Raw genomic sequence first — 58,728 nt, forward strand, 5'->3', positions numbered from 1 at the left:
AAGTTTCACCAATTCTTGGGCAGTCTGAAGTTACATGTGCGCATAAGGGGACTAGCTCCATGCCCAAAAAACGCACATCTTGCTAAAAGGTATATTGATTAAATAAAAGGAGATTATTGAGGGCTTTGGGTAGGTTAACTTTAAGTTTATTTTGTAATTCTATAGAAGTACTTGGGATAAACATGATTAAGTAATAATATTTAAAATATAGGCTTATATAAATTTATTCCACATAATATTCTTAATTGTAAATAGATTAAAAACTAATGTTAAATCATTAATTCTCTGTTTGCAAAATTAAAAAAATATATTTAACTATTAAAAAATTAATTATATTTAGAATAGCTGCATCTGATTTAAGATTATAATATTAATAACTATTCCTGATATCGAGGCAAAATTTATTATCCGATATCAAAAACGGCTAAATAAATATTTTAGTGAGAAAAATATTGTATAAGCCTCGAGATTTCACTAACAGATGTATGTGCCACAGATGAGCAATATCTTTAGGCTTTCATAATATTTTTTTAGATAAAATACTGAGAGCCTTTTTTAAAATCGGATCAAATGGAGCTATTTTGCATCATTAGATTAGTAATTAAATAACTATTTTTCACCCGTCACAGTTTAGTATTTCTAGATTAGTTCATGCAGGCATTCATCAAAAATATAAAAACATGCTTGCTATGAATATTTTTAAGATATTTAATAATTTAGTTAGAGCTTGTGATAAGAAATTATATTCAATAGCAGTAATGTATGTATTTATAGAAGTTTTTTTTATAATTAACATTATTACGTTATTTAGTTTGCCAGAAATTGTAAACGATGGCTCAGAATCAAATCTCATATTTAAAAAAAACATATACCCTCCATTATGTAATATAACACCTCAACAATTATATAATGGAATTGGGCATTTATGTATTAAATATGATCTTGAATTTAATGCATTTGAAAATGAATTGAAAGGTTGTTTCTAGTAATAAGAAATAAATAACCATTTGATTTTATAGACCTAAACAGTACAAAAACATATGAAAATATATTAGTTAGATTAGAAAAAATGTCGTCATCCATATCTCAGGCCTTACTCATAGCAAAACTTTTGAACAAATTAAATTATTCAAAATATAGCAAAATATATAGCAAAGTAATTTAAATTTAAACAACTATGTTTATAAAACTATCAGATTTATCCCTCAATGCATCGCATATCAATTTTAAGATTTAAAAGTCATCCTATGTACACAGCACTTAAAGTATATTCAATTCTTAATAAGCATATATTATAAAATTATTTCTATTTTTCTATCTTAGGAAATTAAAGATAACTCAACTTTAAATGAAGAACAATTAAGTGTGGTTGACAAATATATTATCCAATGTAAATTGAATGGAATGGAATTAACTGGAAAATCAGCTGATTATTTAAACCATTGTATTATAAATATTGAAAAACAGAAAGATATATATACGTGAGTTATTAATTTATCCTATAATACTTATATTCTTAAAACTATGTTATAAAACTCTAGACTAATCAGAATTGTAAACCCTTGTTCTAAAAAAGGTATCATTCAGTGAAAAATCCCAAAATTAGTTTTGGATTCAGAATTAGAGTCCAGAAAAATAAATATTTAAAAAATTTATTAAAAATAATAAACATCAGTTTTCTTAATTTTTTTAAAATTATATTTGATCAAAATAAATAATCTAATTATAGTTAGAATAATACAATACCATTTTGAAAATAATATTCTGTTTTTTAAAGTTTATTTATTGTAATTATGATATCTTCCAAAATCTAGATATTAGGATGTAGATTTTTTATTTCAAACTATGACAGTGCATTGCAATTTGCATTTATCTTTTCTCTGTTCTTTTTATTTCATATCCACTACCTTAACTTCCTTTGGTTAACTTGCCTTATCTTTTTTAGGGATTTAGGACTTGTATCTGCAAACTCTCTGGCGATCCTCTAGAATGTTTCTTCATAAGACAGAGTCTGACCATAGCTTCTTAAAGCTAGTTACATAAGCTTCAACAGGAGTCTTCTTTTTAAAGAACTTCCAACACTCTTCCTTCTTTATTTTCTTCTCCATTTTATACCATATTTCTTCTTTATTTTTTAGATTATTAGCTTTAGTTTGATTAAATATATTTGTTTATTAAATAAAAAGATATTAAAAAATCCAACAAACAACATTGGATATTCTTAAAATATATAATATATAAAATTTTTACATAAATAATAAAAATGATTTTTACAAAAAATGAAAAAAACAATTCTTTAACCCTGAACTCTAATTAAAAAGAATACAAGTTCTCAGCCTTGCTTAGTATTCATAGAGCTCAATCGTTATTGATTAAGTAAAGTTGATGAAGATATATAGAACCTTCCAACTTTGAATTATCAAGAATTTAGCTTGTTTTATTATTATTGGCTATAAATTTAACATTTAAGAAAATATTTCATTGAGTGATTGGTTATAACTAAGAATTTAATCAATATAGTCATTCATTTGTTATCCCTAAACATTACTTTGTTCTTCAATTAGGGAATATAATCTTTGTCATAAAATTAAAGAAAACTTCTATAGACTTTTACCATGCATATTGGCATCAAGTTTTTCTCTATTGAATCTGTAGAATATAATATATAATTTTCATCCATTTTAAATCAGGAAGTTATAGAATTGGCTTCTTGTAATTGATGTAGAAAACGATTTAACTTTAATCCAATATAAATAATTGACGGTTAATAGAAATACAAATAAAATATAAAGAAAATCAATAAATATACTGCTATTATCTTAATAAATATATAAAATTTTTATTGATGATAAGTGACACAGGGGGATATTTGAAAATCGAATAATATCACGTAAATTTATATTCGAATTTTCCGGTTTTTTTAGAAGGTTTAATAACCAGCCCCTCTGAGATAATATTCATCAATTGGGCATTTTGAATAATCTTTTTTATGATTATTAAATATTTCTTTCTTTTAACTCTATTATACATTACACTCATATTGAATAAGAATGACCATATTATTTATTAAAAAAAATATAATTACACCATGATGTTTTATTCGAAAAGTTCAAACGTCAATACGGAAAGAATAGATAGCATGCAATTAGTTCAAAATCGAGAAGAAATACAGGAAATGCCCGAGGAATATCTCATGAAATATGTCCATAATATGTAAATGTTATATATTATTTAGCGTCATTTGTGTTTTAATTCGGCAATAGTATTTTTTTACTACTTTTAATAAAATTATCTATATAACACTTACGAAAATAAAGTCTGGCCTTTTCTGAGATGTACTCCAGCATGAATAATAAATATCTTTCGTACGAATTACCATAAATTTTGGAATAATTTTTTTAATTTTTCGATAGTTTTTTAAATTAATTAAATTAAAAATGGCCTAAAAGTTCGTGACAAAATTGTAAATTCATGAGAATATTATATTTTGCGATAATAGCTCAACTCAAGGAGTCTTCAACTGTAGGAATTTTTTTTCAACTGGATGAAATATATTTAAGATTAAACAAGTATCTGAAGCAAGGAGTCGGATTTAAGGTTAGCGAGATTTGGGTTAGGGTTAAGATATATTGAAAACGGGTATTAATAAAATTTTAATGAGTTTTATTAATAACAATGTGATTGTAAATAGACAAATGAAATCTAAATAAATCAGCTGTTGTAACGGCAATTTCCTTGAGTTGGAGTTGTTCAATTGTATTTTGCACATTCGGCAGGCAAAATCAGATTTTAAATACATTTAATAAGCTATATTTAAGGTTGAATGAATAACACATTTCCGGAGGAAACACAGTGACATAATAGTGCTTTCCATCTCCTTACTCTCATGAATAATAATTTATTTTTGTTTTAAAATAATAATTTTTTAGCGAAAAAAATCACCTCACCGGCCCTTGGTTTATCAGTTACCAACCTGAAAATTACGAAATCTTTATAAAATATTTGAATAATTCTCAGAGAAGACAAGCCTTATTCACTACTCACTATAAAATGGCGGGGAATCGCAAACACAATCTTTTGCACAATGGTAAAACTATCGAAGAAATATTGGACTTGAGGTTGCATCTCTTAACCCTTCTAAATAATAAGCTTAAGTTACGATGAGGGAAGCTTTTAAATTACGAAATTTTGATATCAACCTTCGTTTTTTTATTGCCCTCCCTCTCCCCTTTAATTTAACATCACAATAAATTTTGTTCGGTTTGGTACAGCTGATTTTCGAATCTGTTTTCTTGTTTTAAATTTGAAGCATAAATTACAAATTTTTAGTTGGTGGAATTCTTAAAATTCAAAATTATTTTTTTTTCTTTTTAAAATTTCAATTTTCGTTAAATGGCTGATCAAATAATATATTATTTATTTTTACAATCAATTCTGTCGTGATAGGAGAGAGGTGGCCAAACTATTATCTTACACGAATTATGTCGAATTATCACTATCTAACAAAATGGCCTTGGATTCTACCGAAATTTTGGATATGATTGAAAAGTTTATATATTTTATTGGTTTTTTTTATTTGTAAACTATATAATATATTAGATTTAATATAAATTCTTCTTCAAATTTTCTTTCTTTATTCTCTTCATATTTTGTGGAAAAATTATTTTAAAATAAATTTTAAATTATTAAACTTTCATAGAAAAAATAATAAGATATTTAAATTATATATTTTTTGATTTTTTTTTTGTAACATTTGTTTTTAAATTTTTTTTTGGCTTATGAAGTTAGAATTTTATAAAAATGATTTTTATTATTATGGCAATAAAATAACCCTGCAATATGTAAAAAATGCTGTCTTTGGTAGTGGTTATCATTTTTGAGGCTATGTCCAAGGCGTCAAAAAAATTTGATTCAAAAAATAAAAAATAATGCCTTTTTTTTTAAATAGAAAAATAAAGAAACGCTGTTAAATTTGTAAAAAAAAAATTTTATCGTAAGGTTTCTATAAAGTTTTAATTAAAGGTCTTTAAACTTTCGGGATTTTTGAATACAGATTTTGGTTGCCTGGAGAATGTAAAATATTTTGTTAAGCCTGATAGTGTACACAAATTGAACGTTTCAACCCAGCGTTTCAAAACGCAAATAAAAAAACAAACGTAAATTGATTCGTTAATTTTATTTTTTTTAATATGAAACGTCTAAATTTAAAACAGAAAAAGATGCTGTCCTATTTAAACGAAATTTGCGTTTTGAAACGCTGCGTTGAAACATTCTATTTGTGCGCACTATTACTACTCCTCATTCACAGTTAACGGGAATTCGCGGCGAAATATACAAAATATTCTGTATTTTTATATTCTTCATCGTTCTTAAATAGAACTTAGGAACCTTCCAAATTTGGAGCCGGAAACTAGAACTATATCTTTTCTTTAAAATTTAGAACCATTTTTTTTATAAATTTGGAACCGGAAACCAAAACCATTTATTTGTTAAATTTAGATTCGGAAATCAGAACGATTCTTTTAAAAATTCGGAACCAAAAACCACCGGAAACCACAACTATAAATTTAAAACTGGAAATTGGTTTAAAATTCCGAACTGGAAATTAGATATTTCATTATTAAATTATGGGTTATTTTTTTTTAAAAAAAATTGAAAGCTAAACACTTAAAATGTATGTATATATTTTTTGGAATTATCTAATTTCTCCAGGATAAGATTAGTCGCCTACCCTAAGGCTTTGAAAGAGATACAAGAGTTATCGCTATTTGCTAACTCCGACCCTTGCATCTATATTGGAGACAATCGCGACGAACATAAAAATGAAAAATTTCTGGGAAATATTTTTTCTAAGAACGAAAAACAAATCGAGATTCAGACTTGGGACGTGGCCTATTGGAGCAGGAAACTTAAACAGCATATATTGTAAGTTTTTTTTAAAGAAAATCTATAAATTCATCTTCATTTTTTGTTTTAATGAGCTAAAATATTTGCTATATAAATATTTTCTATTTTGGATCCACGAGCACTATTGATTAAAGATTCAAATATACAACTAACTTAAAATGGTCGTCAAATATAAAATATTAATTTGAAGTTGGTTTCACACAAACAATTTTTATAAGTTTTTTTTTGAAGCTAATAATTATACACCTATTTCTAGTGAATTGTTATGTAGTGCAATATGTTGGATACCGGCCCCTATTTTGGAGACTGCCCCACCCCCATATTCCTAGCTCCACGCAATTTATTAATATATTTTGTACCATCAATTAGTAATTATAATTTGTTTCAATGCATCAATTTAACTTTTATTACTATTCAATATAATAAATTATTTAATCTTGATTTCCGTTACAATTGTATTTTTGGCATTTAATCTTTATATTTTTAATCTTGACTTTTATTTATTAAAACTTAAATTCATTTTGATATCCAACCTTCTGCCTCATTGTGGCAAGGGGAGTGGCAACGTCATAGCTCAAGATGGCTGATGGAGTTTAAAAGAATACCCGTTACATGTAGAATAAAATTATCTTTTCTTCGTTAGGTTTTAAAAAACATGGAAAGAGGTTGATATCAGAGGGAGGGTATCTGATTATAAAAACTTACTTCATTACCTAATAATTTTCATACTTAAATAAAATCTTAATATAGAGCTGGAACACACTTTTCCAAACACATTTGCTGTTAGATGCTAAATTGCGTGCAGCTCAACGTGGACCTAATACTTGTATTTATTTTTTTAAATATCCAACTATAGTAATTAAATAAAGTTCGCTTAGTCTAGAAATATTAATACGCACTATATAACAATTCGCAAGACATGAAAATTATATAAATACTAATCGCTAAATTTAATGAAATGATACTTCTTGGTTAGTGCATGAAAGATTTTTTTAAATAAGAAAACTTTCCAATCCCTCCATTCTAACTTTATTAAAACTGCCCTCTCAAAATGTTTTATACATTGACTAATTTATCAGTTTTCTAAATTGTTTAAAAAACATTGAGTGCCCAGTTTGTGAGGGTAAAAAAAAATTTTATCGGTATTTTTTAAAAAAATTTGCAGCCCATACAACCATAAAATTCGTTTCGAGTATCATCACGTGATGTCAAACATATTTGATCTTTGTTATAGCTTATTCGGCATCACCTTTAAAGTAATAATATATTATTTATTATAGGCAGGAGTTGGGGCAATAAAGTGTAATGTTCGCCCAAATAGGGTCCGGTCTGTTTAATATAATGAATGGAGCTCATACTTTAACAGGGCTTTTTTTTATAAACTAAGATTATAGTTTTATTTTTCCTATCAATCGTCTTGATATACCGTTTAATTAATTTAACCCTTAATGTAATAAACAATATTTTAATACTTAAATGGATAAATAGAATATAAGATATGGTAAAATTCTCTTTTATTTTTTTCATGAATTTATTAACAAAATTATTTTATCTATATCCTCTAGATCTAGATCTTATAAAATGTAAAATTTAATAATGAAATAATTTTTTAGATAAATTTTTCTTACCGTCAACAATGAAAGGGGGGAAGAAAATATATAATAGTTTGAATTTCAACCTAGAGAAAACTTTGATCTGAAATTATACCTACTTTTTTTCTTTTAGGCTATGACCTAAATATCAAAAATATAATTAATCAAATTTATTAACTTCAACGAAAAAGTTAAATAAGCTATTTTTAATGTGAAAATAAAGTAGAGTTCTAAATCATTTTCTCGAATTTACCAAAATTTATTAATTTTTTAAAAATCTAGAAATTAATTAAATTTAAAGTTTATAGTTGTGAATTTTTCAAATTATTAAAAGATATGGGCAATTTATTAATCATATGGGAAATATTTAAATTAAATGGGAAGTATAAAAATTATTTGGTAGAATTTATTAATTTCGAAATTTACATAAGTTTAATAAATTTTAATGGAAGATTTTGGACATGTTTTATAACGAAAATTTTGAGATTTTTTAAAATATATTTAGGAAATAGCCTAGGACTTGACTCGGAAAAATCCAAACCGATAAACCGGATTCTTGACGATCACTACGCTTTTTATCGTTTTCGCATATTTTTTTTTATATTAAATTAAAAATTTTATATGTAATTTTTATAATTAGGGCCTTTAATTCAGTTATAATTTTTTAAATTAAGCAGAAATTTTAAAAGGCATCAGTGCAGAATACATAGATTTGATTAACACTAAGGCATGGAATAAGCAAAATGCATCTGATTTCGATTGTCAATCAGAAACTCGTTAAGCTTACAAATTACATTAAATTCATATCTGTTCCCGAAATATCATTCGCCTAATTTGAGCCATGCCTAATACTACTATAAAGATTTATCCTACGTTCACACTTAGCACGAATTCACGACGAGATCGAGATTTCACAAATGCTTGGGCGAGGCACTTTTGAGTTTAAGAATGTTTGTTTTGTCAGTAAATTTTTGAGTGAACAATCATCTGTAATGATGAAAAAATCTTCAATATGGCAGAGCTATACATTGGGAAGGTTGCTAGTTTTAATAATTTTATTGTTAATGAGATTTAAAATGGGATGGGAAGGGGATAAAATGCAGTATTATTTGATACCATATACTATTTTAAAGTATGATAATATACCGTTGTTTTATATTACTAATAGTGAGTAGTAAAGGTTTTAGCATGACGCAATCAAAAGTTTTTTGAGATATATAACCTTGTTATATATTTGTTATTTCAGATAACCCCCCCCCCCCCCCTCCCCTAGGGAATATGAAGTTTCATTAGATATAGCTAAAATTATTTATATAAAGTTAGTAATAATCGAATATTATATTAAAACCTGAAACTGGCAATAGATTCAAAATGCTAGCCTAAAATAAATAGAAATGTAGTTTTTAATCGAAAAAAAAATTATTAGAAGTTTAAAATTAAAATTGCCTCTAATTTAAAAAAAAATTATTAGAAATTTTGATTTAAGTTGTAAAAAAGTTACCGGAAGTTTTTAAAAATGAGAATGTTTTTCGCAAAATTTTATTTCAAGTTTTTAAATTTTTTTTAAAAAAGGATGTGTTTTTCTCAGCAAGTTTTTACAATAATTACGGGGAGTAAAATAATTATATTGTAATATTTTTAACATATATGGAAATATTTTTCAACAAATCATATTTTAATTACCATATAATGTAAATATGTCCTTTTACAACACGCCCTCCATTTGTAAGTCAAGAGCGACTATAAGGCTTGCAATATTATTCTACATCAAATAACTATTACAAAAATTTCATAAATATTGATCTATAACCCTAAGAATTGATTCCTATATATCACTCACTAATTACAAAAAAAATTCCATAACAATTTTTATTATAGATATTTTTTTTAAAAACATGTTCAAGCATTTATCATGTGGAAACATTCATTGACTCCATACTTCTTTACATAAATCCCTTTCCATTGTTCATTTTATCAGTTACCATAATTTTATACCTACATCATTTTCCATGGTTTCCTTTGATCTAGAGTTCATCCGCTACCATCGTCCCATACGTCTTCTGGCATTTTATTATTTCCCCGCTAATCAGATTTAAATGTCGTAAGCACATTCGATTATCTTACTAACACTTACAAATCACAATAATAATGATTTACAAATATAACCTTTATATTTCTTTCCACTAACACGAGGTCGTCCTCTTCCTCTCTTCCCCGGCACCTTCATTTCCAATACTTTTCGATTTACATCATTCGTCTTCCTTCTTAGTATATGACCATACCACCTTAACCGATTTTAGTTTATCAAGTCCGACATAAGTTGAATATACATTTTTGCTCTGAGACAGTCATTCGTTATATGGTCGAGTTTAGTATAACCAAGCTTCACCGTATCATTCTCATCTCCGTGGCTTGTAATTCTTCCGTAGCGTTTAATGCCCATTTTTCACTTCCATAGAGTAACACCGGTCTTACGATGGATATGTAAGCTTTGTTTTTTAATCATATTGGCATCTTCTTGTCGCACATTACACCGGATATACTTCTCCATTTAAGCCGTCCTTTTTGGATCCGTGCATTGACTTCTTTTGCGCAACCTCCCTCTTGATGTAGCATCGAGCCTAGGTATGTAAACCTGTCTACTTTTGGGTACTTTAATTGGTCATTTAGCGATGGGGTGCCTGTAACGTTCATCTCTATGTATACCGTTTTTCGATTGTTGACCTTTAAACCATATCCATCTAAGCGTTTTGACCATTTTTCGGCTTCTTCGAATACTTTCTCCTTTGTCTCTTCGCATAGTACTATATCATCGGCATATAGCATACACCAAGGAGATGGCTTTTGGATGTCTCTCGTTATCATGTCCATAATTATATTGAATAAAAAAGGACTTAGAGCAGATCCTTGATGTAATCCAATTTCAACCCGAAAAGGTTTAGAGTAGTCTCCAACTGTCGTTCTAACGCAAGAAGTTGAGGCTTCATAGATATTTTTCATAAGCCGTACATATGCATCAGGGATATTTTGGAAGCACCACCATATTAAATCGCGAGAGACCGTGTCATAAGCTTTCTCCAAGTCAATAAAGACCATATGTAGGTTTCTTTTCTAAGAAAAGTCGCGATGTTGGAGTCCTTAAAATAGTCAAAAACGAGGAGGGTCAAACCTTATTCAAGCCGAAGGAGGTGATGTAAAGGTGGAAAGGATATTTCAAGGAACTTATGAATATTGCTGATGACAAAGATTTCCTTCTCGATATTGAGCCAAACATAAGTATGGTCGAACTCTTGATGAAGTTAGGACGCAAATGAACAAGATGCAAAAAGAAGCTAATGGCCCAGATGGAATTCCTATGGAAGCATGGGTCGGATGCCGAGAAGAAGGAGTCACGACCATGACGAACCTTTTTAACAAGATATTGGGAGAAGAACGAATTCCTAATCAATGGAGAGCAAGCACGATTATACCCTTATTCAAAGGCAAAGGAGACCCTCAGGAGTGTGGTAATTACAGAGGTATCAAGCTAACTTGCCACTCCTTGAAACTTATGGAAAGGATCTTAGCAACAAGGCTGAAGAACGAGGTGGAAATATCGGTTAACCAATTCGGATTTGTGGCCGGCAAATCCACAATCGATCCGATCTTCGCACTAAGACAAATGAAGGATAAATATGGAGAAAAGAAAAGAACCCTACATATGGTCTTTATTGACTTGGAGAAAGCTTATGACACGGTCCCTCGTGATTTAATTTGGTGGTGCTTGAGAAAACAAAATATCCCTGACGCATATGTACGGCTTATGAAAAATATCTATGAAGCCTCAACTTCTTGCGTTAGAACGACAGTTGGAGACTCTAAACCTTTTCGGGTTGAAATTGAATTACATCAAGGATCTGCTCTAAGTCCTTTTTTATTCAATATAATTATGGATACGATAACGAGAGACATCCAAAAGCCATCTCCTTGGTGTATGCTATATGCCCATGATATAGTACTATGCGAAGAGACAAAGGAGAAAGTATTCGAAGAAGCCGAAAAGTGGTCAAAACGCTTAGATGGATATGGTTTAAAGGTCAACAATCGAAAAAGGGTATACATGGAGATGAACGTTACAGGCACCCCATAGCTGGATGACCAATTAAAGTACCCAAAAGTAGACAGGTTTCATACCTAGGCTCGATGCTACATCAAGAGAGAGGTTGCGCAAAAGAAGTCAATGCACGGATCCAAAAAGGATGGCTTAAATGGCGAAGTATATCCGGTGTAATGTGCGACAAGAAGATGCCAATATGGTTGAAAAGCAAAGCTTACAAATCCATCGTAAGACCGGTGTTACTCTATGGAAGTGAAACATGGGCATTAAACGCTACGGAAGAATTACAAGCCACGGAGATGAGAATGATACGGTGGAGCTTGGGGTATACTAAACTCGACCATATGACGAATGACTGTCTCAGAGCAAAAATGTGTATTCAACCTATGGCGGACTTGATAAACGAAAATCGGTTAAGGTGGTATGGTCATATACTAAGAAGGAAGACGAATGATGTAAATCGAAAAGTATTGGACATGGAGGTGCCGGAGAAGAGAGGAAGAGGACGACCTCATGTTACGTGGAAAGGTCAAGTAGACAAAGTTATGATGACTAAGAAGATAAATCCGGACATGGTTCTTACTCGATCAAGATGGAAGAAACTTTTTAAAACAAACTCCACGACTGTGGTACCATATGCATGATAAATAAGAATCTTTATATTTACGCATACCAGTAATAAATTTTACAACTGTTTTTATTTTTATTACCATAAAATTACTCATAATTTTACTTATTGTTCTCTACCCTTGTGTGGGTCATTATGACGCACCACTTCCATTCCGGTTTCCATTCTTATGCGATACATATGAATTATGGTAAGATCCACTCTGAATCAAGATGAACAATGGAAACGGATTTATGTAAAGGAGTGTGGAGTCGATAAACGTTGACGCATGATTAATGCTTGACATGTTCTTTTAAAAAATAATATGTATAAAAATCAATTGGTAACTAGTATTTAAATTTTTTTTGTAATAATTATTTGATTTAGAATAATATTGTAAGCCTTATGACCGCTCTTGAATTATAAAGTGAGGGCGTGTCGTAAAAGGGACGTTTTTATTTTATAGAAGTTAAATATGATGTTTATTTAACTTTGACGATATATGATTTTTATGTATTGATTAATGATAAATGTAAATTATAATATTAATTATTTTTGAATTATACGGACCATGATAATTGGGTGAAAATTACTTCTAAAAATGAGTACAGTCTGCTAAATTTTAATACGGATATAAATAATTTTAGGCAATCGAGCCCAATCCGGTGGAGTTAAATCATGACTACGAATGCTATGAAATATTCGATGAAAATGGTATGTACATTATAATATGTTTTTAAATTTATTGTATTCTAATTCGATTATACCTATATATTATTTCTCATTCGTCTGATTTTTTTTAACAATATACATTTAATTTTAGACAAGTTGATATCTCATTTGTACATAAATCCTATCAACCATGCAAACGAAAAGTATCCCGGAGTTTGGGGAGATATGGGACAAAGTTAAAAATTTTTGATAAATATTTATTTTACTATAAAAAAGTTTTTATTAAAAAACAAGTTTTAATTCAAAATGTATTCTTCTTACTTAATTAAATGAAAATTGGCATAAATTTGGTTTCGGAAACGCAAAGTTATCTAAATAAATATACAGTATTATTTAAGTATCTTTATAAAACTTTACGTTAACAATAACGTTTTTATATATAACGGAATTTAAGATGATCCACTAAGATCGACTGAGAAGAGTTAAACTGTTTTATTAATGGATTTTAATAAATGTTACATTAAAAAAAAATGGATATTTGTTTTTGTGTTAGACAAAAAAAACCTATAAACCTTCAAACCGTCTCATTAAATAAAAAATTTTCAAACCCAAATATTATGACTTCAAGATAAAAGTGTCATCAGAGGAGATTTGCCGTATGCCTTATTATCTCTCGATATCCTCTACAACGCGAATGGCGCTCTTTTAATGAATTTCCAACAATTACGCGATTTATTTTATCAGGTAATGTAGCTTTTGTTAAACGACTCGATTTTAGCCGATTTAAAAAAAAATTGTTAAATAAATATTTTATCCAAAAAATTATTACTAAACTTGAAGATTTTGATAATATTGCCCAAGATTTGAACATATATTACCGAAATCATAAAGCTTATGCAATATTTTTCTGAGAGTTAGACGTTTTTAAAAATGGGCTCAAATCCAGCCATTTAACAACACTAGTAAGATGTTGTGAAAAAATAACCTTACTAATAAGGTAGTATGGTATTGTTACAAAACCTCGATTTAGCCCATTCAATTTTTAACCAAAAAAAATAAGCTCCAAGATTTTGTCAAAAGATGGCAGAAAGGTTCGGCTATATTTTGACAAAATCTCAAAGCTTTAAGAAAATATATATTTTGGCCAAAACTTTGGAGGTTTTTATAACAACACGAATATTTAGGGTTGCCAATCAAAATTATAAATTTTCATTTATATTGCAATTTTTTTTTTCGGTGCTAAAATTTTGAAAAATACGAATTTAGTTTGGAAAGCTTTTACCTCATCTCCTAACCTCCGTTACTTGCAGCGAAGTGGCCGGGCTTAATTACGCGGAAAAGGATTGCGAATTGGCCAGCGCCCATTTTTTCAAATGTTTCCTTTCTTCCTCTACATCCAAAACTAAGGAAGAAAATAATGATACCGTTATCATGCATAACCTTAATGAAGAGAATGCTGCTGGAGATAAAAATGCCAAAGATTTTCAAGGAACCGATAGTGAGCCATTTATAAAGCGATTGGTGACTATGTATCCGACAGAGGTTGAAGAAAATGAAAATGGCGGGATATGCGAGAAGCGAAAAATTTTAAAAGATTTGATGGATGGTTTGATTTGAAGTCTACTTAAATTCAAATATGTTAGCGGCAATATGTTTTTTCCTGCAATATATTATTTTTTTTTGCGTTTTTTTTAAAATTTGATTTTACGGGAAATGTATTCCAGCATGTTTAGAAAACCTATCCTATGAATAATAGACAATTTTGACGTTAACCTTTAAGTCATAATCTATGAAAAAACGAATATAAATTATATTAAGCAAAGTGCATAGCAAAATTGTCTTAAATTAATAGGTTTGGTATTTCAAACATAAAGGAATTTATTTCCAGTGAAAACAGATTTTTAAATTATAATAAACGCGCTAAAAAATGTCGCAAACATATATCTATATATATATAAGTATTAATATTTTAAAATTCGTGTTTGCCGTAAAAAACATAAAAGATCCCTTGTTTAAATTTAGATATTAATATCGCTGATTCAAAATTATAACCAAGTTTCTAAAAAAGAATTTGTCTTTGAAAATTATATTATCTCTGCCTTTTTATTTCATTAATTCTCTAAATATTCCATTTTAAAAGATAAAGTAATAAGTTATATTTTTAGATTTTTTATAATGTCACAAAATGAAGAGTAAAGAAGTATTGAAAAAAGCAAACCTGTTTGCGTTTATTAAAAAGTTGCTAACGTCAAACGATAATTTTATCTTTGCACGATGCCATTTGAAATGCATTATTTGCTTTTGCAACGCTCAATTTGTGCGAACTATAATATACAAATGATTTTGGCTTAATTTTTGGCACATTTTTTTCCCCTTAAAAATATGAATAACAAATATTATTTAAAATAATTTTTAGAATTATAAACAAACTTAGCAAATTTATATAATAAACCATAATATGCTAAATTTATTTATAGGGTAGATTAAGAATCAATTTAATTATAAAATGAGTTTGAAAATTTTAATTGCCGCTTATGATGGCCCAAATTTTTTTTTCCTACTAATCTATGATCTCTAAAATTAAACACAAAAATAGCTCATCAAAATATTGCGGCCAGAAACATTGTAATTGATCACTCGAGCAAGGAAATATTTGTAATTTTATTTTTAAATTCGTAAAATTAACGATTTCTTTTTAAATAAGAACTCCTACTCCTTTATTTTCTCTTTTCAGATATTGACAATTTAATTAAATATCATAAATTAAATATAAAAACTTTGCCTTAAATAATTATATGTCCCAATGTCTGCAACGGTATCGCCTCTCATTTTCTGACTTTATTTCCTCGCAAATAAATAAGAAGCTAGTATTGTATATTAAGAGCAAGACTCAAAATTTTATTTAATTTATATAATAAAAAATTATTTAATTTTTATAATAATAAAAAATAGAAATAAAGTACATGTCTGCCCTTAGCTTACTCAACGAACTCTTTTACAGTCATATCGATTTAGAAATCCATTCCAAGTAAAAAATATCTTAAAAAATTCTTTAGAGTAAAATGAATGAAATTATATTTCGTTTTCTTTAACTTTAACGGATTATTCAATAACATTTCTTTATTTTTTTTGCTATTTTAATTTAAAAATAAATCATGGAATTTTCTTCTAAAGAAACGCTGTCTAATAGGCTTCCGTAATTAGTAGGGTTGGCAAATATCATAATATTTTATATAAATCAAAAATTGACTTATTTGATTAAATTCCAATTTATTTGATTAAAATCAAATAAATTAACGAATTAATAATAATTTAAAAAATATTTTCGGAGGGAAAATATTCTGAAATAAAGTTATCAAAATAACATGCATTCATTTTATTAAATTACATCTGTTTTCCTATGGAATTTATGATAAAAACTATTGTTGTATTTATCAATATTGAATTGACTAAAATGTATTGTATCATAATGTTATTAATATTTAATATTTGCCCATTTATGATATTAATAATACAATCTTAATTTATATAATATATTTTTAAATGTAATGTTATCAATGTTAGATTATATAAAATAAAGCGTTATAAAGGGCAATTATATATATATATTTATAAGTAAATAATTAATTTAATGTTAATCCTCCGTATGAATGTATTTGTTATCTAAATGATTTATTTATACATTCCAATGCAAAAAAAAATTGACTATTGTATTAAATCTAATAATGTATCTCTTTCGGATCTAATATCATTTTGATGTTATCATATGCTCAAAATAGGCTATTTAGAATGGAATATATTCATTTTGAATTAAGGATACTTTGCAATTCATGTTTTATATAAATTCTTGTTAAAGGCGATGTAAATCAAATTTCAGGTCTGGAACTATTATTATTTTTTGACCCGCGTTAATTTTGATTTAAATGCTATTTTTTTTTAAAAAAAAGTATTTTCTCTCTTGATCACTATTTATACCATTTTTTAATAGTTTAATATAATGATAAGATTATTGTTACTGAACACCATGTATAGTTTCACGATAAAATGCTATTTAAAATTGGTAAAATAATAGGAATCTACATATAGACCAATGCCTGATGTAGGCTAGGGAGGTTGTTATATATTAGATATAGGCAAAGGCCTTATTTTGACTAGGATTTTTCTTTAAAATGAAAATGCTAAATTTCATAGTTCCACAACTTTTACCTTCCTTAACGGGTTGCGACTGGTTAGAAGCTTTGCCCAGCTCAAACTTAGGACTCCTCCTAACAAACGAAGAATTACGCAATGCAATAGGTCTTCATCTCGGTTGTAAAATACTGGCCAACTCTGCATGCACCTTATGTTCCCACCCCGTTGATTGTTTCGGACATTACCTCTTCATTGTCTATTCTCTAAAAGTAGACACTCTCGGCACAGTGCAGTTAACGGCACCATTCTCCGCGCTCTACCCTCAGCTCAATTCCCTGCAACCCTCGAACCCTCTGGCCTCTCAACTGAAAGTAGTATCCGGCCAGATGGGCTGACCTTAATACCTTGGAGTAATGGAACTTCTTTAGCATGGGATTACACTTGCATCGACTGATTCCCTCCCTCGTTTAGTAACAACTTACTCGTGCGAGCGGAAAACTCTAAAATTAACAAATACATTTCCCTTACCAATTGCAATCTCATACCAATTGTATCCGATACAACCGGTTTTTTCGGCAATCATGCCCTAACCTTATTCAAATCCCTTGGTAAAAAAATTCGCGCCATCACTGGTGACCCATAGAAAGGTTTCTATCTTCGTTAGCGTGTATCTATTGATATATGCAGATCTAATTGTATCGCCATCCACGGCTCCCTTTTTTGACCTTCTCCCTCCCAACATATAATTTATTATACTAATTATATACAATTTACATTTTGTAATATTTTAAAAATACTATTTACACATAAATTAAATAATAAATGGATATTCATTAATTAAAGAGAAAAAAAAAGAAGATATATATTATATACCTCCGTTTGATTTCTATAAAACATACATATGGGGTAGGGTTAGCTTCAAAAAATAAAATAATGTATATATATGGGGCTTAAAATATATTTTTTAGTATGGAACTATTTACCGGCACCTGCGTTCCGTATCAAGAGACTAATTATAACGTGAAAAATATATATTAAAAAAATTTCCATAGTTACATTAATGGTGATCTGTATCGGGCCTAATTTTTCAAGCCCTGCCCGAGAAGGAATTTATTTTTATTTGTCCCGAAAAGTCACGACTTGATTCGAAAAAAAAATTATTTGTCCACCAGGCCTTGTTCTAGTTATTTAAAATATAGAATATTTTTTACACTAAACATAATCGAGTTTTTGATCTTTCAACAAACAAATTAAAAAAAATTATTAGCGCCTTGTTTTTTTGCAAAAATTTTAAAATATATCAATTTTATTTAAAACATTTAAGTCTCGGTCAGGCCAGAATTTTGTTTTAAAATTTTAGGCCCGACCCAGCCCGAACCGAATTCTCTTTTAAAATTAGTCTAGATCCAAAACCTTTCGGGCCGGGGCTACTTTTTCAGATCTCTAACTTACATATTTTTGTTTAATTTTTTTTTCCATTTTATCAATTGTTCTTTTTTTCTCTTATATATTTCAATATCTAAGACGAGTTAGAATGTATCATAATTCAGTGGCTTGTAAGCCTGGTCTAAACATAAAAATTTTTTTTATCAGACCTTGTAGGTTATGCATAAATTTTAAATTGAATCTTATTTGTGGCTCAATATCTTCTATTGAACGAATATAAATGGTTTTCACAAATTATTCATTTAGACTTCGGCTTTGTTAATCTTTATTTTGACTTTATAGGTCGACTTTTTGTTTAAGTTACTTTATTATTATTTTTTTTAGATTTATATCAAAAATATAGGAATAAAAAAAAATTTAGATTTAAATTATTAAAATCGATAGTTTTTATTTATGATTTTCAAAACAACCTGATAGAGTGGTTATATATAGTGTTGCCGAAAATATCGATTTTGGCGCTTTTTTTTGACAAAAAATTACCAACTCAAGTTTTTGCCCGAAAAGTATCACCTGAGCCTTAAGATTTGATCAAAAGAGGGCCAAATATTTCGGCCGTCTATATGCTAAATCTCTAGGCTTAGGTATTGTGACTAATTTTTAATTAATGGGATTGCAAGTCTTTGACGAAAATAAAATCCTTCTTCTGTTTTGAACGAAATTCGTCTGCCTAGTTTTTTTATTTATTAGGTCTTGTGCTTGAGGACCAAATTATAAGAGTAGATATGATGACTGGAACGAAATAATATTGCCACGTATTTATAAAATATCAATTTTTCTGCAGGTGCTAAATCTTTGTTTAAGTTTGATGGATCCAAAAGGGTGATTGAAAAATCACATGCTAAGAACTTGTCGTCCTCCCAAGGTAACTTAGTGACGTCATACTGTCTTCTATGCCAGGAAACAAACTGGTGGGTTCTATCATGGAAGAAATCCCAGCTGGAAATATAAACACGCTTAATTAGCGAGTTGCATAGTGTGCCAGGGAGCTTGCCCGCTACTTCTGATGCATTGAAGGTAATGTCTGCCCTAGCCAGCCTATTTATAATATCTAGCACATTTATGTGACATGATCAGTTGATATTTAAAGGAATAGCCGAGCAAAAACTAAATTACAAAATGGATTGCTAAATACAAAGACTTATCTGATCAATATTATTTCTTTCTCTTCTTTTGGTCCTCTGCCAAAGACCTAATGGAAAAATGGGCAGGCGAATTTCGGTAAAAACAGAGGACCCAAGAGAAGGATTTTATCATCGTCTAGTACTAGTCATTAAATCGAATTTCCATTGCCTTGTTAACTCATTTCCCTCTTATTTTGTTAGATTTACATTTTAAATCTTATTTTTTCGTTGTTTTATATTTATATATTATTTTTTAAATTTGTATTGTATTCTTCATTTTACGTTACCTAAATTAATCATAATTTAATCTCTTCATTTTTGCGGGAATAAAAATGTTTAGCAAAGCTTATCATCTCGACGCCTTCAGAAAATTGTGGCCTAAATACAATCCTTTCAAATTAACTCCCAACATAAATCCATTGACATCTTTTAACCCCATCTTTGTCGACGAATGGGCAGCTTGTTATTATTCTAAGATATGGTCGATGGTAAAATATATCATTTTGTTTTATACTCAGTGTTAATTTTTAATTAGTTGATTCGGTTCATCTAGTTGGGTGCAATGCAAATATTTTTTTTTAAATATAAGAAATGTCAGAGAAATAAGGCGCAAGTTAGTCTCTCGAAGTTAGGTGGTAAAAAAAATAAATGATAAAAATATACACTCATTTTTTGGATTCAATTTAATTTTAAATATCCTAAACGTAAAAAGGTAAATTATTTTTCTCAAACGTAAAAACGAGGCTTGAACATCATTTTAACGAAATTTTTAAACAACTCAAGAATTGGATTTGTAAAAATATTTTACAAAATGAGGCCAGTTATTATAAAATAATTTTGATAATAAAAAATTTGCAAAAAATATTGGTAATTTTATTTGAAATAATGATTGTGGTGGTAATAAGAAAAAAAAATTGCAGTAAAGCATTGGTAGATTTAAATTTTCCGTAAAAAAAATATAGTCCTTGTAAGCAAATGGAATTTATAATATTATACTTCATTTAATTCTCAAAAATGAATCATAAAAGGTAATTCCATGACAAATCGACCAGTGATTCGGACGACCATCTCAAAAATGGATGAAACTTGGCATACTAGTTATTTATGATGTAAATGTTAATAAAATCAAAATTTTAGAGAGAGAGCTAGCTAAACCAGTTTTAAAGATTTACTCCTTCAAAGTCGAATATCGCGCAACGCGTGATTTCATTAAACTTTTTTTTAAAATACTTAAGATAGAGTTACAAATATATATCATTTAATAACCCCTAAATTTTACATTGAAAAATATCGAGAAAAAAAATAAATATTTCTAAGTGTTTTCTTATTTCCGGTAAGAATTAAAAATTATCATTATTAAGAAAGGATTTTTTGGGAATATTGATATTTTCTAAAAATGTTCAATATCTTTATATTAAACTATTTAATAAAAAATCTCGATAGCCATTTTTGTTTTTTTATTATTTTTATAAATAAAAAATATGTCATAGATGACGTTATATTTAAAAATCATTATAATATAATATATGTAATATAAATATATATTATATTGGTATTAAAAAAAATCTATTGAGTATAACCAATATGATGTCCTGGGGCGATATATAAGCAAGCAGCTCATGCAGATATAATTATTATTTTTATTAGGACGTTATATTGTAAAATAAACATTTTAAAATTTTATATACAAACTATTACAAAAATATATCTCTTATCTTTATGGTATTCTATTTTGCGCTAATTTATAGAATTTCCTGAGGCCATTTGTAGATATATCCTGTCTTTATACTATCCTATTATTTGATATTTCTTATGGAGTAAAAGAAGGATGTGATGGTCCATTGGGATGTAAAAAAGAAATATATATTTCCTCAGTAATTTCATTCTTTTTAGTACTGTGGCTAACCACCAAAAATTTCATAGACACATGTTTAGAAAAAAAGCGGTCCGGACCCTGGTCCTAAATAAAAGACCGACAATATATATTTAAGAGGTTTTTTGTGGTTAGTCAAAGTAATAAAAAAGAATGTAATTACTAAGGGATATATATTTCATTTTTTACATTACCATGGACCTTCATCATCCTTCTTTTACCCCACTATTGAGGAAAAGTGATGGCTGCTCATTAATCAAAAACGTTGTGCAGATTTCTGGAAAACATTTCCATATTTTTTATTTCGTTTGTAAAAATATTTAATTTGTTAAAAATTGATAAGAATTTATAAATATGTTATCGTAACAATTTTTTTGGAACTTTAAATGATTTTATTTGCAAATAAATTAAAAAATATGGAAATGTTTTTCATCAAATCTGCACAACACTGTAATAACGAAATAGATCCCATAACATCGATAATACATACTCACAAATTGTCGCCTCGTAAAATTCTATTGATAAGCGTAAAATGGAATATTATAAAAAACAAGTGGTATTTTTTTTATAATAGTTTGTATATAAAATTTTAAATTATGTTTATTTTACAATATAGCCTCCTAATAATAATTATCTCTGTATGGGTTGTCTGCTTACATATCGCCCAAGGACATCATACTGGTTATACTCAATGGATTTTTTTATATTTTAATACCAATACAATTCATACTTTTATTAAATATAATATATAATAATGATTTTTGAAAATAACGCCACATCTATATTATATATTTTCATTATAAAAATTTAAATAAAATTAAAAAGGTAATAATCATTTTTAGAGGCAAAAAAAATCCCTTCTCAACAATGTTAATTTTGTATTATTACCGGAAATACTTGGAATTTTTTATTTTTTTTTGATATCTTCCAAAATAATATTTTAAGGGCTATAAATTATATATAATTTTTTACTCTATCTTAAGTATTTTTTGAAAAAACAAGATTTAATAAAATCTTGCGTTGCGCGTCGACTTTAAAGGCTTATATATTTGGATCTGGTTGAGCTAGTGCTCTAAAATTTTGAGTTTACTAAAGTATACAAGACATAACTATGCCGTCTATAAATCTCGTTTTGGTCGATTTGACATGGAATGACCTAAAATTTAATTTTTTTAATCAATTTTTTCTAGGTACTAGGCGCCGATTTACACTCATATTTTTTGGATTCTCGCGGTAACCTTTTACCCGATAATAATTTGAAAAATGTTGGCAAAAGGTATTATTTTTTAAATAAATTTAAATATAAATTATATCCAGTCCGACATTTTTTTAAAAAATAGTTTTTAAGTGAAGAATTTTTAAAAAATAGTATTTTTCGCGAGATTTACTATTTTAATTTCATTCTTCTATTACACGAAGATATAATGTATGTTTCTTAATGAAAATTTAAAAATAGCTTTTCTAAAATTAACGAGATTTTAAATGATCGTTAATTTTTATCATTTACTCCAACCAAAAAGATTATTAAAGGAGTATCTTAGCGTTGGTTCTGCCATCAAACAAAGACAGGCAATAGCGAATTTTAAGGGCATAAGCATTTCAAGAGACATTATAAACGTAGAACCCTTTATCAAAATTGAATTTTCCGCGCCAACGCAATTGGATACCGTTTGAAATCAAATTCTATTAATCGTTACTATTTTTATTGCCAAAATTGGAGAGATTGTTGTAATTGCAATAACCGACATTTCAATTTTTTTTTTGAAAATGGTTAAACAAATATTTATATCATGATAGCCTTCGATCCCTAAGTTACCTCGTATAAAATTTTAAAAACAAACCGAATCAGTGCTTATCTCTTATAAAAAAGGGATTTTTAAAATAATTATAAATTGGATACTCATTTTTAAACATATTTTCGCGCTTTTATTTTGTTTTTATATAAACCTCTTCGCAAACCTCATTAGTTTTATAATAATAATATACATATTAAAAATATTTTTTTTCGTAAATGTGCATTTTTCTATTTTTTAATAGTGTATCAAATGTGGATATATATTTTTTATTATTATACCAATATCCTATTAATCACGGAAATATAAAATAATGTATTATAATATTTAAAAAAAGCGTTTGAATTCTTTACATTCTAGATCACATAATTTTTTTTTTATTAAATATAAGAATTGCTGAATAAATCAACTAAAGCACCATTACAAATAGTATTAATAAATAATATAAAAAATAAAATAAAATACTGTTTTATTGAACATTTTATATAGGGATATATAGAATATGTTTTTTTTAAAAAAATAATATTAATATCACAATGTATAAGAAATGATATCGGTGGGATAAAAGTTTTTACTATATTTTGCTATACGTATGGATACGATTAATAAGACTCGTTCAAAAGAATTGAATACGAATTATTTATTATTCGATCGTTTTTTGATTAGGCCTACTATGGATTTCATGATTTTTAAGGGGGGGGGGGGGATAGAAGTTTATACACAAGGTTTATTTATTTAAACCTATATAATATATCATGTTATTTGATTTTGAATTGATTCATATTTCCTAAAGAAAGACTATGCGCTCTTCTCCGGTCGTCCCTTTTTATGATGATGCGTCGTTTTTTTATTCTTTGATTTAACTTTGAATTTGTTGATCCATTTCTGAAATATTCAATATTGTGTTTTAAATTTTAAGAGATGAATAGCTAAATATTATAATTATAGCTACGACTTCTAAGCTGAAACTCTTGACATTGTTAAACGGCTAGATTTGAGCCTATTTTTAAAATAAGCTAAAACTGTCGAAGCCTCAGGATTTCGCTAATAGATGTCCAAACCTTTATGCCATCTATGAGCAAAATTCGGGCATGCGTAATATTTTTCTGGATAGAATATTGAGTAAGCCATTTTTTAAAATCGACTCGTGAGCTATTTAACAACACTAAGTGAGTAGACTTTCTAAATATGAACTACATTCTTTTTGCTCACAAATTTTATAAGCGCGCACTTGAATATGCAATTTTAAAAAACAATATAAATCAATCTAATTTCATTCCTTATTAAAGTTTCCTTATTGTGCGTAATTTTTTATTTAAACAAAAGTACAACGTCTATTTATTACCTCTAACTTTTTCTTCATTTTATCCTTCCACGGAAGCGCAATTCCTTTTTGATGGGAGTATATCAATCGTCCAAAATCCCTGTCTTCGTGTCCGCATATCAAATATTTAGCGCCAATCACCATGTCTGGACAAACGCAAGAGGATTCTACCCAAATATAAAGCTCGGATCCTTTATAAATTTTGATATTGGAATGGAGAAACGAATGTAGGATCTTTACCTTGAGCATGCTTATCTCGCCTTGGTATTCTTTGGACATCATGGTAACTTGCACCACTGTATTTATTACATATTTTGAATATATTTAACAAATAATAATAATACTTTTAAATGTTAATATTATGATAATTATTATTATGCATAAATGTGTAAATTCATAACGTACCATATTGATATTTATTTTCGTAAAAGAGTTGCTTTTTAAGTTTATTCAATTTGGGACACAAACATTCTATAATAATTTTTTTTTAAATGATATAATATAATTTAAACAGTGCATAAGTAAATAATAAAATGATTATTAAATTAGGAATAGATATTGTTAATTTTTTTTAATCATCAAACCCTTTACGCAAAATTGTTATAGGAACCATCTATAAAGTAACTCATAACTACATTTTTGGGAAACTAATTAAAGCCCTGAGAGGAGGTTCAATTATTTCTTGATAAACTGGTACTTTGTGTACTATTTTGATAATTTAATGAATATTCATGTTACGATTATAATCAAGCCAATGTTAAATTTTTTTTAGCCCTAACCAGGACAAAGGCGGCTCGAGGAGGCGACATCCTCGCGCTAATATATTATTTTATTTGTTAATTTTACCAACTTTTGACATTTTAATAGATAAATGCAATTATGTTACGTTATTTATATATAAAATCGATAATTTCATTTATTAAACTTTTCAGCATGGTGTATTAACTTTTAATAGAATATGATAGATACAATATTATAAAATCTAACGTAAATATGAAGGATAGCAACACTATTGGGAAAATGACATAAATGGAAATAATTTATAAAAACGATTTAGACTGTTCATTGAATTAATTTATATATTATCAAATAGTTAAAATCATATTGTTCTTGTTCGAAAAGCAGTTCTAATTTAAAAGACCGGACTAGTAGTATCAAATTTATAAAATGAATTTTCGAAAGAAATAACATATATAAAAAAAATTTTAATGTTTCAAACGATATTCTAGAGTGTCGTTAAAACTCTCGATTTAGTCAATTAAGAAAAAATTAGATTGTGGGAAAAAATATATTACCTAAGCCTGGACATTTTACCAAAAATGCAAAAGAGGACTATACCTTTGTCATCTTTTACCTAAATCTCAAGGCTTAGGTAATGTATTTTGGTTAAAATCTTGATTTGGCCTCTTTTTTAAAAATCAGTAATTTTACTAAAAATGGCTCAATAGCAATAAACTGACCCCAGGCAGAGATAAATGATCTGATCCACACTTCATTTTTTTTTCTATATTATTTACATCAAATTGGTGATTTATTTCTTTTTTAAAAACATATGTTTCCAATGTTAGATGTAATTAAATTAGCTAAGAATATATTCTTTCTGAATAATAAATTAAATTGGCGTCAACGAGTGTTGTTGAAAGGCCTGATTTTACTAAATTTTAAACCCGCCCACCCCCTGTTTAAGATTTTAGCCAAAATATTATTATGTTAGCCTAGAGATTTTGCTCATAGATGGCAGAGAGTGGGCCTCTATTTGTCACCAAACGAGGCTTACATAATATTATTTGGATAAATCTAAATCGGGCCATTTTCAAAAATCTACACAAATCGGGCTTTTTAACAATACTAGCGTGAAACGATAGCCAATCATTAAAAAATTTATTTATTAAAATTTTTATTTAATTAGTGGGCACCCTGCAAACTGCAAGAGACCAGAAGAAAATAAAATAGAACAAATGAGTAGGGCTGTGCCGATCAACGAATCTTTTACCGATCCGATATTATCCGAAGCGCAAACCCGATCCGATATTTATATCGATCTTTATTTACTATCTATCTTTGAACCAATTTCATAAATAAATCAATATTTTCTATTTTAAAAAAAAATAACTAACTTTCATAATTATTTATTTTGTTCTTTTTATTAATTTAAAAGTTAATAATCTCTATGGCCAATGTTTAAGAATGAATGCATTGTTAAACGGTTATTTAGCAGATTTTTTTAAAAAAGGCTCCATTTATTCGATTTTCAAAAACGGTTAAATCAGATTTTTACCAATATTACATAAACCTTTAAATTTCGTTAATAGAAACTCAAACCTTTTTGCCATCTGTGAGAAATCTCCTAGCTTGGATAATTTATTTTTTGACTAAGATCTTGAGTTAGTCGTTTTTTATGTCGGAGATAACGAAAAATATTATTAAATCTTCAGCTACTCGATCTTTTAAAATTTTACAAAATTTTGCTTTCTTTTATTAATAATTTAATTAGTATGAAATTACGTATAAAATATAAGAAATATAATTTATTAAACTATCATAAAAATAACCAAAATCAATTAAATAAAATATCGGATCCGATTATCCGATCTTTTTAAAAACGCGAAGGCCCCGATCCAATATTAAATATCGGCACAGTCCTAAGAATCGGCGATGGATTCAAATACATTTCAGATAAAAGGATAAAAGTGGAGTACGAGTTATAATCGACAGGTATCTAGGAAATATTTTTTATGGCAATAGTCGTAGAACTCTGCAAATTCATTTTCTTTCAGCCCTAGTCTGGCCCAAAATATTTAAGCCAGAGCCCGGCCCGAAACATTTTAAAAAAATTTAAATCGGATCCCAAATTTATGTTCTTATTTTATTCCAGGTCAAAAAATTTTAAAATAAAATAAATAAAACATTTTTATATATAAATGAAGTAAATGATTAATTACTTTGTCCTTATCACAGATGAAATGTAATTATCATTTTATTTGATTAAAACAGGAAGAAAACATTATTTTTGATGTTATTTTTTAATTTTTCAAAAATATTTTTAAAACCCGAACTTGGTTCAATTTTTTCAGTCCATATCCCGGTTTTGGGCCGAGTTGCATTCTAAATAGACTTTCCAGTGCAAACCAGCCAGGACTAATGAACTATCGATTGGGAGAAATTAAAATAGTTAATATGGGAATATCGAACATTGGGTTTTGGAAGTAGAAATAAGGGATGAAAGGACACTTTAAATCACAAGTTTTAGATCTAACAATAAGCTTTTTACTAAGAAAAATAAACGTCTAAGCATACAATAGTTGTAGAAAAGTATCATAGGTGATGACGAGAAAAGGCAAGGCTCTAAACTCAAGATATAATTCGCCATATTATTGTGCCCCTTCGAATACAATCCTCACTCCCTCCATACGCGGGTCACCTCCTTCACATGCACAAAGGCCTTCCTCGATGGTAGTTCACTTCTTTTCTAGGTCGATTGAAGATCTTCCAACAGTGCCTTCTCCCCCAACCTGAGGTGATAGCCTTAGGCTACTCTCTTCCTCCCCTATATGGTAACTGGAAATAAATAAATGGTTTGGAAGCGAAAGTATGTTAGAGTAGGATTCGTTTTCACAAAAAATTTGATGAAATTTTGTAATCCCAATTTTTAAAGGTAATGGAAGAATCTAAGTAAACAGAGAGTTAAGTTATTATGCTATTAAGGTATGAAAATGAGTAATTTAGAGCAGAGATTCAACCCGAACTTAAATCAAATCACTTAACCTTTATTAACCGTTATTATTTACATAACCAAACCTTAACTTTAAAATTCTGTCACCTAGACTTGAGCAGAACTTATAATAGTTATGTAAACAAGTATAAATCTCTCCTAAATCTTTTAGAGATCATTAACAGTCAATTTTGATGGAAAAATATTAGTTATGATCAGTAATTACTCTTAGATATTATTGTATATGGTTCCAAACTTAGTTTATAGAAGTGTTTATTTTTTGTCAACCGAATCAGAGGCATGGTTTATTTTTATCTGCACTTGAACAGAACCTATATTATTACAATTAGGTGAAAAGAAGAATGGATTTAGAACAGAGCGGTCTACAGAGACTTTGTAAGATTAAGAACATGATAGTAAATTTGGGAGACACAAGAATGGTTCCACTTGTTAAGGAGTTAAACTTTATGGTTAGCATTTTATAAGAAAGGAGATTTCGAAGAATATATGAAAGTAACTGAAATTATATATAAATTCTAAATCTTGACTCCTTTATGTTTTTAGGGTTTGTGGAGACAATCTTAGAGTCGCTAAGGTAATAGAGATTATTAGAGATGCGATATAAAATTTTAACACAGACTATTTATGGGATGTGTGGAGGCATCGTCTAGAAATAAGTCATAAGGATCTGGATTAAATCTGAAGAAGGAAGAAAAGCAAAAGAGTTTTAAGTTAGGAGATTAAAAATTGATGGTTAGATCTGGGCGTATTTGGATGAGGTATTTCTATTGCAATATGATGCTAATTTTGAAAGAGAATTGATGGAGAAAAGAAAAATTGCCTGAAGATGGAGAAAGGTGGACACTTCTTGCTAAACGAATGCTTAATAGGATCTATTTTATATAGGACAGTGTTTGACTAACAAGGAAGGCAAAGAGTCCTTGATGTAACAAAAGTGGGGTTGTTTATTAATGCCTAATTTGTAGAGATGGAAAACATTCATAAAGATTGATTTGTTTTAGAGATATAATTAAAAATGTTGTTATAAAATAAAATTAAAAGATTAAATAAAGATTAAAATACAGTTTTTTCGAGCGTTTTAAATACTGCAAAAAGTGACCTAAAATAACCTTTTATATTAGAAATATGCATCTTGTAAATAAAAAAAATCCCATTAAATATACTCAAAAATAAAAATGAATTAAATTAAATTGTAAAATTACTTTTGTCCTCGTTTACATTTTGACTAAGGTAAGCATACGAGGCCTTATTCAAAGTCTGTTTTCCATTAATTTGGGAATCTAAATCAGGTGTCGAGGGGTTGTATCTAGTGCTTCTATGCTTAGAAATTGGCTTATTTCTACCAGCATCATTATTATGATTGTCTTCATTGATGATAGATTGAGGGGATATACAAACGTCCAACTCGTATAGCGGAAATTTGTCACAATTAAGATTTAAAGGCCAAGAAATGTTGAATCTCTTAAGCAAGGGTTCGCATCCTTTTCTGACCTCGTCGCAAACATGCTTACATGGCAAGATCAAGTCCTTTGGCTCATTCATTTGGTTGAAAGTAGTAGGAGAGTGAGGGTTCTGGCTAGAAGATCTTGCAGTTATAGAATCAAAATTATAAGTCAGGCTAGGGTGGAGATTAAGGTTGTCTCCATAAGGTGATCGCAGTTCTAGGTCCAGATTAGACATACTATTGAAAGGTGAAAACGAATCCAAGATATCGTATTTAGAATTTTCGAAGTTTTTGCCGCCATCTATATTTTTGATTGATTTAAATAAATTCTTAGCATAGATGTCACCCTTAACATTTACCATATCCTTGGATGGGAAAAAGTCGTCGTGGCATATGGGAGCATAGAGCGAGCACAAGAAAAACACCAAATCTTTACTGCAGCTAGTCTTGATCAGCAGTCTATAATTATCGACAACTAATTTCGCATTACCTTGGGTGGCTTGGTTAAAATAATTTGGCATTTTCGTCGTGTTGTAAGGCAGATTCTGACAAAGAGGTATCTCAATTTTTTCGCACACTTTCCTGGGAAAATCCGAGGCCAATTTTCTTTTGGCTCGATTAATTCTGCTGTAGGGGCGGCTAAATTCTGTGAAGTGCTTGCCCTTCCGTTTTCTCCTATCCTTCAAAAAGTGAGTTTTTTCTTCGTCCCTATCAGTTTGATAATGATGATGCCTATGTAATCTAGTTGTCAGATGTAGATCCGTTGGCTGTGTAGTTTCACTAACATTGTTATGCGTTGATGAAGACGAGTTATAAGAATAGTACATACTTGATTCTGAAAAATTTACGATATAATTTAGGAGAATTACTAAATAAATACGTGGTTGAGCCATTTTTCCTTTTTTGTAGAAAAATGTTGCTTAAATTATCAAATCCTTACTAACCACTTTTTCGGGAATATTTAATTCATTTTTTTTCTTCTTTAAATATACTATATAACTAAGAATGGGTAAATAGGGTGATTTTTTTTAAATTGTACTCAAAGGCAATCGTTTTTTGAAATTTATTCTGGTTATTATTCTTGAAATAAAATATATTTATTTTTATTTTTACAAAAGCTTATGTTTAATCTATCATTTTTTCTCTCGAAACATTTTACCTCAAAATAATATAAATACTAAAAAATACTGTATCTATTGAAAACTTATATTAATAATATTATAAAAATTAATGAATTTTTTATGTGATGGGTTAAAATTTCATATAAAAAATAGTATTTTTATTTTTTCTTTAAAAAAACCAAATGAATCCCCTATTTAAAGGAAGGGGGGGGGGGATACATGAAGAAAATGAAAATACAATTTCTACAGTTTATAAGTTTTAAATTTTCATAATTTATATAAAATATTTGCAATAATTTTAATTTGAAATTTGAATTGTTAGTTTTAATAAAATTAAAGTTTTGAATTAAAAAAAAATATGAAGTATGAAATGCCTTAATAAAATTAATTAATTGGAAGTAAAATATTTTCAAAATGTAATAGAATTAATCTTCTTCCTTACAAATTTTTCAATATAGAAATTGATAATTTGCACACAAGATTTCCTTTTCTTTTCTTTTCTTTTCTTTTCTTTTCTTTTCTTTTCTTTTCTTTTCTTTTCTTTTCTTTTCTTTTCTTTTCTTTTCTTTTCTTTTCTTTTCTTTTCTTTTCTTTTCTTTTCTTTTCTTTCTTTTCTTTTCTTTTCTTTTCTTTTCTTTTCTTTTCTTTTCTTTTCTTTTCTTTTCTTTTCTTTTCTTTTCTTTTCTTTTCTTTTCTTTTCTTTTCTTTTCTTTTCTTTCTTTTTCTTTTTCAAATTAAATTATATTTTCTAATCTAAATTAATATCCTTTTCTAAATTAAATTAATTTTTATAAATTGAATTTGGTAATTAGCATAAGCAAGGTTAGAAAAAAAAGCCAATAAAATAAAATAATTTAAAAATTCGTCTATTTCGGTACTAAAAACAAACATTATCATTTTAAAATATAGTATGCTATGCAAAAATTGAAAAAGTTTTTTTTTAAAAAAACCGATATATAATAAATTCCAAAAAAAGCAAAATAAATATTCTCAAATCTTGACATAAAAAATGACAATTTTTGAAAAATATTTATATTCTTATTCTTCGTATTAAATTAATGTGCATTTGGTGAGACATCGCTGGGAGTTATAATCGAAACGAATATAAAAACAAAAAGGTTTAAAATGTGAAAGTGATTATTTATATATAATTATATTTTGGTTAAGAGTATCAAAATATTTTTGATTACAGATTTGTGCGCTCAAGAAAAAGTAGACATTTTTCTGGAATAAAGGAATGTTAGATTTGCGTAAACTTAAATTTATGCCGGTTGAAGTACGTATCTATCAAGTTGTGCCCCCCCCCCCCACCCCCATAGCCTTCGACAACTTTTTTATTTTAACAAATTAGATATATATATACATTTCAAGACTTGTAGAGGTACCATTTACATGGGGCCTAAATTTTTTTTAAAAAATTCAGTGTCCAGCCCGGATTATTATTTTTTTTGGCCCTGTGCCCCTAGCCTTATATTTTCAGACCCTGCCCAGATTTTTTTAAAAATATATTAAATATGGGCGATTTAAAATATTTGGTTTTAAAATATACGGCCAGGTTATTCTTTAAAAATTTTTTTTAGGCCCTGCCCGGGTATATTAAAAAAAATAAAATACGGTCTGTCCCGGGCTTACTGCCGCGCCTGCATGTCTCTGATATATTTATTAATATAATTTATATTGTTAAATATCTATTAAATAAACTGAAAAGAATAAGTAACATCTATAGAGATCATAGAATCATAAAATTCAAAAATATTATGAATCGGAAATAATTATTAATGTATTTAGACGCTTCTGTTATTTTCCTTCTAACATAATGTCAATCTTGGCAATTTATTTTTATTTTGCCAATTAATGTTTTTCTTTAAACTGTCTACCAAACAGGTTGAAACCCTAATAAGTGTGAAAAACACACTAATTATTGACATAAAAGAGACAAAACTTCCATATCTTAGAATGACTTTACGCCTAAGGCGTGATATCATAATTTGTATTTTGTGGCTGGAAAAATTGATTAATGAATTAATAAGTAAGGTATAATATACACAAACCAGATAGTTATAATTTCTATATTTTCCCTTCTGGCATGATGCTAATTTTGACATTTTTTATTTTTCATCAATAATTATCTTTCCCTTCAAACTATCTAAACAGAATAAAACAATAAAATGTTCTAATAATAATGGTAAGGTATAAATTCCAGATTTTTCTAAAAATTTGGCTAACTTCACGCTCATTACGTGAGGTATTAGTTTTCATTTTGTTTATAACTTCGTTTCTTTATGTGGTTTTTAAATTTGATTGAGGAAAGTACTAGTCAGGCACTACAAATTATCGCACTTCAGATATATAGTTTTTTTTTAAAAATATTTTCCATTCAAGCCTAATGCCAATCTCTTTTATCTATTGTCTACCAAACGGGTTAAATTAATTTACAATTGAGCACTAAACATTGATAAAATTTTCAGAACACTTTCAGTTGCTTTTTAATCGTAAGGTTTGTCAAAAAAATTTTTTTTACTAATAATTTTTAATTAATGCTGGATATTATAGTGTTTAAAGTCAGACACAATCCAATTGTTCAGCCAACTTTAACGGAATAAAAATAACCACGGAGAAATCAATAAAATACAATATTTTTATCGGTGAGACCAACCGAAAACCACTATATTTTTTTAAAAAAAACGAAAACATAGTAATTCTTTATTTAATATCGGTTTATTTTTGGGCCCACATTGTTGATGTATATATAAACATACAATACGGCTCAAGATACAAAATTTAAAATAAAAATAAATCTATACACTTTAAATATTTATAAAGTCCCCTCAAAGCATAATACTAGACTTTTATCAAAGAATATGATTGATGAGAAACTTCATTTTGACATAAAAAAATTTCAAAATTATTGTCTATTATTGCAACAATTTTTATTTTTTAGATAAAATTTTACTCATATTTTAAAATATGGAGATAAAGGAGGGAGAGGGCATTTTACAAAAAGGATTTTTTTTTATTTAATAAATAAACTTACTTTCTTAAATGATTATCTTTCTTTTAAAATATATTTTATAAATTTAAATTCATATATTATTAATGTTAAAATGAAGGGTTATTTAAAAATCAAAGGAAATTCCTTTGCTGGTAAAATAAATAATAATATAAATAATTATATATATACCAAAACATGATAAATATTTTACTTTTTTTTCCCCAACTATTATTATATGATATATATAATATACTGAATAAATAATTATTTTAGTATGATTTTTTTAAATAAAATAGAAACCGCATTAACACAGACTTTCATCTGTTTTAAAAATTTTGGTTTTTCCTTACTTATAATTTATTATGGCAAATATGTTCAAAAAAATATTTTTTTGAAATGTAAGTCTTAAAAAAAATGAATACAAATCGAATCATTTTAGTTGTAATGGTTTAAAAATCAATATGGGGTTAAGAGATGGGAGATCAACGATGGATATTATTTTACAATTAAATCTCTAATTAAAAATTTCACAAGAATCAATAGGCCTTACATATGGCTTTCATTGACTTGTACCAGTTAGTGTTATACTCCAGTTTCTAGGCACTTTTAATATGGCGGTGTTTAAAGAAAAAATAACGATAAAATTATATAAAAATCCTTTAATAATTTTTTATTTATTTTTAACAAGAATTGATTTTCAAAATCTTTATCAGATAAACAAGGTTTATTGATCAACACAGTTTTTTGCTGTGCTAAACACACGTTTACTGCCGCAGAGGTTGAGAGAGTTGTATTTAACAGAGTTATTAAAGTATCCAGATACAAAAATGTGGTATATGAATCTAGGTAGACTTTTATAAAATGTAAAAATGTAACTATATCTCTATCTAGATAATATTTTAGAAGTATCTAAACTATTTATCTGTATCTAGATAATTTTTAGATGATATATCTGTATCTAAATTTATTTAAAAAGTATCTTTTAAGAACTCTGACATTTATTAAAAAAGTATCTTTTAAGAACTCTGACATTTATTAAATAAATATTTTAATCGGGGGAATTAATTTAAAAATTTAAATAAAAGATCTTTATTTTTAAAAAAAACTTATATAATTATCTTTACATGAATTTTCTTTCAGATCCTCATTACTTCTTTATCAGAATTTATTCTAGTATTTATATTTATTAAGATATTTTCTCAAATCAAATACGTTTAAATTTTTTACCTTCTTTGACCTTGAATCTTATCAAGGGTCAATCACTTAAAATAAGGGCTAACAATACAATATTCATCTAAACGACTTATCCATTATCTGAAAATTTCTGTAATTCCGATTTATCACAAGTTTAATCAAATTCGTTACTATTCTCTTTTCTAAGACTATTAGTTTCACTAAGTTATGAATAGAATTCCAATTTATTATGAAATAAATCATAATATCAATATTAGATTAAAAATCTTGACTGATAAAATACATTAAAATATAAATGAAGAACTTTGGTGGTTGATATTTAAAAATTCGGCTTAATTACTTAATATAATATAAAAATAAAAAATATTTTTTCCAACTTTATTAAGAAATTTTTTTAAGTTTTGCGTCTATACTTTTAAAAATTATATATAAACACACTAGATTTGTCTAACGTTTTTTTATACATATTAATGATTTTTAAAAAAAAACAGCGTTGGGAACCTAAATCAGTACTCATTTTTTAAAAAATAGCGTTTAGGATTCAATAATTAATTTTTTAAGTAATAAAAACTTCTTTTTTTTAACATTATTTTGTGACAAAATCTTATTTCAAATTTTTTGGACTTTTTTCTAACAGCGATTTTCGAAATTTTTTCTTTTAGATTACAGATATATTATTAAAGAAAAAAAATTTGTGTTTGTGTTACATTTTATATTCATGGATTTTTCACTGAACACAAACTTTTTTTTTAAACGAGGATTTACAGCCCTACTAAACTCTGTTTAATTCCTAAACAATCAATGAGTCACAGATATAGATTAAATATTTTTTATTATTGAATCAAATGAAGATATACTATATTTACTATACTGTACTGTACTGCATTTATAATAATAAGTTTATATTAATTACAATAATATAATAATAATAAGAATACTTTTTGGACTATGAGTAACCCGATAATAATATAAAAATATATTACAAATTGCTTTATATATTATAATAAATATAGTAATACCAGAATATAATAGAAATTATAATATTTACTATGGATAATATAGTATTCTAAATATAAAAATACAGGTTATGAGAATTTATAATATATAAAATAGTATATTTTGAATATGATGTTACATATAACTTGAATTTATTATCATATTTGGTATGTTTATATTTAATTAGTCTTTATTCATCTATTTCATCTTCACTTTCATCTATTTCGTTATCCTCATGGATACTTCGATTTATTGTAATTGCACCATTTTTCACAAGAGTTTGAATGATTGAATCGGAAGAATTTAATGTATAAGACAAGTCTAGTGGAGTATGATCGTTGAAGGATTTACAGTTTACATTAATATTTTCCTTAAAAAATATAGTTATGAGTTTATCGGGTATATAGTTAAAAACTTGTTTAACGAGATAGTCAATGTTCTGAGTACACCTCCTCTCAACAGCTAAATGTAAAGGCGTTTTACCTGATTTTCCGTTCATTTTATTGACTTGTATGTTATTTATGTTGCAAAGCAACTCCAAATACATTGTATTTAAATTTGTAGAAGCCAAATGAATTGGAGATTCACCTTTTAAATATAAATATTATTATTCAAATTAAGCCAAATAAAAACAGTTATATTTTAAGTAATAAGAACCGGCATAATTGAGGTCATTAACGATTTTCTCCAATTGGTCTTTTAAAATTGGGTTAGAGATGAGCATTTGCAAACTGTTTATAGAATTGTGAGCAACGCAAAGATGCAGGGGATTATTACCTTGACCGTCTAATAAAGTAAGGTCTGAGTTTAAGCTTGTTAAAACGTTTACCACTTTTGGCATATCCAGTTGAGAGGCTAAGTGAAGTGGTGTCTGCAAAAATTTGATCCCATCAAAATTTTTTAATTAAACATAATTTAAATTTTTACCTTTTGAATATTATTGTAAAAAGTGACTAAATTGACGGCTAAGGATGGCGTTTTATTAAGAGAATTTAGTAATGTCAGGGCCACATTTTCATTCCCGTTCATTATAGCATGATGTAAGGGTCTAATTAATTTATAAAAAATAAAGGATAAGTCTATAAAAAAAAGAATAATGGTGATAATTTAATAAATATATAATTAAAAATAAAAGTAAACGTGTTCCCATCCACATCGGGCAAAGCTATGTAATGCGAAAATAGCGATAAAAATGGTGCTAAATCTCCAAAGGTTGCATAATCTACAAGTCCCATTAGTATTTCATTCCCCTTAAGGCTTATTTTTGCCTTAAGAATTGGTGAGGCAAATTGTATAATGTTGCTTTCATCGTTTTCACTCCTGCTATTGGTAATTAATGTATGAACATTATCTTCAATTCCAGAATCCACAGAAGAAGCATATTCTGAAATATCACCTTCTCTAGACATAGAACTGATTGGCGGAGTCAACTCATTTCTACTGTCGATTAAATTGAGATTACTCATGTTAGTAAGCATAATCGAATGATCGTCAATTTGTTGAGGATTAGTTGCACTGTTAGATGGCAAAATAGGTTCTAAACCTGGAGGTATTCGAAAAATTTAATTAATAAAGAATAAATTATTCTTAAAATTTTATAAAATAATAAAAAATCTATACATTTTATGTAAAATTATTTTGATGAAATATCATTTATTTAATTGTGAAACATCTAGCTCTTAGCAGAGGAACGAAATCCGACTGTCCATTAGATTCTGGTATATAATCGTTATCGTATTTAGTAGCTTGTTGCTCACTTGTGTTGTGTCCGCTAATATTTCTTACAGTGATATCAGTTGAATATGGAACATTTGGGAACCCTGATGCTAATAAATTAAATAAATTAATAATCCCCATTAGATATATATATTTTATGAATTCCTATGATACATTTTGGAAATAATTTTGGGATTCTTACCAAATAATTCAAAATTTGTATTGTGAAAGATTTCTAGATTCTGACTAGGTAATCTTTTTTGTAAAGAATCTTTATCGATGGCATCATTATCAGACAAGTGGTTCCATTCAGTGTAAATAGGAGAGTGATTATTTTTATTATTATATTGGTTTATTTTATTGTAATAATGCGTTTCTTTGGATTCTGGAGATTTCTTACTAAAATTAGATGAAATGCTGTCATCTATGTTAGAGGAGTTTCTGTTTTGGACGTTGTGAGTATGGTAGTTTGTGCTTTGATGGCTGTTATGTGTTGAAGAGGATTTCCCTGAGAGAGGACTGTGGATTTCGCTTGTATAACTGTTGCAACAAACGCTGCTTCTATTATTTTCACTCATGGATTGGTTATTGTAATTATTTATATACTGGTCTTCTTCTAGAGATTTTGAATCGATACTACTCATATCACTAGAGGTTGCAAATTGACGCTTGTCTGTATCCATATCTAAATTTCTTTTTACACTCCTGGAAATGGGTATAATTTTTTCGGAATTGAATTTGGCTGGATAATTAGTGACCGTGTTAGTTAATGGATTTGAAATATTAGTATGTTCTTTTCTATTACATTTAGAATACATGTCCCCTCGACTAACACTGAAATCTTTGCCATTAATATTTTGAAAATACACATTGTTTTCACTTAGTGACGACTTAGCATTGTTGCTAATTTCGGGAACTCTTACCCCATTCTCATTTGATTCATTACCGCTGGTACATTCGTCCATAAAATATCGACCTGACGAATGAATTTGCGACGTATGATGCAGCTGCGTTAAATCATCTGCATTATTAATGTCCGCAAGAGGATGAGGAGGATAATTATGAGGTTGAAAAAATGTGGGGTGATAAAAATACTGTTGTTGATAATGATGGTAATTAATATTAATATTGTTAGACTTTTCCGTGTTAATGGTAGGTGTTTGGGCTATATCAATCATTTTGTCAACGGAAGTGATTTGGGTGATAGGTTGATTAGATGTTTGTCTGTTTAAATGAGAATCTATGGGGAGTTGATCATTTTTACAATATTTCTCACCTTGATAAATAATTGGTTTCGTTTGTCCGCCATCAGAAATGATAACTTTAAGAAAAAATTGATTTCATAATATAAAATATATTCTAATAGTGGAAAGAGATATAAAAAGACAAATCTTTTGATTTTTACATATTATGTTCAAATTAGAAATCCATAAATGTTGATTAAATTAATTTAAAGGCTAATTTATAAACTTAAGGCTAAATATTTTTTAAAAAAATTTTAACATCGATATTTACTTTCATCTTCTTGTGCATTATTTTTAGGCTTAAAGGATAAACTATTATCTTTATCTTTGTTATTTGATGGCTTGTCAGCTTCGGTGTTAAAATTTGGGTCGTTCCCGGAAAAATTCTCAATCATGCACAGAGCGTCGTTTAAAATTTCGAGGTCTGTCATTGAAAGCAAAAATTTTTGCCTTTTTTTCCCCACGTGTTCATCGTCTTTAAATATATAAAAAAAGGTTCAAATAATTAAATAAAACATCAAAGTGTTATTTAGATTAGGTTGCAAAAAAAGTTTGAATTTAAAATCTAGTAATATAAAAAAAATTCTTACACAAAGGAACGGGTCTAAATGTAAAAGGTTTTGGTTCACTCGTTAATCCATCCTTTTTCTTTTGAAGTTGTATAAAAACTCGAGCAGGTTTGGACAGATTTTGGGTTCGAAAAGGCGGGGTTCTAAACACGATAGCATACTAAAAAATATAAATTTAAAAATATGCTATTATCTAAATGTCTTAAAAATTATTTTCGCGCCCAATTTCAATTAACGGAACGTATGATTCTCATTTTTAAATCAATTAAATCCAGAAATAGAAATTTAGTTTATGAAAGGGAAAGTGTAACTGTTAATCTAATAGCCTGTTTCCTTTTTAATTGAAGAAATTGGATAGAAATAAATATATTTTATTAATTTGGGGTTATATTTTAAAATTATAATTTTACCAAAATATAATAAATAATTTTTTCTAAAAATGCTAATACTTGTCTTAATCTTATGCCAAAGCAATGTTTGAAAAATAATATAAATAGACTTCAAAAACAGGGAAAGGTTTAGGATTTCATGCGGGCATTTACCTGGTTTCATTCTTATGATTAAAATATTACTCACAAATATTAAAAATATTTCGCTAATTTATGCCTAGAAAAAAAACGTAATGGTATGCATAAGTGATTTCTGTTTTTTCAATAAAACCTACAAACAAATTTTTCAAATAACAATATTTTAATAACAATTTTCAATTTTAATTTGAATAACTTTAACTTAAGTATTGTTCATAAAGGTGATTGATAAATTTAATCTGCATTTAAAAAGTATAAGCCATATAAAAGACAATTAAAAATTAATATAATTGCTTTAGGGATGGGTCAACGTAACTATATTTAATATTTAAAAAAAAATGGATTTTACAACGAATCGAATGGCCTGATGTAATAAGGATTTTTTAATTTTATTTCTAATTATGATTATCAACAAATTTCTTAAGCCCCAGCCCTAAATCTCTATGGATATATGAAGTATTATAACTTGGAGGTAATTTGAACAATGAGAAGTTCCGTATAACTTAAACTCATGGATAATGAACAAATTCATGAATTACGCATTATATTTTAAAAAATAAGATGGTGGTGATGATGAATAAATATAAATATGGTTATAATAGTTAGTTATGATAAATTACAGATTTAAAAATAATATAAAAAATCGTATAATAACCTGTTTGTGAACATCGTGTATGCTAAATTTTCCATAATCGTGCCAAATTTCCTTGCCTTTTTCATCCAGTTCAAAAAATCTGATAGATATATCATCTGATACAATGTAAATTATATTATTAATATCTATATATCACCGTATTTTTGAATTTTTTTTTTATAGAACATTCATCTAACTTGTTTCCACCCAGAATTAGTGCATAATTATTTGACTTTGTGAGTGGAAACATATATTTGTTATTAATTTAAATTACATATAGCCGAATAGGGGCGATGCACTCCAACTAGTCTAAATTAAATAACAGATTAGGACTATCTAACACTTCATATCTCAGATAACCGGGAGCGCAGTTTTAAAATTTTTTATTGAAGTAAAGAATAATAATACAGTAACAGACATCTATAAGCTATCCTATCGGCTTAATAAAAATAGTCCCCTATTATCGGGCATCATTATTCATAAAATATAAAATATAGATAAAAATGTTAATTTTTCAAAAATAATTTTGGGTAGTATAACCTTTTACATATAAAAAGACTTTAAAATTATTCAATTATCACCATCCATTCAATAAATAAATATTTTTAATACTATTCAAATTTTAATGATTTTTAAATTTTCTTTGTATACCTTTAAATTAATTAAATTTAAAGATCGTACAAAACTTATAAATCAATTTCACTTAATTTTATATGATCTGGATAAATCAAAACTATAGAATTTTATCCTATAATAGACAACTATAATAAACTATTATTTACTTTTGACAGAAAAATATATAATTAAAAATTTTTTTTACCCTTACAAATAGTGCTGTAAACGTTACTACAAAAAAGAAACGCGTTACCGTTACTCGTTACATCTGAAAAAAGGAACGCGTTACCGTTGCTCGTTATCCAAAAAAGGAACGCGCGTTACTGACTTTTCAAAAAAGTAACGGGCTACTCGTTACTTAAAAAAATTAAATATACAAAAATAATATTTATTTTTTTCTGACAATATATAATAAAATAAAACTATACAAAAAGAATATATAAGATCGTTTTATAAAAAAAATATTCATATATTTAATTATAATATAAATAAAATTATACAAAAATAATATATTATAAGATAACATCTTTATGTAACAATTTTTTATTTATTTTTAGCAACAATTGATTTCAAAATTTTGATCAGACAAACAAGAGCGCTTAGTGCTCAACACAGCTGGGGGATGTTATATATAGTATTATAATAATAAATATAATCTATAATTAAATTCTCTGTAAAATTTTGTTATTGGATAAATCCTGGCTACACCACTCTTTCATATTTATTTATTATAACAAAGTTTTTTAAAATCACTATTTTTTATTCTTTAAATTTATTAACAATTATAGTCAAACCAATAGCAATACTTAAACAAGAAATAGAAGATATAAAAAACTCAATATAATACTTTGAATCAACACCAATTTTTGTTAATTTTGGGTTTTTAATGTTTGTTTCCAGCCCAATACTGTAGTATAATTTAATTGCTTATATTTAGGGCTGTGCCGATCCACATATTTTCACCGATCCGGCTCCAAAACTGATGCGATACTGATACCGATCCGATATTTATTATACCAAATGTAATTAAGAAATCAATAATTTTTATGCAAAAAATCAAATTATGCATTTATTTTAATTTTTTTTATTTATACAATTAAGACTATAATTTAAAAAACATATATTTAATAATATATCCATTTTAAGTTGGTATGAATTATAAAATTGTATTTAATATATAAAATTATAGTATATTAGATTTTATTTTAATAAATATGAGAGCCTCTAGATTTTCTGGCGATAAGCTTCTACGATAAAGAGTATCAATATCCCCTGCCGTACTGAAGGTAAACTCAGATGATTCCACAGATAACGCATTTTGCAAAATTATCTTTGTCTTTTGTAAAATATTTCCACAATTCAGATACCATATTTTAAAATATTCTTTCATTTAAAGTATAATTACTAAAATTGGCGTTATTATTTAAAAAGCTTTAAATAATTAAAACTTTGGGTGTTCCCTTCTATTTTAATAAAAAAAACTTTTAAAATACTATAAATCTATTTTAAAAAAGGATAAAATTTAAAGGATGTTGTGCATTTGCATTGTTTAAAAAAAATAATTAAGAAAATAATATAATAATGTAAAATAAATATACATAACATATCGTATCTGTTTTTACAGGTATCGGCCCGATCCGATATTTTTGGAAAATTCTAAATATCGGTGCCGATCCGATATTTTATATCGACACAGTCCTACTTATATTTTAATTTTCATGATTAAGCTGTTCAAAATATTATTCTATTATTAAAGTAATATTTAAAATAATGATACAATAATTTATCTTTTTACCTTCAAATGCTTTTTTAAGTTTGAACTGCTGGACATTGAGGTTGAAATATTTGTGTTGGGATATAATTTACATTTCCAAAGTGTAGACTTAGTACCATTAATTTTCTTTATTGGTTTAAAATATATTTCAAATTGGGGCCAGGGAAGGGTTAAATCATCTTCATCTGAAGAAGTAAGTAATGGACATAATATACTTAAAATAAATTATAAGAATAATAATATCTATTAACATTTACTTTGAATTTTGATTGAATATTAATTTTGACATAAAATTTAACAACGAGAATTTAAAATAAATTGAAGGCAGTGGTTGATATGAATTAAAACTCGGATTAAATTATTTATATTAATAATTAAAAAATAAATAAAAGTAATTTAATAATACAATAAAATAGGTTTTTCTTTTTGTTGATATTTTTTAAGAAAAAATATAAAGTATAACGAGTAACGTTTTGCGTTACCGTTACTCAAAAAAAAACGCGTTACCGTTACTCGTTAGCTCTAGAAGAAGGTAACGAATGGCGATCCTTTTCTTCAAAAAAAGTAACGTAGTTAGTAACGACGTTACTTTTTTGACGTTACTTCACAGCACCACTTACAAGTATCAAAATTTATTTTGTAATTTTTTTTATATTTTAATTTGTAATTTCTTTTATAAAAAAAGAATAAATCGTTCGTTCGTTCTTTCTTTTGAGTAGGGCATTATATGAAATAATAAAATTTTTCTTTACAAGTAATATGATCTATTACCTTTTTGAACTCTTTCACAGAGGAGAAATATTTCTTCGTTTCCAACACAATAACCGGCCTGTTTGTCCATGCGACATATTTTGAGCGCCGCTGTATTGGGAGATTCTATATATATATATATATATACTTAATATATAATTTTGAAAATATGGTATATTTTGTGTCTTACAAATAAACCAAAACCAAATTTTGTTTTATATTTAAAAAAATTGTAATTTAGGTATATATGAATTACTGCTATCGTATACAGGTTTGGATAACACGGGTGGAATAGGAATTTCGTGGCCTGAGGAATCAATTATATATGACTGAAAGCATAAACGAATCACGTTTAATTCCATGGTCTTGGCATTTTCCTCCGCATTTACACGTATCATTTGTCTTTCTGCTTCTAAAATACAATAAATAAATATCAATGAAGATTTAAAATTTTGGTTTAGGGATACTAAATAATTATAAAGCCATCTCAATGTTTTCTAAAAAATGTTCAAGTTTAGCAATCATTTTCAGCGACAAATATCAAAGATCCGCAGACCCGTACCAAGAGTTTCAGCAGACCACAAATTTGTATTTTTCAAAAAAACTGGGCCCGGGCTTAGATTATAATTCTAGGTCAGGCAATCTTAAAATCACATAAGCTACATTTTAAGATATTTAAAGATTTCTAGATATGTTACATTTGTGTTCGTTTAAATTTGTATTTAATAAAAAGTTACAATTAATTAAAATATACCTGATAGATCGTAATTAGCGCTATGCCTGTCTTGACTCATTATCTTTTGCATCCTATATTCTTCTTCAAGTCTCTCTTGCATGATTTGCGGCACTTCTTTCTTGGGAACGTGAAGTATCCCCAAATTTTGAAAACTTTTTAAAGGTAAAAAAATTTTTACACAATTTTACCAAAGTGAGATCAAAAATAATTTTATTATGCCAAAAAAAAAATATTTGGGTATAATAAATAATTTATGCCAAAATTTTAAAAGCTAGATTAATTTTTTTTAAACTTAAATATTTTGGACAAAAAAAATTTAGTCTCAAGAATATATATATTCTTAGATAAATTTAATGAAGCTGTCGAAAATTTCAGATCATATTAATTATATCAGTTTTAACAGGCCTATGCATACACCCCACCAGTATTAAAGGGTTAAAAATAGGTAATTAGAATGATAAGAAGGAACGTATTTATATATATTAAATGTATCATTCTGTTTTTTTTTTCAAATAATTTACCAAATTGTCATTTCATTCTCTGGTAGAATTCTGACCTGACAACTTCCATCATCACAATTTTTCCCTACTAATTTATGAACATGTAGCCTGGGCTCGGGTTCATTTGTCATCAAAGTAACTTCTACTCTAGCGGGCCCAAGATAATTTTCAATCTATATTTATTTTTTTCACAAAATAAATGCTTCTTAATTTATTTCATTTCCAAATTTGATTTTTTTTAAAATCAATATTATATCATCCATTTTTTTAATTTAAATTTATACTTAAAAAAATAAGAATATGTTCACTTCACCATTAAGCATATTTTAAGAATATCATAACAACCTAGGTAAAAATCTATAATAATAAAAAAAAATCCAAAAGGGATGTTAGCTACTTTCAATTAGAAGAAAAATTAAGAAGGGTTAAGATGCAATTCTATCATTAAATTATTTTATTATCTTAATGACAATTCACAATATTATAATATTCCATTGATGAGATTTAATATTAATTTTAAAAATAAACTCTATACTTATACATTATTTATGATGAATTTTTTAGACTTAAATAAATAATATTTACTTATAATCAAAAACGGAGAAATATTATTCTGTCCCGTTGTGTAAAGTAAACAATCTTCTTCTTTTTTTGCTAAGTTAACTGATTTCGAAGTAATTATTATTTATAAACAATATTTGTTTATTTATCTTCTTATTTCTTTTCTTTATAATATTTCCTCCCTTTGAGTGTTTTTTTTTAAATATAGTATTTTTTACACCGGGATCTAGAAGGGAACGTTCCGAGAACGGAAGTTTGAGAACAATATTCTGGAATCTTCCCAGAATGGCCGGAACGTTCCTAAAAATCTATCAAAATTGTAATATGGAAATGATATAAAAAAGAGACGAAAAATTTGGATAAATATAAATTGTAAATCAATCTAGCTGGCGCATATATAAATTATTATTAATCTTATTTATAAATATTTTATATAATAAAATCACATAAAAAGAATACTATACTAGCAAGCAAGTAGCAAATTAAAGAAATTAAAAAAAGGTAAATTTAATAAAAATAAAACAAAAATACAAAGAATATGGACTATTTTGGGTTAAATTAATTAAAAAGTGATGAATAAATAAAGTAATATACATATTTATTTTTAATTTAACATTGCTCTATAAATATTTGATCAAACTTTAAACAGTTATTATTTAAATTTTTATTCTATAAAATTAATCTTATCTTATATAAAATGAAATTTTAAATGGGCATATTTATTTTTGATATAATAATAATAATAAAAATGAAGATCACCGGAAAACATCGCGAAAGATAATTTATTAAGACACATTAAATAAATTATAAACAAATGAAGCGTTACGTAAAAATCAATTTTAATTTTTTTTTCTTAAATTTAAAAACGCTGTTTTATTAAATTTTTCTCAGCCAATTGTAAAATTGGTTTAAAAGTGATTTTGAGTTAATAACATAAAATCGATAGTCTAATAGTATATTAATATACATAGCACATAAAAATTTTGATTAGGAACTTATACCTCTTAATGTAAAGAAAAATTGTTTATTTACTCTCGATGCTAAATTTATTCGTTTTTTAAAACGTAAAAACATCTTATTTTATACTATATATAATATATATCACAAAATTTAAAAATTGAATGAATAAAAAAAAACCTCTGGGGGAAAAAAAATCTAACAATTTTATTTGAGGTAAAAAGTAAATACAAACTTTAATAGTGGGATATTTTTTGTTATTCCTTTGACTGGTTTCAGCCGGTAAGCCTCCATGAGCTCCAGCCTCGCTTTTGTAACGAAATCTAAAGCCTCTTTCCAAAGGTTGTTCCAAGATTTTCAGGTAGGGTTGAGGGAAAGAAGATCCTGGTCGCATTCTATGTATTCGAAAAAAGATATAATATATAAGGTCTATGCGTGGCGTGTACGTCATTATCTACAACATTATATCATAAAATTTAAAAGAACAAAAAAATAGAGAGTTTCTTACGTAATAGATTGTATTTTATAAAAAAAATTGGGGCAAAAATTTAAACACATAGAAATACTTTTTTTCTTTATATAATTTCATAAATCTTGAATTTATTTGTATATCACCTTATATTAATAATGGGTGTCTATTTGATAATGAACCTTTAATTTTAAATATGGCTATAAAGAAACATTTATAAAATTACATAATGTTAAAGGAAGTAATTAATAATAGTAAGTGAGGCTTATTATAAGTGCTTTTAAATTGAGCGTTTCTAATGTTTAGATTAAAATAAAATACAGTTTTTCAAATGATATCTTTCTAAACGGCGAAGTTTTAATCTTGCGTTAAAAACTTCATTTATTTGAGTTAATATAAAAAAAAATTCACGAAATACCTTTCCAATTTGAGTGCATTGTCACCCCTTATTAGCAAAAGATGTATTTATGATTAAAAGTTTTCATATTAAAGGTTTTCCAGCAGCCTTAACTGTTAAAAATTTTTGTTTATATCTTTTTATACTAAAAGATTAATTTTTTCAATCTAATCTAATATTCCATTGATTCGATTTATATTATTTTCTTAAGTAAAACTATAGAAGTAAAAGCTTATAATATTATAAAGAGCTAAATTAAACAATTTATAAAAAAAATCAAAAAATCTGTAACTTGTAAATGGAGAATGATTAATTCAAGATTTCATTTTGTATCAAAACTTATGTTTTATTTTAAAGCAAATCTTAGAATTTCTATTTCTATTTCAATTTTAAATAATTATATAATTTTATGTTATGATAATTAAAATTATAAAAAATATATATATAAGAATTACTTGGCTGGCATTCTCTGTACACTATCTATCAATAACGCTCAATAAGAAACAATTTAATTTTTTTTAAAATTTTTTAAAATAAAAACAATTTTTATATTCTTTAAAATCAAAATTTATTTATCAGCCTATTAATATTATTACGTTTTTTCCTTCTACGAAATAATGTTTAAAATTCTCTAAAAATAAAAATTAAATTATACTCATCAATTATAAGACAAACATAGGTAGATAAAAAGATAAACAAAGTGTATACGAGAAATAAATAATAAATTCTTTCGTGATATCTTTTTGAGAGAAGATGAGATTGATTTATAAAATATTTATCAACAATTAAATATAGTGTTTTATTTTATTAAATAACATAAATATATTGCGCCTATTAAAACGAGCAAATAAGACAGTTAAACCCTGAAAAATATGAAGAAATTACTTAATATAATTATTTATTAAGCATAATTAATATTTTTTTAAAGTTAGAAAGAAAACACATTTTCTATGCCCTCATTCTATACCACCCCCTCTCAACCTTCCCTTAAAGATTTGAGAAGTTTCGAATATATGATAATTAATTAGTATACTTTAAAAATTCTTCAAAATAAAGGAATATAAATTTAATAACTAAGAAAAAAATGGAGTTCTTAACCCGGCCAAAGGGTTGCAGAAAGCGAGCCTAAATCCTCCCAATAAGGCTAATTAAAAGCCCCCACCCCCTCAATATGAAATTCCTGTGTTAGATTATAAAATCCTTCTAGATTTTTTTAAAGTTAAAATAATAGTAAAAGTTGATTTTATTAAGATGAATAATTTAATTTATGGGTGTATAATGAGATAGGATCGTATCAATTTGTGTTATGTCAAAAAATGTCATAAAATAATTTTGAAAAAGATAAATTCCATTTCTTGTTCGAAAATGTAATTTTGTTAATTGAACATGTTTTGATGTTTTAGGGTACATGTGTATTTTTAACTATTTATTTTGTTTACCTAACAAACGAAAAACGCGAATCAATTTTTCTTAAACAAAAACTCCAATTAGAAATTTTTAAACATAATTATACCTGTTTTTTAGGAACATTTTTACTATAAGCTCTTTTTAGAGCCATCGATATTTTTAAAATATACATTCACTTTTAATATATATTCATCTTTTATTTTTATATTTTGTTTACATGTTTTAAAGATAAATGAATAATAATTAATAAAAATTAAAAAAAAAAAATGGAATAAAATATATTTGTTTCTTAACCTTTTGATAACAACTAGTTTATTTACTATAAATGGGTTTGTTAAAAATATGAACACAATTATTTTCGGATAAGAAATTGTATAAATTATTAATAATAATTTTTTTTTAAAATAACCGGCACTCATAGGTTGATTGGCCATAAGACTAAGAGGACAATTGACCCAAAGATCGCTAGAAATTATTAAAAGTTACATAAAAACAGCATTGACATGAGGAGAGGGAAAATAAGCTAGAGAATTAAAATTTATATATTTTTTATCACCATTAATTTTTAAAATTTTTTAAAAAATATTATAAATAAATTTAATAAGGGAACTGAAGTTGTTTAAAATCTGAAATTTTAACAATCTTATACCCCCAACCTGGGAATATAGTACATGCATCCATTAAAAATGGGAGTGATGAATACCATGGTTATAACAATATTTGCTTTTTTAAAAACATATAAAATTATTAATACCATCCTATAAAATGCCAATAAGCAAATTTTAGGAGTGGAGCTGAAAAATTAAGAGGAAAATATTGCAAGCTATAAAGTGCATGCTTTTGATTCAAAACAATTTGAATTTTTTCTCTAAATTCAATGCAAAGTACTTTTACCTCGAAGAAGCAACAACATCATTTTTTTTTATGTTACAGAAATCTACCACCCTTTCAAAAGAAATAGACGATCTTAAAAAAAATCTTTATTTTATTAGTTTGATCATCCTCTCATCCATAAGAAAATAATTACAAATTTATTAAAGAATGGAAGTTATCAATCTCCCGATTCTGAAATAATAAAATCATGTCAAAAATTGGCCTCCAGTTACACCGTGCTCGGAAAGTGTTTTCTGGTTATCAATAGGCAGGGGCGGACTGGCCATTAAGCCTAGTGGGAGAGAAAAAGTCCCACGAGGCCTCGAGATTACAATAAAATCGGAGGCCTTAAGAGATTTTTTTATAAAATATTTTTTTATTATTATTAAAAAAGGTTTCAAATTATGAATAAATTTGGAAGGAGCAGCAAATAAACTGAATTCGTTTTTTGCAAACTTAAATTACGTGAATATCAGATAGTATTTATATTTGGTGTTGAGGACTATTTATTGAAAAAAAAAATTTATAAAAGGATATTGATGTGGATATAAAGTGTGACTAGTTAATAGGTTCAAAAATCATTTAAAAAATTTGTAATATGCGATGTTGAGCACGTCAAAAGACATTTTTTTAGATTAAACGACAAACGTGCGCTAATATAACCACTATAAGTGTGCACTACATATATAGCAACAATTTTGAAACGAAAAAGAATTTTGATGCTAAAGTTTTATTAAATATACAAAAGGACAATTTTAACATTAACATTATTAAGGGCTCAAATATTTTTGAAATAATTGAGCCCTATTAAAATATTTATAAACAAGAAATTTAGGCATCCTAACAGCGTGGAGAAAAGTCGAATTTAAAAACGGCTAACTCAATGTTTTATCCCGAAAAATATTAAGGAAACCTGAAGATTTTGCTCATAGATGGCACACAGGTTTATACATAGCGATATCACAATACTTAGGCAATATTTTTCTGTCGAAAATATTCAGTTGGGAGTTTTTAAAATCGGTTCAAATGAACCGTTTAACAACATTATTCGCCTAAATGATGCTTTTAAATCTACCGAATTGAGGTATATAGTGATATATCGAAATTTTTTAAAAAAAATTAACATCTTCTAGCGGGTGTCCAATATATCTATTGACATATCAGCAGAAACAAAGAGTGAAGATAAAAGAAATTTAAGCCTATATGAGAAAAATTTGCAGTGTTGGTAGCCAAATGCCAAACAAAGTGGAAGCAAGCATATCTGCACAAATCAACTTATATATTGAATACAAATATTTCAATATTTTACTTTATCTTTTATACAAGTGAGTTGTGTACGAACTTAGGGTAAATTAAAAAATTGCTAACCTATATTGTTCAGAATAATCTAAATAGAAGTCTTTTTAATTATGGCAGTTGGAATTAGAAAGAAAAGTAAAATTTTTGATTATTTGTGTAAATTTTTAATCTTTGTCTAATTTATATAACGATAAATTTTCGATATCAAAGACAAGTAAAGAATATCTCATAATTCTTGTTATTTCGGCGACTGAAAGGAGATATCTTAGCTATCCTCTCTTCCTAATATTGGAAGACTTTTTTCCTATCACGGGTCTTTCTCTTAATATCTTTAAATATGAGATTTGATTAGCTTCTCATTTCTTCCTCCCATCTCTCATCCATTCTATGCTATCTCCGATTTCACTCATCTTTCGTAGCTCATTCTCTCGGCACCATAAAAAACCTAGAACATTTTTTAAAATTATATTTGTGTATCGAATCGAGAACACTCATTGTCTTGTTTTAACCACTCCAATTTAGCAAATTAAGATCACCCCTTAAATTAAAGTTGTAAATTGTAAATTCAAGATTTCATTGATTTTCTTATAAATTAATTATACTTTTGTAGCCAGTATTCTTTCTTAAGAGTATATTTATGAACACTTTATGATAAAGAAATTTAAAAAAAGTAATTGTATATTGCTATTTTTATTATTTATAAAGTATCTCCGTTTTTATAAAACATGATTTAATTTTGTTTACAAATAATGAGATTAAGAAAAAATATATATCAATCTTCAAAAACGAAATAATGGAGCTACCGGTGATCTACATCGGAACCAGCCTGGGCAGGTAATTTATGGGAACAAATTTTTTGAGTTGGACAACATTTGTTATATACATGAATTCTGCTATTTCAATGATAATCCGAGTATAGTGTTTAAGGAGCTTATTCAAAAAAAATGAAAAAAATGTGAGAATACAAATATAAACATAATCATAATATAGCTATTATAATTTTGAATAGCTCTTTGATGTCTAAGATGTTTGTGCTAATGTAGGGGCTAAGGGATCTATACAGGAATAGTCCCATATCCATTGAACACATTTTTATACCTATAATTTCCTCTATATTAGCCACATTTGGTGGCCGTGCTTTCAAGGAACTCAGTTCTCTTATTAGTAAAATCACTGATGAACTGGAAGGTCTCATAGGCAAAGATTCTCCATTGTCATCATAAATCGATTTGCATCACTGAAGCCTCCTTCCTAAGGAGTTAGCTTAACTTTTTTAAAAAATCCTTTTTACATGTTTTTTTTGTATATAATAATCATTTTTACATATTTTTTTTGTATATAATAATCATTTTTACATATTTATTGTAATTATAGTTTATTTTAAAATATATAAATATATATCTCGTTTTTATATTAATAATAAAAAGTTTGGAACCATCAGTCCCATGTTTCAAATTCTGATAATATTTCAAATTCTGATAATAATGAAAGGGTTAAGGTAGGTGTGTTTTTCGATATAGTATTTTTTTAAATGGCTACAAGTTACTTAATTATGTAGTCAAGCTATAGCTACCTTTAGAAAAACTTAGTTAACCTGTAATAGCCATCGAAAATAAATATCTATAGCTGTAGTTTAGTTGCATTTGTAGTCATCTACTTTTCAATCTTGTAAAATAATATACCTTTAAGAAATTCAAATTTTTTAAACGTATTATAAAAAATTATTTCTCTCTTTGTCTTTTCTGAAGCATAAGTCAGTTCTTAAAATATTAAATCCAAGGGCGCGCCAAAGACGGTAGACAGTAGTGAAGGTCAACGGTCCGGTCCTATTGGTCTTAGACCGGGACCGGACCGATTGTCGGGCCGGTCTTTTTTGAGGCCCGTGGTCCGGACCGGTCTTTTATTATTATTTAAGTTTGCTTTAAAATTCAATTAATATAATTTTTTTGTATATTTTATTTTATGATATTTTTCTAGATGAGTTATTTTAGATTTTGTTAATTTTTATTTTACAATATGAAAACCATAAGTTTGTCCAATAGTCACAATAAAAAACATAGAGTATGTGTTCACTGCAGTACCAAATTTAATGTATCGTCAGCAACAAGTAACAAAATAATTGTTTATAATTTTTTAAGCAATAAATTAATCAAAATAAGCAGTATTATTATTAAAATATTTTGATTATTATTTATATAGTTATATTTTTTTAAGAAACTGTCTGAATAATTCATTGTCAAAATAACTTAACATTATTCTTAATAAAATAATTAGGTACCTTAAGCAGACATATGAATAAACATAAAATATATACTTCTAATGATGAAAATGAAAATATCTCAAAAACATAATCTACTCTTAATTTTAATATGCCCTCCCAAAATCACTTTCTTCATTACCATTGGATAAATTTTATTGTTTATATAATACTCTTATATTTAATAAAATGATAATACAAATGGTCTATTTATTTAGGACCACGGTCTGGATCAATCTTTTTCTTAAGGACCGAAGACCGGACCGTGACCTTCACTAGTAGACAGTCCGGATGGTAGTTTGATCTCCAATTTTAAATCAAAATTTTCATATATTGGAATGAAGAACTGAATGCGACATAATTACCATGTTTGTATTGTCTGTCTATAAATTAAATGTAACTGCATTTGGTTTAGAATAAATATGATTAAGCACCAGTTCTCCTTCATCGATCGGGTAGTTCTAAAAATATTTATTAATTTTATATTTAAAAAAAAGAAATGAATGATTTTATATTAAATATGGTATCTAATTCTAACCCTTTAAAAATCAATCATTCCTGTATTGTTTGGAATCAAATGCCATTAACTGCAGGAAACACATCGGGATATAGTTTGGCTATATTTAATTATTTTTATGTAGATTTTATTAGCTTGTTATATTAAAAAATTTATATGAACTTAGTTTAAATTTTAAATTATTAACAAAGGATACTGTTAAATTGCGAGAAAATGGATTTTATAATATCTTGGGCGTGATTATTGCCATTATAAAATAATTATGAAAAATATAATAAAAAAATAAATGGTATTATAAGAATATGCTAAATAAGACCAGATTTATAGTAACCGCGATGCCGCTCAAAAATAACGAGCCACCGCGTCGCTAATTAGATCATCTTAGATTATACAGCTACGCTATATAAAGTGTTAAATTACTCATCGCTTGAACGACATGGCGGTCGAGGTTAGATTCATATTAAATTTTAAAAAATATATCTCCATTCGAAATGATAAACAATTTAAAATATTTCGATTCAGTTAAATGCTAATCAGGCAATACATATTGGAGCATCCAGATAACAGTACTTCTATCACTTTTTCTTATTTTGCCATTACAAACGGGATGAATCCCTAGGATTTACTAAATCCGCACTAAATATTGGTATAAATTTCATAATTACTGCTTCCATAAGTTTGTCCGACTTCACGGTTAAGGCATGATATAATAATTTTTATTTGGTTATTTATATTGTGGTTGACTAAATTGATTAAATAATTAATAATTAAGGCACTAAATATTACGGCTAACCAGATATTTAGACCCTTCTTTACTATCCCTTCTGGCATGATGCCTTTGCCAATTTTTTTGCATATTTCACCAATAATAACCTCTATCCCATAGCGCTATATAATGATTTTGGTTTAAGTTTCAGTATTATTTTTTAAACATTAGCTCGCTTCACGCTTAAAGCGTAACGCCATCATTTTCATTTTGCTAATAACTCGGAATAAAAATGACTTCAGTCTCTTTCAAGTCCCCTTGTGTCATTTTTATGAGCTTAATCTTCAGACTTGCTTAATATTTTATTTGATAAAATATTGAGTTCGCCGTTTGTAAAAATGGGCTCAAATAGAGCCGTTTAACAACACTACTCATAATTATAAAAAAAATTTTTATGGTTGGCATTATGTTCAGAATTATTATTATTAAACGATGAGCGTAATTATGTATATTCTATTTATATCTATGTAGAAACGAGATTATGTAATTATATCTAGTCAGTTACAAGAATAAAATATAAAATGTTTATAAGCAAATTATAAAAACAAGTATATATGAGTTAAAATTGCAATGGCCTCGAATACTTTTTATTTAATATTGGTTTTACACTGAAATCATTCCTTATTTTATATTTTAATTTTTTTTCTTCTAATTTTATTATTAATTATGTTAAGTTAACAAATGATGTCTACTGGATTGGCGATTAATTAATTAATTAAAAGTGAAAAATATAGGAGTAAGCTGTAACGCCATTTTGTGGTTTTCACGTGGACTAATTGTTTTATTTATCATTATGCACATTAATGTAATTTAATCGACTAGTTAAAACCACAAAATGGCGTTATGGCTAATTCCTATGTATTAGCCCTTATTATTCAATAAATTATTGACAATCTAGTAGTATATTTATACATTTGTGTTAAACTCATTATTCATAATGTTCCTATAATTTTGAAAGGTACACAAAAAAAACGTTTAAAGATAACCTAACTCTTTTGTAGTTTAAACCACAAAGTTGGGTCAATATAATATAATTTTATTGTAAATAAAATAATATTTGCTTAGCACGGGTCAAGCTTTGGGTCAGATCACATATTTAATCACCAAAATTTTTATTATTCATCTAATCTAATTGAAAATCCATAAAAACATATACTAATAAATAAAACACAGTTAATAGCGATTATCTTCTAGAGCGCTATCTAATGTACCATCAGTAGTTAAAAAAAATAGAGAGGGAATAAAAAGATATGTTTACTCATAAACAGAAAGAGAAAACGAATTGCAAGACTATAGTAGAATTTCTTCATTTGGTTTTTTTATAGTAAATAAAATTTTTCCCTAAATTTTTGTAATTTTTTACAAATGAACAAATAGGCCAGAAAGAAAACTAACATTTGATTATAACTGTTCAAAAAAAATAAACATGACCTACAGAACATCAAATTTTAATTCATGAGAGGGGGGGAGGGGAGGGGGATTCTTTGTTAAAACTAAATCAAAAAATGTTGGGAGTAATAGAAAGTGCCTCATAAACTTTTAACTCATGATGGTTTGGAATAACAATTAAAAACTCTAATATATGAACGGAGCAAATGTTCTATGACTAGAGAATTTGTCAATGAGCAAATCCATTTTGATAAAGAACAATACATTATCAAAGATTACGTTAATATTTTTTATCTAATATCTTTAGAAGTAAGCTTTCTAATTCCTCAGGATAATGCATCTTGCCATGAGTCAAAATCAACAAGTGTGCAAAATAGATATTAATATGATGATATGGCCAGCATTGTCTACTAACCTCAAACCTATATAAGACATCTGTAATACATTGGAATAATAAGTAACTGAAAGCTTAAGATATTAATCGTCTAAACAGTTTAACCCTGAAAAGAAATTTTAGCTTCATTCCTCTGTGACCTGATTTTCAGCTACTCAGAGGATATTAATTGCAATTACGATACGACTTAATGAACAAAGGTATCTGACAAAACTTTATGTTTTTAATAAGAGGATAATTTTTCAGGAAAGGATATATATTAAAGCAAAATGCTGAGTTAATTCCCCACCCAAGATATTTTTCCCTCTATATATGAAGACAAATTACTTTTACCCCCCCCCCCCCACCTGATTCTACTCCATACATATAAGATACTAGCAAATAGTTAGGCATTTATTTTGTAAATTTTTTATAATCGATATAATAATGAATAAACTATATTTTTAAGTTTAAAAAAATGTTAATTTAAATTATTTTAGAATTTTAAACTTTATGGATTTAAATTTTGAAGGGGGCCAATATGTGAAAATTAGAGTAAATAATATTGATAGTTTAAAATATTTTCCGTCATGTCAAAAATTAATAATACTTAGTTTTACATTTATAAACAACTTAATTAATTTTTTTACTGTTATTTTTTAAAAAGTAGAATATTTTTTTACAACAATAAATCACCTAAAAAATATACAAAAAAATAAGTATAAATATAAAAAATTAGATTAGCAATAAGAAGATCTAGCAACCTTCAATATTTATAAATAAAATTTAGTTTATTAACGAAAAGAATAAAATTTGACTAAAATTTACCTTTATTTCCTCTTTTTTGAATATTTAAAAGTTCTTTAGAATAATTAATATTTGTATTTTAGTATTCTAGATATTTAAATTGCACCCCAACATATTTAAAATTGTTAAGAATTTGCTATTTTAAGTTAAGTTTTATTGTAGTTTATAAACGGAAATTTAGACAAAACCACCATTTATTTAAAATATTGCCATATTAGCTATAAGGAAGATATTAAATTTTTAAAATGAATTCTAATATTACTATAATAAATAACAATATTCCATTAAATATTTTTTATTAGTTTTAATACTCATTGCCAAAATATTATATTTTTAGATAAATTTTTTTACAAATATAAGAAAAAGCATGAATTTTTAACTATTTTGCAGTTGGTCACAGATAAAACCAGTTTTAACTCGTTTAACCAAAAAAAAATTGTCATTAATCTATATTTTTTTTGTAAAAGTCTTTTCGTTCTTTATTATATTACAATATAATATACATTTTTTTTATAAGGATGTAGATATTCATTAAATGACACCTTTTTATAACAATCATATATCACGCTTAACGCTATATATTATTGCTTTTGGGAGGAGAGGGGGATAAAAGTTTCAGGGAAAATAAAGTCGTCAATGGCTTAGGTAGGCCTAGAAGACACTGTCTATACACTATCAAGAGACAAATGGGGAACTTTTTTTTACATATTAGAATTTTATTTCTTAAATTTTGGATCACTATTTTAGGAGTAGTCAACCCAAAGATATCTAATAAGACTTAGGATTCGATTATTTATTTAAATGTGTATCATTACAAATTAGCAATTAACACTATTATACATAAAAATGTTATACAAACTTATTTTAAAAAATCAGAGTTTCATTTATTTATTAAAATTCTTGTAGGAAACCAGTGTCACCAGCGGATTTGTACTCGACGACGTTTCAAAATGCATTTTAATGAATTTTCAGTCCATATCAATATTAAGTCATTGACATTGAGTTAACACTAAATTTTTTTTTGTTTGAATCTATTTAGTTTGATACTTATTAATTATAGTATACAATAAGATTACTAATTGACAACTCTGCTACCCCGACTGAACGGGGGAGGGGGCAAATTAGAGAGAAAAACTCGCAAGCTTTGTTTAAGAGGATGGGGGGGGCAGAATTTTTTATAAAAATTTCTGTATATAATATATTTGGACTTTTGATAAATTGATTTTTAGAATTTTTTTAAAAAAATTATCACTATTATTTTTAATTTTAATTTCTTTACAATATAAGTGATAAATTAGTGGAATATTATCTGATAACCTAAAGTTTTGTGAATTTAAAAATCTTTAATATTTTATTAATGGACGTTCTATTTTAGGTGCCATACTTTATAACATTACACTTATTTGACCAAATTATATTTGTTATGTATAAAAATGAACAATATAATCATAAATTTATGAATTATAAATTGGAGATAAGGCTTATGTTATAACAATTGTTACTGTAAATTACTAGAAAATTATTGTTATAATATTTATGATTATTTTAT

The 58,728-nt window shown here is 26.9% G+C and overlaps 3 protein-coding genes across 3 annotated transcripts; 1 reads left to right on the forward strand and 2 right to left on the reverse strand.

Annotated features, from left to right (window-relative positions):
• Positions 1 to 720: 720 nt before the first annotated feature.
• LOC135927374 (uncharacterized) lies at positions 721 to 23,477 on the forward strand. Its single transcript, XM_065463341.1, has 18 exons — positions 721 to 760; positions 812 to 975; positions 1,020 to 1,156; positions 1,197 to 1,265; positions 1,324 to 1,481; positions 3,109 to 3,213; positions 3,930 to 4,118; positions 4,447 to 4,548; positions 5,713 to 5,925; positions 7,073 to 7,163; positions 12,850 to 12,916; positions 13,026 to 13,109; positions 13,503 to 13,618; positions 14,141 to 14,480; positions 15,827 to 15,902; positions 19,913 to 20,060; positions 22,636 to 22,721; positions 22,966 to 23,477. Exons 3-18 carry the CDS (start codon positions 1,070 to 1,072, stop codon positions 23,117 to 23,119), a joined length of 2,085 nt encoding a protein of 694 aa, XP_065319413.1. The 5' UTR covers positions 721 to 760; positions 812 to 975; positions 1,020 to 1,069; the 3' UTR covers positions 23,120 to 23,477.
• A 310-nt stretch (positions 23,478 to 23,787) lies between these two features.
• LOC135926407 (secreted frizzled-related protein 3-like) lies at positions 23,788 to 30,581 on the reverse strand. Its single transcript, XM_065462274.1, has 4 exons — positions 29,498 to 30,581; positions 24,968 to 25,033; positions 24,584 to 24,858; positions 23,788 to 24,123 (listed from the first exon to the last, which is right to left on the reverse strand). Exons 1-4 carry the CDS (start codon positions 30,564 to 30,566, stop codon positions 24,037 to 24,039), a joined length of 1,497 nt encoding a protein of 498 aa, XP_065318346.1. The 5' UTR covers positions 30,567 to 30,581; the 3' UTR covers positions 23,788 to 24,036.
• A 5,651-nt stretch (positions 30,582 to 36,232) lies between these two features.
• Positions 36,233 to 48,020, reverse strand: LOC135926993 (nuclear factor NF-kappa-B p100 subunit-like). The gene is made up of 16 exons (XM_065462927.1): positions 47,947 to 48,020; positions 46,861 to 47,020; positions 45,129 to 45,280; positions 44,626 to 44,759; positions 44,128 to 44,283; positions 43,893 to 43,997; positions 40,754 to 40,848; positions 39,593 to 39,731; positions 39,274 to 39,477; positions 37,961 to 39,079; positions 37,713 to 37,868; positions 37,183 to 37,585; positions 36,970 to 37,090; positions 36,700 to 36,913; positions 36,458 to 36,630; positions 36,233 to 36,412 (listed from the first exon to the last, which is right to left on the reverse strand). The coding sequence occupies exons 1-16, from the start codon at positions 47,955 to 47,957 to the stop codon at positions 36,233 to 36,235; spliced, it is 3,522 nt and encodes a 1,173-aa protein (XP_065318999.1). The 5' UTR covers positions 47,958 to 48,020.
• Between the last annotated feature and the right edge of the window lie 10,708 nt (positions 48,021 to 58,728).

Source organism: Gordionus sp. m RMFG-2023, chromosome 3 (assembly GCF_954871325.1).
Source record: "Gordionus sp. m RMFG-2023 chromosome 3, tfGorSpeb1-WG-v2, whole genome shotgun sequence".
NCBI classification, from domain to species: domain Eukaryota; kingdom Metazoa; phylum Nematomorpha; class Gordioida; order Chordodea; family Parachordodidae; genus Gordionus; species Gordionus sp. m RMFG-2023.

Coding starts and splice junctions, on each gene's coding strand:
- LOC135926993 (XM_065462927.1), bottom strand. Junction 44,760..45,128: donor GAGAATGAAATGACAATTTG/GTAAATTATTTG, acceptor ACCTTTAAAAAG/TTTTCAAAATTTGGGGATAC. Junction 44,284..44,625: donor CGCTAATTACGATCTATCAG/GTATATTTTAAT, acceptor ATTGTATTTTAG/AAGCAGAAAGACAAATGATA.
- LOC135926407 (XM_065462274.1), bottom strand. CDS start 30,566: ATGTACTATTCTTATAACTCGTCTTCATCAACGCATAACAATGTTAGT. Junction 25,034..29,497: donor AAATGTAAACGAGGACAAAA/GTAATTTTACAA, acceptor AAATTATTATAG/AATGTTTGTGTCCCAAATTG. Junction 24,859..24,967: donor CGAAAATAAATATCAATATG/GTACGTTATGAA, acceptor TAATAAATACAG/TGGTGCAAGTTACCATGATG.
- LOC135927374 (XM_065463341.1), top strand. CDS start 1,070: ATGTCGTCATCCATATCTCAGGCCTTACTCATAGCAAAACTTTTGAAC. Junction 4,119..4,446: donor GAAGAAATATTGGACTTGAG/GTTGCATCTCTT, acceptor CTGTCGTGATAG/GAGAGAGGTGGCCAAACTAT. Junction 4,549..5,712: donor ATTTTGGATATGATTGAAAA/GTTTATATATTT, acceptor TAATTTCTCCAG/GATAAGATTAGTCGCCTACC.